Source organism: Saccostrea echinata, unplaced genomic scaffold (assembly GCF_033153115.1).
Source record: "Saccostrea echinata isolate AGI-Se365-2 ecotype Australia unplaced genomic scaffold, CSIRO_AGI_Sech_v1 ptg000029l, whole genome shotgun sequence".
Classification (NCBI taxonomy): domain Eukaryota; kingdom Metazoa; phylum Mollusca; class Bivalvia; order Ostreida; family Ostreidae; genus Saccostrea; species Saccostrea echinata.
In genome coordinates, this window is record NW_026889778.1 from 12,447,249 (window position 1) to 12,508,196 (window position 60,948).

A 60,948-nucleotide genomic window follows, 5' to 3' on the forward strand; every position below is an offset into this window, starting at 1 on the left:
CCAGAACAAACATCATTTCAAATCATCTCCCTTTCTACGTTACAACAATCCAACCAGACTTACATAAAGCTTTACAGCTGTTCCTTGCAAAGCTCGATTGAGTTAACCTTTTTTGTCACATTCATCTACATTTTTAATCACTCCTCGTATATACTCATTTGTAAACGTCTTGAATGAATTACTCATTTATCGACGTCTAAAAGAAACCGACGGATGGATAGGTCATAAAACGACCAACATTGCAAGGAGACAATTGAGAATGAAAAGTACTCTGTTTTGGATGCCAGAATGACGTTGGGAAGTTGAATTCTGGTTATTACAAATCCTTCACTTACCAGAGTGTAATATTGCTTATAAATTACATCTTGGGAAGCATAGTAATGATAGTAAGGATGATTCATGTGATCTATGTTTTCAAGTTAAGTGATTACGTTTAAATTTCTGAAAGTGGTTCATTTTCACTAAATTTAAAGCCCAAAAATGACCGAACTTGATAACATATTGTATAGGGAGAAAATAAGACCAGCCATACTCAACATCTGAGACACATTATACAGCTTACACCTAGACTATCTTAAGTTAAGCATTTCGGGCGCTTTTTTCCTCAAGTTTTTAGAATTACAGCGATGGCAATACTTTCTGTTGAATTGAAATAAAAACATATAGTTTCATCTCAGGATTTGTACTGACTTTTATTAAAATTAATTTCCAGGGGTCCGTTTTACAAAAAAACTTACGACTAAGACCAAAAACTTTTGTTGAATGTAAAATTTTGCAGAATAAATGATTCTGTATGAAATTTCTATTGTAAAAATATCTTTCTACATTCCTTTTAAAAAGAATAAAACCATCTGCCATCTAATGTAAATTAGAAAGTTATAAGCGCAAATAAATTTGGTCTTATTCGTATATTCTTTTGTGAAACGGGCCCCAGTTCTATAAAATACATTATACAAATTAGATAATCTAATACGGGTGTGGTATCTAAATTCAGTCATTACGTCAAATTTTTCATGCATTCGGTGACAGGTGACATAGTCATTGTGATCTAATGTCCTCTCAGAATAAATCGTTAGATCAGTTTTAATTGCCTGTCTATTTCAGACAAATCAATACTATTGTAGTTTTTTTCAAAAAAAGAAAAGAATAATAAAAAAAGAAATATTTATTCATCAACTTGCTTCTCAGTACTACGGTACTTTTTTGCATACTATATGCATTTATTCAGTATACCTGCATTATTCTGTAACATGATGGGCGCTAAAGACCTGAAAGATATTTAGCTTAAAGCAGGGTGTATATGCCTAACTATTTCCAAATAAACTGCTATACGTAGGAGGTGACTCATCTGGCCAATCTTCACAATCACCAGTTTCAGTTAAAACGGATGGCACCACATGGTGTCCTTTCTCTTCTGTATTACGATGAGATGGAGAGAATATGGGTGCATTACTAGATTCTTCTCTGTAGCTGTTCAGTTCGAACTGTTCTGTAGATGGTGAGCTACTTATAGGAGGATCTGAGGATGTTGGTTGTGTGAAGTGGACACTTGATTGCCTAGACGCTTGATTTACTGTAAAAAAAAAAATACATACGAAAAAGAATTTTCCGGTTAAATTCTTTGATATTGCTGATTTCTTAAGGAGGTTGGATCCTGCCATCAAAAGTAATGAGAATTTTTTGTTAAGTATATTTTTAGAATTTACACACATAGCTTAATTAAAAATCAGAACAAAAAATGGGGGTCAATGCGCTTCTTTTGGCGCTAAAGAGCATTTAGTTTGACCTTTTTGCACTGTAAAAATGTCCTACACATAAATCAAAGTTTTCCTCCAATATTTTTTATTCAAATAAATTATGGGATCAGATACAGTCTTATTTCATCTTGAATAGACACATTAAAATTTGTGACAACGAAACAATTTTTTGAAATTTCTCCGCATGTTCAATTATTTGACCTTTTTGCACTCAAAAAATTAATTTTTCTGGCATTAAAAATTTAACAAGCAAAAAAAAAAAAAAAAAAAAAAAAAAAAAAAAAAAAATCATTTGAAAGTAATGACATTTTACTGAATTTAAGAAGAATGGTTAAAAGTATCTTATAAATTCAGAAAAGAAAATTAAAAGTGGGGATCTGTGATGTTAATTGTTAGATATTACTGAAATAGTGCCAATTTTAAGCTTAAATTAGGGCTATTTTTTCTTGATTTTCACAATATATTTGCTATATTTGTCCAATATGATGATAGAATTCATGACAGTTTCTTAAATATATAATTTAGGACCAGTATAAAACAGTTCACTGCGCAAAATAACGCTGTGTGCAGACTGCATGTAAAAATAGGAATCCAAACTTAATATACTTTAAATACTTATAAAGAGAAAAAAATGATCATTTTATTCTTAAAAAAACCTTCCACCACAAAATATAGTTCCTCACTTAATGCTTTTGGTATGGAGTTGAACTGGCATTGTAGAATCCAAATTTAATGTAAGAATTAAATCATTATGCAGAATTTTTGGAATAAAGGTTAAGATAAAAATCTGCTCAAAAGCTCAGGAGCGAACCAGAAACATACATCTCTTAAATTTTGATTGCTATGTCTCTTGGTTGCCATGGTTATAGACAGGAAAATTTCAAATTTTGAGTTTTTCACATACTTCGGATCTTTACTAAGCTTTAACAAAGACTTTGACAGAACCTAATGATTCAATTCCTAAAAAGCAGTGTACCTTGTTGCCACTTATTATGTAAAGGAACTCTTAAGAATGTATCTGTATCTCTAAATGGGTTGTTACCATGGCTTCATTTCGCGTTTATTTCCTATGCTGAAATCCGTCAATTTTAATTTCTCATATGATTAACATAACCAAAACTCAATTTATTCCAACGAGAGAGAACAATTGAAATAGTTGACTTTATGTAGATATGCTTTAGCAATAGTAATCCTAAGATACTATCATGTTTGCAATGGTTACACACCATAGCTACTGATTAATTGTAGCTTGGTTTTGATTAATGCTGCCATTTCAGGGAAAGACCTTGAGAATTAAAACTGTCAAATAAACATCTTGGAGATCTTTGTTCACAGATAGCATAAAGAAAACACAGCAGTTATGGCAACATTATGGGGCAACACTTGAGGAAACGTAGTAAAGGTTCAAGTAATTATTTATTGCAAAAATTTTGCATTAAATTAACTGCACAGAAAAAAAATACCATCTTGTAATTATAGACCTGTTTTGATAGACATTGTTTTTATCTAATAGAGTTAAAGCTTAATGATATATATTGAGTTTGATAATAAAAAAAATATTGTTGCTATATTTACATGTACACATGTACCTAGAAGAAAATATGTTGAATTTTCCCAATTTGGTAGTAATATCAAACCTAAGGTGATTTGATTCCTGCACCCAGTTGGGAACTGTATCGTGATTATAACTGAAATTCTTGGTAGTTAGTTGTATATATGAATTTAAAAAGTTTCGGGATTTACAAAGAAGAATAGGTATCTAAGGAAACTGAAAACTTTTCATATTCTAATAGATGTTTTTCTTATAATTTAAATAGCAACTTTTAATTTTAGAGAAAGTTTTGAACTTTTTGAAATATGGAAATTAAGACTACACCATTGCCCTTCAAAATTGCTTTCCAGTTAAATAGAAACTTGCTCTGGTAAAAAACTGAAACAGATAAAATCATACAGGGTAAACTAGGAATCACTTTTCTGTTTTTACTGCCATTGCAATCATTGTCAACCAATGAAAAATATGACATTTCATCCTTAAAATACATGTATGTTACAAGGATCTTTTTCTATTATTTGGGTGCATTACAACTTATAATTGCTTTTACTTAATGAATTTTTGACTGATAAAACTGAATTCAGATATTTTTATCATGCATATAAGACATCAAGCCTTTCATTTTTGGCAATTTTCACTTTTCTTTTCTGCATTGCTGCAACCGTTTATGCTTGGAGTCCGAACATAACATATTCAAAAATGCTATTTTTCAAATTTAAAGGCATGTTTCCTTGGTAATCATGACACATAGTAACCCAGTTTAGCCTGATATGAGTATAGGGTATTTAATACTTATATGAATTAATCATAACAAGTTAAGAGACATCCTGTGATTATTTGTGCCAAGGTTCCTTTATAAAAGTTGAATTGCTCTTATTTTTTTAACTATTAGAAATATACGCCAATTCAGAATATAACTGATCAGAAATTGATTTGAATTTTCAGGTGATAAATATCATTCCTGAAAGTTTTAAAAAGAACATACAATCTTTGTTTAAAAAGAATAAAACACAACTGTAAGATTCGTGTATTAGGAATTGTCATTTTTCACTTTTAAAATTACCAAGATACAAAAAGGATTTACGATGGAAAAGAATTTTAAAAAAATGCAATGCCTTGGAGGAATAAAGAAAAATATGATTGCACTGTTTTATTATACCTCTGTGATTTTTCTTCATTAAATATGACGAATAAACCGGTTATTTTTCCTAGACAGCCCCTGCCGTGGAATAGTTTTGTGCTTTTTTCATATGGTGATAAAGTTATCGAACTATTAACCGACAGCATACAATTTCCCTCGCGTTTCATCTCGGAACTCTACTAGTTTTATCCAGATCGTGACGTAACACAAGTAACGTCTACTCCGATATAATAAAACACCTAGTGCATGTATTTGCTGACTATTCAGACAATAGCAAGTTCATCGTCTCCCTCGAAAGAGACTATTTCCCTCGGCTGCGCCTCGGGAAATAGTTGCTGTCTTGGGGACAGTAAACTTGTTATTGTCCTCATAACCAGTAAATAAGTGTATATTTTTATATTTTCAATAGAGAAACTGTGTTTCATCCGTTGAATAAAAATGATATTTTAGCAAGTGAAATTTCGCATTTAAAAATTCAAAAGTGATATTTTCAGTATGAAAATAAAAATCGCAGGAAAACGAAGAGTGTTATAAAGAAAATAGTAGATAGCCATCTGTGTTAATAAATCATCACGGTACGGATACGGACTAAGACTGTCCAAGTCTTTCTAAATTGTTTATAATTTTCAATCTCACAATTGCTTAGCTATAACGTGTCAAATCCGCCCAGGTATGATGTCACAGCCTTCGACACTGCGTTACGCAAAGTTAGGCACAAAAATGCAATAAACATAACATAAGCACTCGTGAGACTTTTTTTTTTTAACAGTTTTCCTCGTTCATCCCACTTATGAAAATAAAGAAATCTTTTCCCACTTGTGAAATAAATTCCATCTCCAACAAAAAACATTGAATATTCTCTATATGATCATTCATGTTGTACTTGTTGTCTTGAATAAAATTATTAAAAAGCTGAAAACATAGAATTACTTGGGTAGGATGTTGTCGCCGTCGGAGAGGTAATACAAATTGTAGCCAACCGACTTCTCCTGGCTAATTCCTTTTCCTTGGAATGACATTTGATAATACATGCTATGATGATGATGCATGTGAGCATTAATAAAATCACAAATAGAATGACGAACAACGCCGTCGTATTTGAGCCCCTAAAAAGAAAACACACCCCATTATATCAAATTCCCTAGAAAATAGCATTACATGTACAAATGATATAATAATAGTCTAAACTATAAAATTAACATTATATTTTTTCTTGGTTTCAATTCTTTAAGAAATATTTATAGCTATACCTTTAAAACTTGGTACCTTTATAAATCTATTTTTTAAAAAGTCTAACATGTCCATTATTTTACTGAGCGGACATTAAAAAAATCGATGTTTGACCTCAGAGTGAGATATTGGACCTGTCGATGAGATATTTGACCACTTACATCACACTGTGGGTGGGATCAGCTAAATCTTATTTGCATTCGTTGGTGCTTGGCAGTGGCAGTAATGACAGAGTTTTTTCCGAAGTGCTGCTAAAGGAAATTTACATCATGGAAGCCAGCATATATATATATATATATATATATATATATATATATATATATATATATATATATATATATATATATATATATATATATATATAACATTTTTGAAGAAGTTTTCCTATTATATCACAAATGTAATAAGTTTCACTATAAACCCTGAAGAATGCTGAATAATACCGGAAACAGTTATGTCACACACCGGAAACAGTTATATCACCCGACGGAAACTGTTATAACACCCTCCCGATCACTTTCACGTGTCTTTATGTTACGCATTTGTAGCTCGGGTTCGAGATTTCATGACGTCGGTTGCTGAGCAAACGTAAACAACGGAACGCAATTCTTAACGTCATGAAAGCATTTTTGGATTATTTGCCTAAACTTAAACAATTCTATACGATTTTTTAATTGTTATATAACATATACCACATGACTTCTCGGGTGACTATACCAGAATGTTTGCCCCTCGGTGACAGGAAAGTCCTGGAGTGTTATGTCTTCGGCATCGGGTGACATAACACTCCAGGACTTTCCTGTCACCTTGGGGCAAACATTCTGGTATGTCACCCTCGAAACCATGTGATATATGTATAATATATATATATCACGGATGGAAATTTATATAAAGCACTAAAAATGACTAACGACACGAACAATAAAAATTGTCAAATTTTCGGTACGACCTGTCCCTTCCTCAGGACAAAGAAAAAAGTTAAGAAGTCATAAAAACAAAGGAAACAGAGAAACAAAAACAACCAGCACTACTACTAAAAAACTACCAAACACTAAATATTTCAAGTTTTACATGTTTTATTTGAAGTTTCTACACAGTTGTGAAGAAAGAAATCCGGAGCGCTATGCATTGTGTCCGGTCTATCGGGTGTACTCTGGTGAAGTGCGATTTACATAATTGAACGAATTAATTATCGCTGATTGAATACGACCATGTAGTAAATCATACACTGCCTTATTTTCTCAAAATAAGATAACTATACATGATAAAAAGAAACTAAGGAAAGATTATATGGAAGGTTATATTTGGATATATTATAAATTTGGAAATCGGATAATAGAAATAAACAAAAATGTTAGCTATAAATATTTGCGTAGGTTGTTCCGGAATTGCTAATTAACGGTAAAGTTACACCATATAGAGAGAATGAAATTGATTGTTACAATCCGGGATTGGGTCTAGTACACGTTCATCCTGGTGAAGTCATTTAGTTTGTTAATACCATTAGGGCGGAATGACTTCAGCCTGTGCATCCAGAACTTTTCCTTGCCTTTTCTTTGAGCGTCTGTCCATCTTGGATTATGGTCAATAACCACTACTGTCATGTCCTCCGATTTGTGACCTTCAAGGTTGAAATGTTCCCCAAGGGGTTCATTGAGTTTTTTGGTCCTAATGGTAGAACGGTGATTATTGATTCTCCTGTGGAGATCTCCTGTTTTACCAACATACTGTTTGGAGCAACTTTGCAACTGATGAGATAAATGCAGTTGTCTGTTTGACAGGACAAATTCCCTAGTATTTTGTAGCTGCGGCCTGTAACGGGGCTGTTAAAGCTGTCTGTGTCAGAGCTGTGCTTACAGAGAAGACATCTTCTGTCAGAGCAAGTTTTAAATCCCCCGTTAGGTAATGGATTGTCCAATCTGGTTCTTACTACCATGTCCTTTAGGTTCCTCGGGCGTCTGTATGCAGCCAATGGGGGCTCCTTAAAGAGCTCTGCCATTCGTTTATTTGAGTGGAGAATTGGCAGGTTCTTTTGAAGGATACCGCGGAGGTTCTTAAGGACGGGATGGTATGTGGTTACCAGAGGGACCCTGCCGCTATTGTCTTTCTCCTTGTAGCGTAATAGGTTTTGCCTGTCATGTCCCGCTATCTCATCAATAGCAGTTTGTACGGTGCGGGCATTTTAGCCCTTCTTGCATAAGTGAGACTTGAGGAGACCGCTTTATTCCTGATATAAGGCAGGGGATGAACAGATGCGCCGAATTCTGGTGGCTAGACCCTTAAATGTGTGTGGGGGATGACAGTTAGTTGGCATAAGATACAGATGGGAATCTGTGGGTTTTGTGTGGAGACTGAACTCGATTTCACCATCAGTCAGGGTAGTTGTAGTATCTAGGAATATGTTTTTCGAATTAGATAGGTCTACTGTAAATTTGATAGACTAATGAAAGGTGTTGGCAAAGGAAATGAATGTTTCGAGGCTCTCGCGACATTCCATCCACTTCATCTCTATATCGTCAATGAAACTCAGCCAGCTTAGTGGCCTAAATGGTGCTTGAAGTAACAAGTTGCGTTCAAGTCTGCCCATGAAAATATTGGCATAAGATGGTGCCATTCTCGGACCCATAGCAGTGCCATTAACCTGCAGGTAATGTTCTCCATTAAACATGAAGTTGTTATACTTGAGAACATGTTCAAGGAGCTTGGCAAGGGACTCGGTAGAAGGAATTTGTATGAATCTACTATCCCAGACTTCTCTACAGGCTTCGATACCCTCATCGTGTGGAATATTGGTGTTCAAATATGTGACGTCCATAGTCACGAGAAGGCTACGATCTGGAAGGCCAGTAGAGGGCGTCTTGTTAATATAGTCCGTGGTGTCCTTGAGATAGGATGGCAAATTCTCTACGTGTGGACGGAGATGTAAATCAATGTATTCAGAAATTTTCTCCGTGGGGTGTCCAATTGCGCTAACTATAGGGTGACCTGGCATGCCTTCTTTGTGTATCTTAGGAAGCAGATAAAATTGTCCTGGTTTACAGTCAATAGAATTCAGTGCTTCATAGACATTGATACCAATCTCGTTTTTCTCAAACATTTCGTCAAGAGTTTTGGTGATGGCGGTGGAGAATTCTTTAGTAAGGTCAGAGTCCAGTTTCTTATAGAAACGTTCGTCTGAGAGTTGTCTATGGGTCTCCGCCATGTACGTCTCTTTATCAAGTACTACTACTGTAGAGCCTTTGTCTGCTTTCTTGATTACAATGTCATCCCGATTCTTTAATGATTATAAGGAGGGTCTCTCTTCCTTACTCAAATTGTCGGGAGCCTTGTCTGGCATTGAAAGAAGTTTCTCTATGTCTGACTCAAGGGCTCCTCATTTGCCCGATGCAGGTTCCCAGTCACTTTTGGTCCGATAGGGTTTGTGTTTCTCTAGGTCGTGCAATTGTGGCTGAGAAGAGTCATATGAATCAACTTCGGAGTCTTTTCTAGAGAAGTGCTCCTTCAACCGAAGTCTCCGAAAGAATGCTCGGGTGTCCTCTCTGACTTGTTTTTCGTCGACCTCATGTGCCGTGGGGCAGAAATTCAGCCCCTTGGAAAGAAGTGAGGTCTCCGATTCGGAGAGTGGAACATTAGATTTATTGAGCACTGGGCAGAGGTCAGGAGTTTGTAAGGGTCCGTCCCTTGCGATTTTCTTTATGCGCTTGAAGCGTCTCGAGCGGGTTTACGTGTTTTGTTAACTCGGACCTCTGGCCGGTTGTTCCTGGTCTGTGGAACACTGTCTCGGAGAAATTTTTTCTTTGAGTATTGTTGAGTTCATTTGTTAGGGCCATATTATAGTTGTCAATAATATTATGGGCTTCATCAAGATCAGCTTGGGACATGCTATCAGTGAGGAATAATTCTAAGGACGTGATATCACTCTCAAATTGTCCTAACTTGTGGATATCCCAAGAAAGACAGAGTGACATCAATTGTTTAGAACACCTCTTTGTAATATCTTCCCAGCGTTCTTGAAAGCGTTTGGAGATTGGCCCTATGTTAGGCGTGACATTAATCTGGAAACCTTTAGGTATAATGTCACACTCTAAGTAGGTCTGTAAATTCGAGACCCGGTATTCAGTTTTGATTGATTTTTGGTGTTGTTTCTTCAAGAGTTTGAATGTTGGATTACTTTTCAATTTTATAGACATGTTTAAAAGGAAATAAACAGCTAATTGCCTAAAAAATATGACTAATTTTCAAACTATAGCCGTGTGAAGTCGAAAGATTCAACGAACGATTGCACTATTTTCTTACGTAGGAGGTAAATCGTACAAGGATTTAAAAATTTAAAAACAACTGCTACATTAATAAAATTCTGAAGAGAAGAGTGGAAAGAACTAATTTACAAGAGTGGGATACAAAGAAAATCAAACAATGATAGAAATAAGCAAAAGCTGTTTGGTTCTAGGGTCCGACAAAACGCATGTTGCCTTCGAACCCAGTCAACAAATGTATAATGCTACATTGTTTTTACCTGGTGAGAGAGAGAGAGAGAGAGAGAGAGAGAGAGAGAGAGAGAGAGAGATTTAAGTGGCAGTTTTCACAGTCATGCACTGTATCTATTGTTGTCAATTACTGTGTAGAATGCCATCTGCAGGAGAAGGGTAAAACTTTCACTCATGCAAAACAAATATGCAATATAAGGCTGATGCTTAACTTAGAAACATTGGGGATATTTTTTTTCCATGAATATTTTACAAAAAGATATTAATATAAATGAAAAGAGAATAAATAGATATTCATAAATATATAAATAAATAATATGCATAAATATGGGTAAATGTAGATATACAAACTTAAGGTAAGGTACAAAAAAAGCTTCACTGTATAAATAATTATGTAAATAATTTAAGGTATCATTACAAAATGGTAAACCATGGTGCGAGTGTGTAGAAATATAAATAAACACAAATACGAAAGTAAGATAATAAAAAAACTCAACAAGTATGTACATGTATGTAAAGTATTAAAAGAAGAGTATTTGTAAAAGGCACAGGCATTAACCAGAGTGTAGGAACTTACATAAACCAGGGATGGATGTATAGGTAATATAGGTAAATTGGTATACCAATCTGCGTATAAACTTGAAGGTAGGCAAATAAACTACAGAACACGGTTAAATCTTGCTCTTCCCAGCTGTCATTAGCACCAAGTCCCCTTTAAATAGCAATCACTGTTCACTAACATACAGGTTGCACTACAATATTAGATTTTGCTATACATGCTATATATTCTTACCAAAAATGAACAACTTTAAGTGAGCTATCTTAATTTAAAACAAACTTTTGAGAGGTTTACTTTTCAGCTCTTGTGAAACAATTCTTTATAAACATTTGACACGAAAAACACATACCCATCCAGCAATTGCAAGGCACACACGTTTGTTTCGTTCGAAGTCGAGCAGGTGCTTGGAAATCAAGTGCAAAACCTAATCACTACCGCTCCCCCCTCCCCCCCCCCCCCACGCCCTTTCTCTTTCTCAAATACTGTATATAGAAAAGATATGCAAGCCCTAAACCTTAATGAATCTGAAAAATACAGAAAGTTTACATTAAAAAAAACCCATCTCCAGTCTCTTGCAGAAATGCCCGAATCTGGAGGCCGGGAAGATTCAGGAATTATTTTGCGTCAGTCATGTTTTGATTTGAACCTCAACCGAAATACTGTTATGAGACCTGCATAAAGATTGTACTTGAAGAATAATAAACTGACCAAGATATCGTCAATAAATGTATCGCTTTTTTTCATCTCCCTCGGGAGATGACATATTAAGTTTGAAAGCTAGAAGCGAAGTTTTTATGTAAGATGCCATTGATTAGTCGGCGGTCTGACAAAAAAAGACGGATAATTGTGAAGTTCTATTTATTAGCTGGTGTTCTGGCAAAACTGGCGATTGTGATCTAATGATGACGCATTTCTAAATATAGAGAAGTAAACAGAACTTCTTCTGAGAGATCTAATTTATTAAAAACAAAATGGACCACCTTAAAAAAAATTTAAAAAAAAAAAAAAAAAAAAAAAAAAAAAAAAAAAAAAAAAAACCTTCACAGGATTCATAAAGAATAAGAGTGGTAGGATCGCTTGGGTTACAGTGGGTCTTTAAAATATAGTAATGCTCTGTGTAAAGCGTGGTCATGCAGAGTGCGTGTATCAAAATACACTATGCTGGCAGATATCGAATACATCAGCCAAGGCATTGGTCCAAGAATATGCAAAATAAAGAAGCAATAATGATTACATTTAAATAAAAAGCCTTTAAACGCATAAACATTATTAATTTGAATTGAACGTACTTTTTTTTTTACTTTATATGCACTCTAGTCATTCACTTAATCGATAATTCCATGACTGCCTCGTGTAAAATTAAACAGTATTTATGCAGCAAGAGTATATTTTGGTGAAAAGAGAATTTAGAATTTAAAAGCACTATTCATATAATTGCAGGTATTGGAATAAAGACAACCAAGATTCATTGCGGATATATTTTTTTGGGATATCTACACAATTCATTTATTTTTTATAGTAACAAGATTGTTACTCCTGAAAGCCTTAGTGAAAAGACATTATTGACTTCATTTGTATTTCCCCCTGTCTCAGATTTTAAAGATTCATAATTAAAACACCTGCTACCAATTTTCTCTACGAAATTTAAAAATTCATTGTTGGTTAATGGAAGAAAGGTCTTGAAATCATTCCTCCTATTCTTATTATTATAAATGCTTGTTTCCTGAAACAGAATAAAAATTCAGGTAGGGTTGATTCAGGGTCGATAATTTGTAAATACTTTATTTAATTTAATAACGTTCAAATTTTATTATTTATCTCTTTATTAAACTACATGTGAACATCATTTCACTTTACCCACTGTTTTTAACTCTTTTAAATTAAAGATTGGTTAAGTGTTTGGATATGAAGCTAAATGTTTAAAAGTAGGCTATGTATATTGCAAGAAATGTTTAGGACTTTCTACGATACGAGTGCCTTAAGAAAATATCCCACTTTTGCTATCTAGCAGCAGAAAACGTAAATTTCACAGTTTTGAAGGTTTCTTTTCAATTGATGTTATTTATTACTTTTTTGCTGTTGTTTTAATTTTAGTTATTTATCCATTTTTTTATTGTTAGAAACTCATAATATGGAATTCCCACCTCAACCAACCATAGCAAAGATGAAAGGTGTTTAATTGTTTTATAAACTCTTAATTTCCTAGATATAATTTAAAACTGTAAATGAGGATTCGGACCTCAAAGCTACTGATATTGCTACATCTCGCCACTCTTAGCGAAATATCAGTAATTAAGCTTTAATTACGCTTTTATTGAATTCACCATAACTCTAGATTGGAAGTCAATGCGTTACATTTCTTGGCAAAAATTTCTTAGTGGTTACAGATTTTTTTTTATGTTTCTATACACACTTTTTTTTTTCTACATTCACCCTTATTTTAAATACATAAAGTAAAATTTTCTTACGGCTGAAATGAAACCTGAGGAAAAAAAATGTTACATCCACTTTTTTTCTGTGACTTTAATGAAACCAGAGATGATGATTCGGGCTTCCTGGAAAGTCATATTTGTTTAACAATGTGTTTCCATTACAACAGTGCACAGGCAGATAGCATTGTCCTCGGTGAGTCCTGCAGGAAATTTTTCCGATTTCCAGTTAGTTTATAGTGTAAGAAAAAATGCTCAAAAACGTTTTCTGGTGCCTTATGAAAGGCACACCACACTGTTCTAACATATATAATGTACGTTTATAAGATTGAGTATAGATGGAAATAATATTTCATTTGAATTTATAATTTGCAATATATTTTAAATGTAAAAAGTCATCTTACCTGTAAAAATATAATCTGGCAAAAAATGTCGTAAACAAATACGTTGTTTACAATACATCAAACAACAGTATGCAGGCATGGAGTGGAAATTTTTCCCGCTTCCCAGTAAATAAAATATTTAAGAAAACATTTTAATACTCTGGCGCGCATGGGCCCTACAGAGATTCAGCACTTAAATTGTACTGATGTCTAAAAAACCCACTCTGCTCAGATATACTGCGAAGTATTATAAGAAGGAGTAGTTGGAAATACCACATATTAGATTAAGAGTTCATTATCTGCTTTCAAGACGTAAATACAAAGGACTCTGGGAAGAATGAGGTAATTCTCAATCAAGTTCTCAAAAGTGAAAAATTAATCAAAGATATGAAAGTTCGAGCAAACCATGATCTTGCAAAATTCTGTTACACGTTGAAGGAACTATAGACGCTTTACTCCAGTGTTATTCATAAAGTCGGAAACAGGGAATAATGACACCCATATGTTTTTATGTAATATAAATATATGCTATATATGCCATGAACATAAGCTTCCAAAGCAGAGGAAGGTCCAAAAACCTACATTACGCAGGTATGTTGAGGCAATACCCAGATCATTTTTCGACGAATTTAAACGTTTTTCGTAAAAATGTAACATTGATAAATAGGAAAAGCCATAGATAAAACATTAACTACTATTATCCATAGACATCATTGAGTCTTAGGCTAAAAGAAGCACTCCACTACGACGTCATCACGTGACGTCTATCAATAGAAAAATTTCCTTAATGAAAATGTGAAAAGTTCAACACTACCCCGGGGATAATTCATTTCTTTTTGTGAAAATAATTATGTAAAAACACCATGAACATAAGCTTCCAAAGCAGAGGAAGGTCCAAAAACCTACATTACGCAGGTATGTTGAGGCAATACCCAGATCATTTTTCGACGAATTTAAACGTTTTTCGTAAAAATGTAACATTGATAAATAGGAAAAGCCATAGATAAAACATTAACTACTATTATCCATAGACATCATTGAGTCTTAGGCTAAAAGAAGCACTCCACTACGACGTCATCACGTGACGTCTATCAATAGAAAAATTTCCTTAATGAAAATGTGAAAAGTTCAACACTACCCCGGGGATAATTCATTTCTTTTTGTGAAAATAATTATGTAAAAACATCACTGGGTCATGAAAAGTTTTGCTAGAGTCCTACTTTCCCGACACAGTTAAAAATATTCCAAAGTTTCACAATAAACCTTACCAAAATTTTTACATTTTGTACATACGATCAAAGAATTCTCACCAATTGTCACCAATTCATGTTAACAACACGATTCTAGCAGCACTGTCCAAAGTACTATAGAATACAAGCTTTTGATAGAAACAAAAATTATGTTTCAAAGTATGCAGCATAGTGTTGAACTTTTGCATTAAATTTTTTTAATGTTAAAGAATGGCAGAGGAAAGGCTGATCGGGATTTCAAAATACTGCCTGTGTTCATCATAAGAAAACATGATAAGAATTAATTAGCGTACCTGATTCTAAATCTTTAATTCCTTATGAATCACACATGACATTCACGGTATACGAGGGGTGATCAAAAAGTTCGCGAACTAAGTGATTTACTTCCTTAAAATAAATAAAATGAGGTTTCAGTGCTTATTATTTTTTAAAGTAGTCCTCTCCGATTTTAATGCACATCTGCCATTCATGCGCGAATCACGTGATCCAGGTAGTCACGTGACATGCTCCATAGCAGTCTGTTCACAGAAGCTAAAATATTTTTTCCGAGTCTTATATTTCTTACCATGCAAGTTATTTTTTAAAACAAGAACAGTCCATCTGTCAGAAATGGTCAAATCTCGGGAATAGGGGGGTGGATAAGGATGTCTCTTTCTACACTTAGTATGGTGACCCGTCATAACCCGAGTCCTCTGTCTTTGGAGCGTCGTTTATCCAATGTGGATAAAGTATGGGCGCCTTCTTTTTATCATATCTCATATGTTTAAAGTCTAAAGTAAACGACATTTTAGGGATTTAATGATTATATTATTGTTAAGATATTCAATCATTTTTCTAATTATAACTTGACGATGTTTCATAACAGATTGCTCGACTAAGGACACATCTTTTCCCCGGCTTGCTTTCGCTGGACAACAGAACAAACATCATTTTTAACTAACTCCCTGTCTTCACTTAAATAAACAATCCAATTAATGATTGAACTTCTGGTAAGTGTTTTGTCTTCATAAACCTTATACAAATCATCATATTCTACTGCAAAGGAATTTCCAAGACATACGTTAGACTTTACAGCCGTTGGTTGCTCGAGTTCGACTGAGTCAACCATTTTTTGTTACCAAATTTCATTCTGATCTGAATTGTGGTTTTGTAAATATAGAGATAGTTCGCAAACATTTTGATCATCACTCGTATGCTTTAAAACTCCCATTTTATATATTTGTTTACATGAATTCTCGTCACGTTTAATTTCACTCAGCAAATATTTGATCAAAAGATATGACGTCATGGGTTTGGTATTTAACCCCTGCGATAAATAGTTATAGCTATTTATACCACCCAAAAACGACAAGATTTAGTCTATATTATGTTTCTCAATGATTTCATTTAATTCTTGGACCTGAAACTAAACTTAAAATACAGATATGAAGAAATCATTATCTCTAAAGTTCATGTTATACAGCTTACTATGACGTCAAATTGTATAGGCAAGTAGGATATCTGGGTGTAGCCTTAACATACCCGCATATCGCATAGTTGTAAATGGCAAGGTTTTTTCGAGTTACATATTTGTTGTACGAGCACTGTGGGAAATCTATTCTTTTATACAGCTGGTCATCGTTTTCACTTAGTTATTATTAGAGGGACCTGAAGTCTAATAATATGTTAATTATTCCTTTACTTATAATATTTCAGGCTTCATCAAGAACAAAGCTGAAAATGCATCCAGGTGTTTTGTGAGTAGTTTTTACGATTATTTATCTATTTATTGGTTTTAATTGAACAATCAACTGTGAAGATAATCATCTTTTTTTGACTACAGAAATAAATAAAACTAGAAAATTAAATATTAGTGTGCACTTACCAAAGCTTTCGCTAACAAGATAAGACCTTGCGTATGCCTTGCGAGCATGTACTGAATGAAGTACATTGTGTTTATCGCAAATGCCTATACCCTCATACATACCTGTTCCTTTGCCAAGCGCTTGAAGTGAAAGTTGCGGGTCTTTCGGATGAGACCTTAAAAACCGAGACCCCATGTCACGGCAGGTGTTGGCACGATAAAGATCCCTCACTTCTCAATAGACCGTGGGTGCCGAGTAAAGGTCTAAATTTGAAGCCCTTCATCGGTATATGGTGACGTCTCTACATGAGTGATAAATTCTCGAATGGGACGTAAAACAAAATACAATCAAGCTATCAATCGAACATACCTATGCCTATTTGACCTGGAGTAAAAAAAACGATTTTTCTAGATATTCCAGTTCAAGGAGTCGAAATCACCGGTAGTTGAGAAAAGGCAGTCAATGAATTGAAATTCATTTGTTTACAATTCGAAAGGGAAAAAGTTCTCAACAAAATACTTACATGTACCTTTCTGCAATCAGTTCAATTTGCAACGCAATACATAAAATGTATTCATATCATGTATTTTTATTAAAATATTTTTAGGGAAATAAAACTTACGTCAGTTATTACCTAAGATTTCATTATCCATTTTGAAAGTTATGATACATCATTCACTTTTATAAAAATAAAAAGCTTCCTCATATCAGTTATCAAAGTTTGAAAACAAAGACTTTAGAAAATAGGGACATTTTAGCATGGTCAATTCTATGCCAAATCATCCTACGCATACGCTATTTCTCCTCTCCATTTTACCCCCAATCATTACGAGGGGTGATCAGAAAATTTGCGAACTAATTGAATAACTTTCACCGCGAAGCGGTTTATAATAAAGCGTAAACTGTTCAAACCCACTTTATACCATATAAATTGGATAGCTATTAATTTCATTCCTTATGATTCAATTCTCATTCATTTAGTGTAAGAAAAAAGATGATTACCCTAAAAAATGACTTCAGATTGTACAAAATTCAAATGTAACGTCAGGTGGATCGATATGTTTTTGACGCAAGTCATTGTGACGTAGGCAACCCGATTTAAACGATATAAAGATTTTTTTTCTCCAATCAAATACTGCGTTATAACCAGAATTAAATTACTCCTTATTAAAGAAGACCCCTCCGATTTTATAACACATATACCACCGTTCTGACAACACACGAAACACGTGGTCCAGGCGGTCATGTGACATGCTACGTAGCGTACTGTTCACAACAGCCCAAAGATTTCCCGGTCTTATTTTTCATACCACACAGATTTTTCTACTATTAAGAATAGACCATGTGCAACAAATTGCCAAATCTCGGTCATAGTATGGGTGTATTAATTTTTCTTTTTCAAGTGTGAGCAAGGTGTCCATCACAACCCGACTCATCTGTCTTAGATGGGTCGTGTATCCACTGTGGATTAAGTGTGGGCTCTTTTTCTTTATCATATCTGACCTGCTAAGAGCCTTAAGTCACTGAAATTCTACGAGATTAGGAATTATTTTATTGATAATATATTCAACTATGTTTTTAACATTGACTCGGCCATCTTTTATTACAAATCAAAGCTCAACGAAAGACACATCTCTTTCCCAACTCACTTTCACTGAGCACCGAGAACAAACATCATTTTAAATCAACTCCCTTTCTACGTTACAACAATCCAACCAGTTACTAATTGCTAGACTTACGTAAAGCTTTACAGCTGTTCCTTGCTAAGTTCGATTGAGTCAACCTTTTTTGTCACATTCATCTACATATTTAATCACTCCTCGTATATACTCAATTGTAAACGTCTTTAATGAAATGCTCATTTATCGAAGTGAAAAAGAAAACGACATGTGGATAGATCATTTAACGACCAACATTGTAAGGAGACAATAGAGAATGAAAAGTACTCTGTTTTGGATGCTAGAATAACCTTGGAAAGTTGAATTCTGGTTAGTATAAATCCTTCACTTACCAGAGTTTAATATTGCATATAAATTACATCTTGGGAAGCATAGTAATGATAGTAAGGATGATTCATGTGATTCATGTGCTCTATGTTTTCAAGTTAAGTGATTACGTTTAAATTTCTGAAAGTTGTTCATTTCCACAAAATTTAAAGCCCAAAAATGACCGAACTTGATAACATATTGTATAGGGAGAAAATAAAACCAGTCATACTCAACATCTGAGATACAGTGTACAGCTTACACCTGGACTATCTAAGTAAAGCATTTGGGGCGCTTTTTTCCTCAAGTTTGTAGTATTAAAGCGATGGCAATACTTTGAATTGAAATAAAAACATATAGATTCATCTCAGGATTTGTACTGACTTTTATTAAAATTCATTTGCAGGTCTGATAAATGCATTATATAAATTAGATAATCTTATACGTGTGTGGTATCCTAATTCAGTCATTGGGTCACATTTTTCATGCATTCGGTGACAGGTGACATAGTCATTGTGATCTAATGTCCTCTCAGAATAAATCGTTAAATCAGTTTTTAATTGCCTGCCTAATTCAGACAAATCAATACAATTGCATTTTTTAATTTTCTTAGCATCAATATCTTTAACAATATTAAATGTTACGCCTGCTAGAGAGAGAGAGAGAGAGAGAGAGAGAGAGAGAGAGAGAGTTAAGTCACCTCCACATTGTCACTGGAGTTCTCCTTAAGACATTCACTGTTTTATTGTAAGGATTTGTGTAGTATGCCATCTGCAGGGGAAGGGTTATTCTTTCATTCATACTATATATATATTTTTCCATTTTATAAACTAAGGAGGGATTCAGCCGTAATGAGAATATTAAAAGAAAAATATTTTATAAATCTATTTTCACCAAAACTGAACAAACATTCATATATTGTAATATATTGATATGTTTATGTCTTTTTTGTAAAATTAATTTGTTTATAGTTTGATTACTGAGACTGTGAATATCATAATTCATTGAATAATTCAATTTTCCCGACCTTTTACGCTATACTATGACGTCGCGGATTTATTCCTTCCCTGCAAAGACACTCATGACGTCAAGACGTCATAGTTAACGTTACCAAGCGAAATAATACAGTTCAAATGTTATGTACACCTGAAGACGGATTATGAAATCCAGAAAGCGCTTGTGTTGAATGAAATTTGGAAACTTTTGAAAATTTGAAATTTGAAAAATTTGAAAATTTTCTTTTTCTTTTATGTTTATATATATATATATATATATATATATATATATATATATATATATATATATATATATATATATATATATATATATATATATATATATATATATATATATATATATATATATAGTGAATAAACAAAATAATAAAAGGTATTCTTTAACACATGGTAAATTATGCTACATGTATATAGATATATAAATAAATCAAGCTACAAAAACAAAAGTAAGCACAGAAAAAAGAGCTACAAGTATATACGTATAATAATAAAAGAAGAGTATCTGTAAAAGTATTAGTAAAATCAGGGATTGATGTAAATGGCAATATATGTGAATTGATTCACCACTCTGTGTATCAACATGAAGTTAAGGAATAAACCGCAGCACATAGATAAACTTTGGTCTTCCCAACTGCTTTTAACTACAAGCCCCCTTTTAATGGCAATCATTGTTCACTAACATACAGGTCGCACTATAGTATCAAAATTGTTTTTATATATAAAATGCACAACCTTGAATGGGTGGTCAGAATTTAAAAACAATTTTAAAACTTTTGAGAAGTTTCCTTTTAAGATCTTGTAAAACAATTCTAATCCCACCTCAAATACAGTATATAAAAACAGCACGCCTTTAAGTTTAATAAATCTGGTATATATAGGAAGTTTACATATATATATTTCATCTAAAAATTGGCTCTAGTCTCGTGCAAAAAATGCCCGAATTGGGAGGGGAGATTCAGGAATTAATTTGCGTCAGCCTAGTTTTGATTTGAACCTCAACCAATATACTGTTATGACACCTGCAAAAAGAAAGTACTATCGTCAATAGATAGATTGTTTTTGTAGCAATGTGTTATACTGTAGCAATGCACAGGCAGATAGCAGGGTCCTTTTAATGTCACGTAGGGAATTTTTTCTGCTCTGCAGTTAGTTTAAAGTGTAAGAAATTTCAGCAACAAGCATTTTCTGGTTGCTTACGAAGGCCAAAACACACTGTTCCTATATATAACGTAGGTTTTTAAGAATAAGTAGAGATGGAAATACCCCATTTTAATTTAGAGTTTATAAATTTGCAATATATTTTGGATGTCAACATGTCATCTTAAATGAAAAAATATTATCTGGCAAAAATGTCGTCGAGAAATATGTCGGTTTGTGTGTTTACAATACAATAGTACAAAGGCATGGAGTAGAAAATTTCCCCGCTTCCCAGTTAGTTTAATGTTTAAGAAAAGTTGTGTAAAAATGAAAACATTTTAACATTATCTTGTGCGCATGATCCCTACCTATTCAGCACTTACATTGTACTGAAGTCTTATGAGAGGCACCTTTTTATATACTACGGAGGATTATAAGAATAAATGGTTGGAAATTTGATTAAGAGTTAATAATTTGCATTCAAGACGTAAATAACAAAGATTCTTGGAGATAGGCGATGTTTTTCTTTAAATTTTCAACAGTTAAAAATTGATCAAAGATACAAAAATACGAGAAAAATATGATCTTGGAGAATTAAGTTACACGTTGTAATAAACACACTAGATACACTATAGATGCTTTATTCCAGTTTTATTAAATAAGCCGGAGACAGGTAAGCCTTGCGAACATGAACTGAATTAAGTACATAGTGTAAATCGCACATAACTTCACCTATTTTATCTGGAATTTAAAAAAAAGAAGATCTTTCTAGACAATGCAGATAAAGAACTCCAAATTACTGGGAGTTAAGAAAAGGCAGTCAATATTTGAAATTCATTTGTATACAATTTGAAAGGAAAAAGTTTCCGACAAAATACTTACATGTACCTTTCTGCCCAGTCATACATAAATATATATAAAGATCATATTAAATATTTTTATTAATATATTTTTTACTGGAAAATTAGGGGAAAAACATACGTCAGTTGTTAAGCTTCCATTAGCCACTTTGTACGGTATGATGATGCATCATTTGCGCAATTTTGTAAAAATATATAAAAAATTATAATAATTAAATAAATAATAACTTCCTCATATCAGATATCAAAATTGAAGAAAAAAGTGCTTTAGAAAATAGGGACATTTTTCAACACAGTCAATTCTATCCCAAATTAAATACGCACACGCCCTCTTCTTTCTTTTCCATTTTAGCTTTAAACACTAGATACTCATTTGTAAACGTCTAAAACGAAAACGATACTTATTTATCGAAGAGTTAAAGAAACTGACAATACATGCAACGAAGACTTATCGAAATAATATAATGCAGTATAAAATGTAGCATAAATCATCCTCTACTCTTTTTAACTGTTTTTCTTACATGTAACATAGTACATGATTTTTTTCCTTTCTTCTGTTCCAAACAATTAAGGATATCCGCTACTCAGCTAAGAACAATAACTCTTGAATTTATTATTCAATTAAATGTCACAGAATGAAGCTTGAAATTGAAATTTTTATACAACAATTTCTATTTTATGCCTTTCTAAGTGATTCATGGTTCGTTGAAATCTAAGAAAGGTCTTAAAGAAGTTGACATTTGCACTCCATAAAAGTATAAAAACACTATATTTTAAGAGATATATTTCCTTTCAGCTTGCCTTAGATACAAATATTTATAAGCATGAAATAAATCTGAAAGTTATCTGTGATATCTTGCAATGATGAAATACGTTGAGATAACGAACATCACTTTTTTTTTACACTAACTATTATACCACAATTGAAGTTAATAAAAGAATTAAATTACAAATTAAGTTTAAAAACGACGTTTTTCTTCCGGTTTATACAGGTTTTCATCCCACAATATACTTGTTAAACAGTTTTTATTTAAAAAATAAAAGAAATAAATCAGAATGTTTTTATTCACGTTTCCTAAAAATATATAGTTGAGATTTTATATTTTTCCTTACATAAGATATGCAACTAAATAATGATGAATTCTGAATATATACACTTGTACCATGGGTAAATTCACTTTGTGATTTAGTGACATTTTTGCGAGAATTTTCAATTACTTAATGGCTAATTTTCAGAACCCGAGGGACGGTCTATCATAAATGGTCCAGCAAACATCTCACTGAAATCTATCTGAGACTTTCCATCGAATGGAGAGAAAATTATAATTGTGTAACAGAGGTCTAATGGATATCACAATTTTTCTAATGTAATTTGTAAATATTGAAAGAATGATTAATTTAAAAAAAAAGAAATCTCTTAATGATTCACAATTTGGGAATTAAAAAAAGCAATCCGAAATGGTTCAAACATGTATGGGATATTTTAAAATTTCAGAATTTGTTTCGGATTGTTTATCCTCTCTCAATGGAATTAAACTATTATAGGAGCTATTACGGGGAGCTATCAAACAAATACTGACAACAATATCCGGGAATATAACTGAGAGGACAAGGAGCTATTGATAGTACCTGTATATGATATTTCTGGGCTCTTTTCTCCCGGAAGTTAGAGGCGTATCAACTTACTTTTAGAATCTTCTTTTCATCTTTTTAGGTCTCCTATATGTCCAGTGGACGACATACCATATAAGTATGTTTACGGTATGCTTTAAAAAATCGGTTTGTCCACAACCTTGATTGAATGAGAAATCATAAGTGAAATGGACTGTATCCTTAAAATCAGTCACTATTGCTGATTACATAAAAGGTCTTCTGTAGGATTTTAATAGCAATACCCTACATTTGTTTGTGTAAATACTGTTCAGCAGTCCCGAATTAATGCTGTTTTCCAGAAATAAACATTTTCCTCCCAAGCAAGATAAATATAAAACCCTATTAGGAATCTGGATTACTTGGAGCATAAAGCTTCCTTAGTTTATTTAAAGCAAATAAAGTTTTTTCACCATGAAAATATCAAGAAAAACAGCTATAAATTATTTTGTAATTAAAAAAAAACATATTTGTAAAAAGATATTCATATAAATATTTGATAAAATTTCGATATATCGACGACGTATTATCAATTAACAATAGTTACTTTCATTCACATGTCGACTTGATATATCCCGGTGAGCTTGAAATAAAAGATACCACAGATTCTGACACATCTGTTTCATATTTAGATATTTTACTGGAAAAGGACGTTAATGGTAACATTACAACCAAGCTTTATGATAAACGTGATGACTTCAACTTTTCAATCGTCAATTTCCCTTACTTATGTAGCAATATACCCTTATCACCTGCATATGGGAATTATATCTCTCAGTTGATTCGATGCGCAACAGCATGCTCTACGTATGAACAATTTTTAACACGAGGCAAGCTACTAACAAACATGTTGACGAAACAACGATATCAACAGTCTCGTTTGAAGTCATCTTTTCTCAAGTTTTTCGGTCGATACAATGACCTTGTCAGCACATACAACCTGTCATTGAGTCAAATGCTGACTGACGTTTTTCATATTGATTGTTAGGCATTATTTATACACTGAACTGTCTACGGATATTTCCAGTTTTTGTTTCCCGATCAGGACAAGGAGCACACGGCGGGTGTGACCTGTCGGCAGGGGATTCTCACTCCTTCATGGTACCTGATCCCATCTCTAAATTTTGAGGGCCCTGTTTGTTCTGCTCCAAATTTGTATCGTTTCATTGGACTTTCGAGATTAAATACTGTTCGTTATCTCCATTTTTAGTGCTTTATATATGTTGTAGAGTAGGATTTTCCCCATAGCCAGCCCCCTCCCATGGGATCTGTACTCTGGAGTAGGAGTTCCCCCGAGGGGAAATCTCAAACTTAAGCCGAATTTTCCCCTCTTTCATTCTTTCTCAGTGTAGGATTTCCCTTACTTATTTTATGCTAGAATCATATCAAAATATTTTGGTTAAATGATTATATGAGTCAACAGATTTTGTCACGAAATTATGAGTGCTTTCGACTCAAGAACTGTTCAAATTTAGAATATAATCTTAATGTACGATATAATTCAATTCATGGAGTCTCAACCCCATATTCTAACTCATAGGAAATTGTACAAAAAGTCACTCAAAATATCGTAAGACTTGATGTCTCAACACCTCTCTTGGCGCAGTGGTGTCTGTTTATTCTTGAATTTTAAAATGTATGCAAGACCATCTCTAGAGATTTTATTTGTTTGACATCAATCAGCCAAGTATTTTCTCTATCGATCGGTGCTTTCTTTTTTTTTACAAAGAATGTGTGAGAAAATTCTAAAACATATATTATGGATAGATTCCTCATTTTGGGAGTATTTACCAAAACCAGAAACAAGAAACACAGCTCATAAAAGCCTTAGCATACATTTATGTACATGGCCTCTCAACACGAGCGGTGTAATATTGGATTTGAAAGCAGGGAGCAAATACCGCATTTCCAGTTAATTTAAAGCCAAACAATGACGAACTTGCAAAGATGTTATATAGGGAAAACATTTCACATGCTGCATGACTACATTTTACACCTAGACTATCTATGTCAAGCCTTTGGAGCAATTCATTCTAAAGTTTTTTTTTTATTATCAAAGCAATGGCAATAATATCGAATTGAAATATGAACATAAGAATTCAATTTAAGTATTGTAATTACTTTTATTAAAATTCATTTGTCAGGTCGATGAAAATATATTGTACAAATTAGAAAATGTAATAGTATATAGGTAGCAGATGTTCCTTCGCCATGCCTTTGGCACTTTGAAGTGAAAGTTGCGGGTCTTTCGGGTGAGACCTTAAAAACTGATGCCCCGTATCACGGTAGCCTTTGGCACGATAAAGATCCTTCACTGCTCAATGGCCCTGAGTGTCGAGTAAAGGTCTAAATTTGAAGCCATTCACAGGTATGTGCTGACCTCTCTACATGAGATACATGTAATATAAACATATGATATGATGGGCGCTAGAATCTGGAACAATATCTAATTAAAAGAAAGATGTACAAACTTATTTTAAAAACAAATCATCGGCAGGTCTAACTATTTCAAATAAACTGTTATACGAAGGAGGGGGCTCATCTGGCCAATCTTCAAAACCATCGTCTGGAAATTCTGTTAAAACGAATGGCATCATATGGTGTCCTTCCTCCTCTGTATTACGAGGAGATGGAGGGGATATTGGTGTATAACTAGATTCTTCTCTATCACTATATTGGTCAAAAGATTCTGTAGATGACAACCTATGTAAAACCCGATCTGAGGATGGCGGTGTCGCAAAGTGGGCCCTTGATTGGCTAGATGCATGATATCCTTAAAAAGTAAATGTGAAAAAAGTATTTTATTCATGATTTTGATATTGATGTTTTCTTAAAAATAAATTCAAAAATCAAATTCAAAAATTCTGTAAAAGGCATACCATGTACAAGGGCATCTAACAATGTCGGTGACATATGGACATTTGATTGCCTTGTAGATGCTTGGTTATCTGAAAATAAAAGTGGAAAAAGTGTATCTTCTAAAATTATTTGATATTGCAGATTGTATGAAAATTTCAATTTAGGTTAAAAATATTCTGTAAATGACAGACCATGTAAAACGCCATCTGATATTGTTGAGATTAATCTGTTAGAGTCGCATGACATAGCTCTTTGAACATCTGAAAACATATAAGCTAAAAATGAACATTATCCTCTGTAACTTTTTAATAACAGTGATAATTTCAAAACATTTTTCAGGAATTTAACAGTCTGAAGAGCCACATTTTTCAAGCAAATTATGTTCAGAAAAGTAAAACAAAACTTTCAGAAGAATGAAATGTGATGAGAATAAACAGTAATCATGCTCAAATTAATGTAAATTGGGTCAAGACAGACGAGATTCTAGATATTATTGTATCATCAACTTCTTTGCCAATAGCCTTACTTTATTTTAAAATTAATTGTACGTAGAACCTGCACTTGCGTATCGAATCAACTAGGAGATATAAACCCTATATGCTGGTGATAATGTTATATTTCTGTACAAAAAAGGAAAATGAAAAGTTGAAGTAAGATGTTAGTTTGCCATTGAAGTCTTTTTTCTTGTGAAACATCGAAATATGAAATAGTTGTGTCAGACTCGGTGGTGTCCTCAATTTTGATTTCGTTGGGATATATCGAATTAACATAGTTGATAAAATTTGATAACACGTTGCCGATATATCAAAATTTCGAATTGAAGTCCACTTCTTTTCATGTAAAAGTTTTTGAATAAATTGTGATTCGTAAAAATACAAGAACAGTTCTTCTTATAACAGGGTAAATAAGAACCCTCGGGATTCCAAAAGACAATGATAAACTCAATCATTTTTAAAATATCAACTTTGTTGTACTTCTATGTAGAACAAGAATGTTTTAAACAAAATAAGTTTGCAGATGACAAATAACGAAGTACGTTTATTATTTGTTCCATTTTTATTGAAGAAACAGTTGTTTATGACAACAAAAAATCTATTTTTCTCTTATAAATTTATGGTGAAAAATGTTTGTATGACAAAGTACATCTTGAATAATTTGTTTATATAATAGAAATACTTTACATGCTTCTTCAGAACCAACTTAATCATTAAATGATTTGCCTTCTTTTAAATAATAGAATATGATTTTTAAAAGTATGAAATGAACGAAACGTGTATGTTCTAGAAATTAACAAAAAGCATTCAGTTTTATGTACATGCATGAAAAAATTGTCAAAGGTATTTTAAATACCTAAATATAAATAGAAAATAAAAAAAAAGGATGGAAAAGAATGATAACAAAGTAAAATGTAACATAAAATAATGGGAAAAAATAAGGAATAAGTAATGCTTTAAAATTTCTTTCTTCATTTAACTGTAAGCTATTAAATTAAAATACCTGAAAATGTATTGTTATTTGGGAAGGATCTTGTCTTTGTTCTTCTCTCGCAACAATACTTTTTAAAACAAGCTATGACGATGCATAAAAACAGTAAAACATGTGCACCTATGGCGAAAACACCAATAAATTCTATCGGAATCCTAGAAAATAAATACTTGGCAGAATGTTAAATGATACACAAAAAATTACTTAAGGTAAATAACTTCTCCCTTAAATTTCTTGTGGTTTCAGTTTTCTGAATAACATTAAATGCAGAGCTATTTTTTCTTGTAAGAGAGAGAGAGAGAGAGAGAGAGAGAGAGAGAGAGAGAGAGAGAGAGTTACCTTTCTGCCATCAATGAAGATTTCTTCGGCAGTTTTCACAAAACCATACGAAGCATTTATTGACGCCTGTTACATGTATATGTTTCATAGAATGTAATCTACAATAAAAGGGTAACAGTTGATATGTAAGTATATAGGGCAAGTATTTAATATGAGGTTAATGTTTAACTTAAAGACACTAATAATTTCAATTAGGAATTCCTCTGCTGGTGGACTGTTAGTCCCCGAGGGTCTCTACAGCCCAATAGCTGAGAACTTCGGTACTAGCTTAAAAATACAGATAAATATACTGAAACGCAAAAGAAACGCAACAAGCAGTAATATACAAATATTTGAATTTTTTATCTAATGATTTTCAAAATTGAATACAGTAAGGTAAAATTCGATTTAAAAACATCAGAGATTTGATAAAAATGTTAAATGATTATCTTTTAACTTTAGAGAGTAACACGTACGTGACTGTTAAAACACCCCCACCCGGCCATTCAATTACAGCGTGCAAGACTGCCATGCACAACAATTGCAGCTTGATTTCTACGATACAGTAGGTTCATCAATCTCGAGATCTGAGCGAAAGAAATATTCTTTGCCATTTTTAAATGCCCGTTTTTCAGATGATGAGGTCAAAATTTCTCTAGCCTAGCGCAGTGTAGTAACACTTGGACTTCCGATCCGAGGATTGTCATTCATGTTAATGATACGTAAGAGCCTCTTGAGGCGTACTTGAATCTGCAACTCTCCATCACCTTTATTTTGAGATTTTCCAGCTAGAGCAATGGAAATGCATACTTAAGTCATATTCAGGAAGCCTTGGCATCGCTTACGGAAAAGAAAGGAGAATTTATTTTTTCGGAATATTGCTGCATTAGTTATGATGAACAGATACAAACCCTTAAAACTCCATATATTGCCAAATGTTTCGTTAAACATGCAATTTTTTATTTCTTTGAAGCGGACTCAAACTTAACTTCCGGTAAATGCTATGAAAATCATTCAACCGTTAAATTACCGATATTTACAAGGTTGAAGATGTCCTTACTTTTTAGATACAAAATTATATCCTATATATAACATTTCCCCCTAAAATAGGATGTTGCGTTTCTTTTGCGTTTCAGTATATTTAATTGTTGTGGGATAACTTAGAGATTTATTTCAAAATTAAGGATTATCTACCCTTGTGCATAGCTTTGATCCTTCGACGTTTTTGGCTCCAGTCTTTGGCACCCCCTCTTTTTAGCTCCTCAAAGTTTTTTTTTTTATTAGTTTAAATATTCCGGATTTCCAATGTTTCGGCATGAACATCAGTCAAGAAAAATAAATTGTCGAAATGCGCATCTGATGCATCAAAACTGGTACCATATATGATTTACATTATCTATAAACTGAATGAAAAAAAAAAATAATACTCTAATTCAGGGAATTTATGTCTCCCGTCTAAGGACAAAGGAAGAGTCTGGAAGACCTAATTTGTGATAAAGAAAAGGCCTAGGGTTGATTTCGCTCTTTTTTGGTCTTAAAATCTTATGGGAATTGTCTTCAGTTAAAGAGATTCATTATGACAAGTTTCACTGCATAAGATTAAAAAGAACTCAGGTTATAATCTGAAAAGTACTTTATGCAATATGTTATTTTTTTAACTTGACCTTGAGCCTTTTGACTGCAAAATACAAGAGCTGAAAAAGAGCTATCATCTGAGAACCATTTTTTGTAATATAGGATCATATGACAGTGAGATTGACCTTTGACATTCTAAGCTTAAATTCAATATGGATCTCTCCTATGTCATAAGGATTTATGGTACATATTTTAATTGCAAATACTCAAAGGAATTTAAAGTTATCATCTGGAAACCATGTTATGCAATATATTAATTTCTGATCTTAATCCAATAGCTCTAACCGTTCACGGTAGCTCAGTCGGTAGAGCGCTCACTCCGTGATCGGAAGGTCGTAAGTTCGAATCTCGGCAGCGACTGACAGAGTCGATAAAAAATAGGTAGCAACTGCTCCTTCTTAAAAAGCGAGGCCCCGTGTCACGGCAGGCGCTGGCACGATAAAGATCCCTCACTGGTCAATGGCCCTGAGTGCCGAGTTAAGGTCAAAATTTGAAGCCCTTCACCGGTATATGGTGACGTCTCTATATGAGTGAAAAATTCTCGAATGGGACGTAAAACAACATACAATCAATCAATAGCTCGAGTCATAGGAAGTTATGATAAAATTTTCATTGCAAAACCTCAAGGACTTTTTAAAATATCCACTGGAAACGTGTTACATACAAACAGAATAACAGACAGACGGCTGGACGGACAGAGAGATAAACTGACCCAAATAGATATCCTCAACTTTCAATGAAAGCGGGGGATGAGTAGAAATTTGTCCATATGAATAAACAATGATACATGTGAAAGGATTCAAAAAAGCTAGGCTCTATATATAATTATGACAAAAAGTATAATTTAAAATGCTAGATCATGGCATAAGTGACAAAATACATCCGGCTACATAAACAAAAGCTATAACAAGGTTTAATAAGGTTAAATCTATCTGCATACATAAATAACCTAGAATATTCCGAGGAACGCGGGCATCGCCTGCTCTATAGCATCATTAGATATGTAACGCAATCTAAGAATGGTCAGCTAATGAACTACTCCTAGAATTATCTTCGATAGAATGGCAATTATCATATAAAACTTATGTGAATTACGACAATTCATAGAAATCTAATTCCTCGACCCTCATCGCTTGAATGAATAATGAAATTGAACTATTTAGAATAATTATCATTTTATTTATATGTTTTCAATCCAAGAGAGCTATTTCAGTCTGTATTCACCAGGCCCGTAGGAAGCAATTTCAATTTGGGTTGTTGGCACTCCAACCCAAGCCCCAACCCTCTGTTTCTAAGGCCATATATTCTGCAATTGTCAATCAACATCTGTATAGGAAGTACAATCCATTTTGGTATACAAATCCCAATGTATTTTCATATTATCTAAATTTCAGTTTGTGTGGTAAATTTATATTGTACTATTTCAAAGTACAGTGCCAAGAGCTCATAAAAATGTGATATATTTGATATTTATCAAAATTCAAAGGACAAATTTAATAAAACACTTTCAAAGTAATTTTGCAAAGGGGGGCAAACGTCAAGTTCAAATGGACTGTCAAGCTGGATTTTTTTTTAATATGACGAACAGTGCAAATGCTAAATATAATATGACAAACAGTGTACATGCTAATTAACTCATACATACCTTCTACATGTCAAAAATAAGCTGTATATCGGCTCTATGAACTATTTTCAAAGTTGGTTAAAGGTCAAGATCAAAAGTCATGAGGTTGGTAACCCTGGTATTGTTCAAAAACAGTTGTACCAAGCTAAATATGTGCAAAATATTAAAATTCATACCTCCTACAGTTCTCAAGATATAAGATGTGATAGACGGAAAGATGGAGGGACGGACAGAGATCTAGACAGACAAACACCGGGTAAAGTGATCCCTAAGGGTCACTCTGCTTTGCAAGCGACACGGAAAAGAGTACATGTAAAAAGGTCAGGAATAAACCAGATTCTACATATTCAGACGTGTGCTATAATTTAACGGCAAAAACAAAAAGAACAAAATGGCGTCCCTCACTCGTGAAGCGTAATGTAAACAAAGTCAGCATACCTTGTTGGTTCTTGGGAAAACAAATATCTATTTTTATCTCCTGGTTATTTGTACTTCCATTGATGTTTTATTGTCGTCTGCCTCTGAATGATTTCATTAAGTTTTTAAAACTTAATGAAATCATCCAGTTAAAAATGAAATTGAAATTGAAATCAAATAGTTAATCATGGATGAAGACCATAAACATTTGTCAAATTACATTAAAAATGTATATGTGAGAAAAGGGATATAAGTTACGACAGATTGCTGATGAATTGAGCCTTCCCAGAAGAAATTGTTACAGGAGTTATCTCTCCTTTAAAAGAAGAGGTTTAGTTTGCCTTGAACTGGATGTTAGTGAGGGATAGTCGCTCGTTTGTTTGGATTGCTCGGAAAGAAATTACCACCCAGTTTAATACTTATAGACCTCGGGAATTCTCTAAAAGAACTGTCCAAAGATGTGTTTACCGAGAAGGTTACCAGAGACGCATCGTGAAGAAGAAAGTCCTTGTAAAGGTGTGAATAGTAAAATGCGGTCAGCATGGTACCAAGGAAAGATTCATTGGCGTGCGAATAATCCGTTGGATAGTTTTTTTCTCTGATGAAATCAAGTTGTTTTTGGTCAAAATAATAGGTGCTATAAATGGAGCTGGAAGGATAAGGCGGAGTGTCCCAATTGTGTCTGCTCCCCGTAACAACGACGAATCTCTGTTATAATTTGGGAATGAATAAAATATCTCGGTGTGGGCACAATCACTACGAAAAATGTCACTGTGAAAAAAACACAAGTATATAGATATCCGTTTGGACAATTTGTGGCCCATTACAGATATCCATTTTTCCAAATCAAAACTTTCTATTTCAAGACGACAACGCTTCTATCCGCCGAGCCCAGAACGTCTAAAACATCTAAGCCAGAAATCATATTAATTGTATCCGCTGGGCTGCACAATCACCTGATTTACATATTGACAATGAATGGCTAAAACGTAAACAGAGATTGGAACATCACTTCGCCGTTGAACTATACAGGGCTAAGGTAGACGTATGACAGAAACTCCGCGTGAAATATATAGAGGAACTATGTTTTTCTCTGGCAAGACGTATGAGGAAAGTGTTGAGGGTAAAAGGTGAAATAACGAAATATTAAACACAGGTAGGTTATTTCTCTTACTTGTTTTGATGTTTATTGTTAACATTACGCTTTACGCTCGAGCGATACCATTTTGTTTTTCTGTTAGATTCTGTATCCATAGGTACATACAAAAACCAGGGATGCATATAAATATGTACATCAATAAATCACTTTGATACAATGTAATAAATATTAATGTTAATAGTTAATCTAGAGTACATATAAAGAAGTAAATGGATAAACGTTAATCTTCCCAAATGTTACTACAAATCCTCATTCTAATGACATACCTTATTACATAATCATTGTTCCCTTACATACAAAAAAATAAACTAACCTGTAGGAAATCTGCCTAAAATATCGTCAATAAATGTGTTGTTTTTGTAACAATGTTTTAGATTTCCATAGTATAGAATTGATCCGTGAAGTAAGTCACAAAGGAAATCCTTCTGCTCTCCAGTTAGTTTAAAGTATAAAATGGGCAAAAACGAAAACGCTTCAATGATGGCGGATGTGCATTACCTTCTCAGCACTTTTAAATGCCTTTTGCATTTAATGTTTACTACGTAGGTTTAAATGAATAAATTTATATGGAAATACTGCATATTTGAGTAAGGTTTTATGAAAATACATCATATAATATATGTCAATATGTCATCTTACCTGTAGAAATATAATATAGCCAAAAATATTGTCAAAATATTTGTCGGTTTGTTTGCTTACATTACAATAGTAAACAGGCAGAGAGTGAGAATTACTTCCGCTTCCCTGTTAAATTAAGGTATAAGAAAAATTGTGTAAAAATGAAAACATCTTACTTTTTTTTCTGGAGCACATGGGCATTAAGTATGATGGCTTATGGGGCCATGTTTCTCTAATCATATATGCTTCGAAGCATTATAAGAATAGGTACCTGGAAATACAACACATTTGATGTAGAGTTCATAATTTGCAGATGTAGAAATTAATACAAGGCCTAAGAGAAAAAGAGATGTTTCTTATCAAGTTCCCAGAAAAGAATTTGATCAATATATGCCATGAACATACGCTTCAAAAACAAAGGCTATTCAGTGTTTATATGCACAGAACAAATAGTATTTTTCATGTATTATAATTCAGGTTTTTTTTTCAATTTAAAAGAAATAAAATGTTCCAACAAAATATATCTCAGCTTCATTAACAAGGGCCAAAGTTCACATTTGTGATGCGAAGTACAGCAAGTAATTGTGATGACAATGAAAATTTATTAAGTAACAGAAACAAAATACAGCGCATAGTGATGCGTAAATAAAAGGTAGCATGCATTTATTTTATCCATTATTAATTTAAGAATGCAGTATCTCATTATTTCTAACAATTCTTCCATGTATATAGAAGCGAATCTTGTGTCACATATGACGTCACTCGCCTTGACTTGTACAAGTGATCCACAGGATTATTGCAATAAAACTTAATGGAGTACAAAACCACCGTCAATCCTTAACTCATTTCTTTTAAACATTGGTGTACATAATTAATTCATCAGGACCTTATAATGCTTCACAGCGACAGCGAATGTAAATAAAATCGCGAATTCCATAAGTATATTCCCGATAAACCTCAAAGTCCAAGGACATCAATAAGTCTTTTCTAGCTGAAAAAAAAACCGGTATATCAATTGTTTATATCTTGTATAATTTAAAACGAACTGGGATTTTATTCTGGTCTGAAGATTTTTTTTAATTGGTTACGATGGACAAACGGTGGAATGCTTTTGCTGCATTTTAGGCGAAAGTACGAGACAGTACTTCCCAAAAAGCTCTAACTAGATACCAGCACTTTTCAGGTAGAGGATGTAAATCTTCTTAATGTGTTTCATTTATTTATTTATTTATTTTTTATTTTTTTTTTTTGCCAAAAAACAATAGGATACCTTTGAGTCATTTTCTACATTCAGCCCTTAATTTTTTTTTTGATCACCAGTCACGTGGCACACAGGTTATACAGGCAATGTTACCGGTATATAAATGTATTTTTATACATATAAATAAATAATATTTACATTACAGAAATGAAAGATTTGAAAAGCGTATTTTGAAAATGTCTATAAAAACATTCTTTCACAACTGACTCTAATTAAAAAAAAATGATAGAATACCGACTTAAGAACAACACGATTAGGATAGGCTTGTCCCTAAAATATCACTAGGCACTAGCAAGAATATCTAGATATACATGTATCGTCATAATAGCAAAAGAACAGAGTCTGACACATCTGTTTCATATTTAGATATTTTACTAGAAAAGGAACTTAATGGTAACCCATATAGCCAATTTTCAACAACATTGAACAACCAAACTTTACGACTTCAACTTTTCAATCGTCAACCACCCTTACTTATGTAGCAATATAACCTTAGTATATGGGGTTTATCTCTCTCAGTTGACTTCGATGTACAAGAGCGTGTTCTACGTACAAACAAGTCTAAAACTTGGTAAACTATTGGCTAACAAGCCGATGAAACAAGAATATCAACAGTCTCGTAAAAAGTTATCATTTCTCGAGTTCTTCGGTCGATACAATGACCTTTTCAGCAATTACAATCTATCATTAAGTCAAATGTTGACTAACGGTTTTCATACTAATTTTTAGGCCATTATTTACACACTGAATTGTCTACGGATTTTTCCGTTTTCCGATCATGACAAGGAGAGCACTGTGGGTAGGTGTGTCCGGTCGGCAGGGGATGCTCACTCTTCCATGACACCTGATCTCACCTCTGATTTTAAGAAGTATGTGTTTGCTATGCTCCTGATTTTGTTTTGTATGAATGGACTTCTGAGCATGAATATTGTTCGTTATCTCCATATTTCATTGAAAGGATTTTTTATGAAATTAAGGAATTCAGTGTAGGTATAGTAATTCAAATTTATTTTGATAATTGGGATTAAATAATAACTAAAAATAATAAAACCTGACATATGAATTTTAAAGCTGACATGAACTCTTAAATATGCGATATGTTCATCCTTGTACGACTTATTTCATTCCCGTACTCCCTTTTCCGCCATATTTCTTTCAGATTCGCTCACTTATTTTACCGGCTATATAAACCCTGATGCCTTTTTTACACTTGAGTGATTTTCTAGCTTGGCTGTTGACATGTACACATCTCCGATAGCAAAGTTTCGGAAAACGCCATGAACTGACCGAAAACATGTAGGCCTATACACATCTTGATAAAGCAGTTTTGGAACATGCAATAAATCTAACAATCCTACCAAATCTAGGATTTCTTTTTTATGAAAACTGGACAGGAGTATATAAAATTTGAATAATTTAGATGCAATGCATAAAAATCAAAACGGCAAATGCAAGTTTGGTGTACATATATGTTTGAACAATAAAGAAGAAAGGGCTACCACATGCAATTTTTTCCAAATAACACTGTACTGTTGAGCTTTATGCATGCTACACAGTATAAGCACATACTATGCAACTTACGCATTCAAGTTGTACATGCTTGCATGCCGAGAAAACGGGTCGAACGCTCTAAACTCATCTGCCTGAAATACTGCTATCGCTACAGGGATGTGCACATGTTGAAAGAATTACTTCCTATTTTCCTTTTATTGAAATATGCATCACAGAAGAAATAACTCCATTTGTAACTCAACGGCAAACACATTGTCACTAGCACTTGACCATACGTGGTCCCTGCCGATCAGCATTTTTGGTCAGGGAAAATATCGAAGGTGGAAATGACACTTGTGGTATTTGCCTGATTAGACAATATAAATAAATTGTTTCAGAAATCGAACTAACTGTTGTCGGTACATGTAGTAAATATGTTCATGAATGTGGCTTCACTACTTCCAATTTATTACATAAACATAACATACATTCTTGTTACGGATCTTACATCTTTTAAAGGGGTGGGGGGTGGGGGGGTGGGGGTGAATATGTAGAATACATTTTTTCAATATGTCGGGAAAAGGTCGGATTTTCCTTGATCGACTATATTTAAATACGTGCAATGAACTGGCCTCAACTATTTTAGATATAAAACTAATATATCTTAAATTTACACACACTGAACAATTTGTTTCTGTAGACAGATTATTTTCAAATCAGAGCCCTTTTAGGCGTTACAAATTACAAGCACGATTGACACAATTACCAACAAGCACACACAGACTTACTCAACTTCATATATACAAAAACATGTAATGTAGATTATTTTAAATACACATAAGCACAGACATAATTATGTGTATATAAAATAATCTGCATTACATGTTTGAAGTTGAGTAAGTATTACACTATTAGTATATATGAAAGTAATATTGATAATTGAAATAGTTCTACTGTGTACCCAAATGTAAAGTGGGGTGATTCAACAATCCTCGCATTGCCAAAGATATCACGAGGCGATGCAAAAGTACTAATCATTACATTACATAAGTGTTTTTTAACAATTACACATATTTACAAGTTCTAGATATTTAAAAAAAAATTCGTAATATGACTGAATGATTAAAATATAGTTGCGTGCATGTGTATTATTTCCTTAAATATTATATAATTAATAGTCAAAGTTTATAGGAAAGGAAAACGTGCCCCTGAGAGTGCCCCCCCCCCAAGTTTTTTTTTTAATTTTGATATTGGTTTTTTTTTCTTGTCTAAAAATTTCTGGTAGGAACCCTCTGTGCTCTTCAGAGCTTCTAATAATTATAAAGAAACAAAAAACTGACTTCGTTTCCACTGGAAAGTACGTGAGAAGGGTCCACATGTTTCCATTCCCGTGAAATATAGTTTTCACAATTGTTTAGTTCCCCTTTCGTTTGGGTGTGTAGGTTTTTTCTTCTTTTCTTTCTTTCTTTTTCTTTTTTTTTTTTTTTTGCCTTGTCAAAAAAGGAGACATTTTTTTCAGCAGGTTTGATCCACTCTGCCCCAGAAAAATTCCTTGATCTACCCTTATAAAGACTATAGCATTTCCCAAGATTTTTACTACATCGGATTTTTTTTATGCATTATTGCTCTTACATGTAGGCTATAGATGCTTACACGTGAGAGAGAGAGAGAGAGAGAGAGAGAGAGAGAGAGAGAGAGAGAGAGAGAGAATACTTGTATTGAAAATGCAAAAAACATTTATCCATAATCTTGCGGTTAAGGTTTCAAGTAATCCTTAAACTATCTTTTAAGATTTTCTCAAAATACAAGAAATCAATTAGGTACCAAATTTTAGACTGCCTGCGGAAACTCTCCAATCTGGAAAGGCTTCCTATACATCCATATAAAACAGGCACGTAGCACCGTTTCTCAAAATGTGTGAAAGCGAGGGAGAATGGGGGAGGGGGGAGTAAAATGATTGACAGCAAAAGAAAAACTTAAAACTTGGGCACTTAAAGATTGGGGTAAGTGAAGAAGAAAACAGGCACTTAAAAAAATCCGTAGTCAGGGGAGGGACAGATTCCATTCATACTATCATTTTCGGCAGAAAAATATTTGAATACAATGTACACTAATGTTGGATAAGAGGAGGGGGGGGGGCAGTCAGTCTTGAAATAAAAAAAATCCTTACAAAATCAACCGTAAAAGACAGGCCTGTAGAACGCGTGGGTGGGGGATGCCCCCTTCCATTTTTTTTTTCCAAGCATAATGTTTTACTGTTTAGTATGAAATACACACTCAAAGGCTGACCCCTCCACTTTTTGTTGCACTATAGTAAAATCGTCGAAAAAGTTGCCCCCCCCCCCCATCATCTCCACAAAATAGGATTTTGGAGATTTTTTATATTGATTTTTGTTAATTTTTTTTTTTATTATTATTGTTCTCATAATTTTATTATATATAAATTTTTTTCCTTGTCAAAGATTTTTCAGGTAAAGTTTCAATTATTTCTTAGATGCTAAAAGACACACATGCCTGAAAGACACTCTGAGAAAAGGGATCCCCCCCCCCCCCGCTCCACGTGTGTGTGTATATTTGTTTATTTGTGTTCTGGTTAAATGCTTTTTGTGTCGTGTTCTAAATCATTTTCTTACACCAAATTACTCAGTTTATTTTTTAGATAATCAGCAATCAGACTTTTTTAGTGATTTCTTATTTTTTACCCAGTCGCGCAAATACTAATTCCCTTTTTCACTTTTGATATTTTCCCTGACCAAAATCTGATCAGCACGGACTAAGTGTATTTGAGTGCTAGGCTATATGATGAAGTGACAACGTGTTTACTGTTGAGTATTTACGGACTTATTACTTTTTTGTGATGCATATTTCAATAAATGGAATACAGGGTGTAATTCACTCGGCATGTGCACATCTTCGAACGGGTATCCCAGATAGCAAGCTTACGTTGGGCCAACGCAAGCCCAACGGTGAAAATTGCGTTGGCCCTCTGTCAGTTGTATGCGTTGGACCAACATCATCTTGCTCATCGGCCCTACGTTCAACCAACATGTTGGCTCGACGTTGGGCCAACATTCAATGGTTGGTTATCTGGCATTGGTCCAACAATGGCCCAACGTTTAACTTCCTGTTGGCCCAATGTTGGTTCAATGTTTTTTTAAAGCTAAGAATGAGTGTTGGACCAACGTTGGCCCTACGTTCTATAAACATGTTGGCAAACGATCGGCGATTGAATTATTCTAGTTCAACAATATGAATTCCTGTAACCTTTTTATTTCCATAATTACGAGTAAAATACAATTGACTGAATAAATCCTGCATGGTAAATTATCTTGTTCCTCAAACAAATGTTTTATTTTTTTTGTCACTCCTATGGAATGAAATCAACAGAGGGAAATAAAGGTAGTTCAATGTATTCTTAAGTCTATCCCATATCACTTCAGTCACTATATAATAATCCTCTAGAATAAGAGTCCCAGTGTTCAAATTTGTGAAACTTTGGAATGTTCTCCTGCCCATATTACTTCTGAACCATTCACTCCTTTTTTCCAGTTCATGTTATTGTTTCTTTGTCTGTAAAATCCATGTCTCTCACACTGATAATTGAGATAAATCACTCACTGTCCATTACATTCCAAACATCAATGGTCTTGTAACCCAAAAGGTTTTCTCCCCACCAGATGCTATAAATGATATAAAAAATATATCAGTTTAATCCGTTCAAAACTGATGTCACTTACTACTTATAAGTCGTAACTGAACCAGATTACTAGTAAATATACATGCATATTTTTGAAAATTGCAATTCTTGAATAACTTGTTCAATTTTACAAACTATGCTCAAGTTAAAACTTTCACAGAGATAAAATTCTATCAATCACACCTAAAACGACTATACTTACATTTCAATTAAGGGCTAAAACAATCCATTTTCTCTGTCTTGCGATTCAAAACGGACACGCACACGTATATGCTTTGTTCAAGTGTTGCAAGTGATAAGATGTGACCACTCCGAGTTTACGAAACAGAGCTGATTAGGATGCCTGTTTCCTAGGAAACCGGCCAGTCACCTGCTGAGCCAGTGGATTTCACCACTGACCTAATTATTTGGAGCTCTAAAATTCAGCACTTTAAGTTCCATGATGCTAAATATAGAATCTACAAAATTTATACTGTGCAGAATAATTAAAACTTCTACATGTATTTGCAATTGTCTCGGACACAAATTGCAAACATAAATCAGTATTATAAATCTTATTTTCATAAATTAGGTTCTGGAATATTTTTTTCGTTTTTATTAACACATACACTGTAAATTATTAATAAATAGGTTATTAAGATAATCCCTTGTTCATAATATTTTAACGAAAGATAAGATGTCTCTATTGAAAGAAGCTTAATTGGTTCTAAAAGATACAAATTTAATATGTGTAATTAACAGATCACCAACATGTATGTTAATGAAAGTTGATTTTATCCCAGTATTCACTACGTTGAACTAACGCTGGGCCAACGTTGAAAGCCATATCAATACCTCATTATAATCAAAATTTACTACGTTGGGCCAACATTGGACCAATTTAACATTACATGCCAACACACATTTCATGTGTTTTATGTCAACATTACTTGGTTGGCTCTATGTTAGGCCAACAGCACATCCCAACACACCGTGGCTTTGTTTTAAGCCAACATCTACTTGGTTGGACCTTCGTTGGGTCAACATCAAATGCCCAACATATAATGGTCATGTTTCATGCCAACATTTACTGCAATGGACCAACATTGGCCCAACATCGCATACCCAACACCGATGGACCAGCTTTCATGCCAACATATCATCCGTTGGGCCAATGTTGGGCCAACATTTACCGCCCAACGCCAACACTATACCAACCTACCAACCACCAACCAACGTTGGCCCGATGTAGTCTTGCTATCTGGGATAGTGGTCTATTTCCAGGTATGAATAAGTTTACTGCGTTCGACGTGTTCTCTCGATATGCTTCAATTGTATTTGAATGCATATGGATATGCACAGCAAATACGCTGGTTGTTTGTTCCATTCTTACGATAAATTATTGCAATTTTTTTGTACGAGTTTTACTGTGTATAATTTCAAGTTTATTATGCATATATTGGTATGCTTTTAAAAAAACACGCGCAACTATGTTTTTTCTTCCAAACTTGCATTTATATTATTTAAAACGATAATTATTCATAATTATCGTTATGACTGTTTTTATCTGTTCTGGTTTTTAAATGTTTTCATCAATTCATGTGTTCCCAAATACTTTACTATCGGAGATGTGCACGCGTCGATAGCCAAACCAAAAATTCACTCAAGTGTAACGAGGGTACTGGGGTATATATCGTTACAATAAGACAAGGTATCTGGAAGAAATATGGCGGAATAGTTGGTATGAAACAAGTCGTACATTGATGCAAATGTTGCGTTTTTAAGAATTCATGTCAGCTTTAAGAATTTACTTCTTAGAAAGGTAGGTATGGGTGTAAGATAGCTTATCACTTGCAGAATTTCTCTAAAATATACAATTAAAAAATGAGCCTTATAAACAAAGACAATGTTATTACCTGCTTTGTCAGCTGGAACAAGTATAAATTGTATTTTTTGTAATTCTTTTTTCACTTCTGTGTTAATTAACACAGAAGAATACGTGGTTTTCGTATTGCCCCTCCGTTACTATCTCGCATTCCATCTGATACGTTTAATCCATTCTGACAAAGTATGTCAAAGAAAATAATCCCTAAATACACAAATCATATAATTCTGAAGAACCTACAAGACCTTCCAGCACAATCTGCTACAGATTTTGAGTATTATTTGTATTGAACGGATTATGACAAAATTTATTATGCATATGATAACACAATGGATATAACTACAAAACCATCCTCCTAAATCATTTCTTAAATTACACCATAAGAATTAGAGTTTACATAAATTTGTTACTATCATTTAAGATCAATCCAGACCAAATAGACAACATATTGGATGAATTTTGAATACCCCCCCCCCCCCAAAAAAAAGAATTACTTATGAAAAAAGGGTGCGGGATTAAAGTCATCAAGATGTACTCCTAGAGGTAAAACCTCTGTAAAATACAATCAAGAATTCCTGATGAAATGGATCGTGGACCAACTCTCAATGATCCTATGAGATCTGTATCTAAATTATGCACTCAGAGACTTTTGGCTACTTCAAAGACCTTTAAAAAATAAGTCTCATTAACAGTTTATGCACGTCACATTACTCTAATCAAAGCTAGAAAAAAGTACACAACAAATACGAAAGTTAAGATGGTTATTTCATTTGATTATTCATAATTTTGCCATTTTTGATTAAGTAAAGTATCAGATTACGATTTCATCATTGAATTTTTATTATTATTACAGTCTTCGGTCTCCAGCTTGTGGACTTGATGGCTTGATAGATTAGTTGCTGATTTTCAGGACTGATTTATGATTTTCTGAAGTTAATTCAGTTTTTGGAAATTTACTTTTGGTCAGAAGTTATCGCCCTTTTATCAATTTTCAGATGGCCATTCTGTTTGTTACAGATCTCAATAACAACTAAAGTTAGAGCGCTGATATTTTCAGAGACGATAGACGACAGGATATTCACCTATGTTTTCAAATCTTCCGGAAGTGTCTAGTATGGAAGCTCGGTAGGGGGTCGAAATTGAATATGAATAAAAAGCGAATTTTCGAGACATTTTTTTATGATATATTCAAAATTACGATTATTTCCTTCAAACGTATTGAAAAAAATTGTTAAGAAATACACGATCATTTATATGATATCAAGAAAAACGGGCTGACTCATCACATTAGGGACGGACAAAGAGGGCCAGAAGTCCTTAATCCTTTACTCTTTATTGATCAATATGTTGTTATACATTACTGAAGCAAACATGTTGATTTTAACTTCTACAACAATATATGACATTTAGGTCATAAGTAACATAAATAAGAGCCATAAGGGGCCAGAATGCTACATCTTTGATGCTTTATATTTTAAAAGTGGGACGTATTCTTATAAGAAATATTGAATAAAAGATGTTCAAAATAATGTTCTGAGTAATTCTTTATATATAACCTTCAATTTTTGCTGAACGTCCCCATTACGGAGTTGAAGGACCAGTGCCGGTCGAGAAAAAGATTACTACTTACTTAAATTTACACATAATGTAAAATTACAAAACAAAATAAGAATTATGTATAATTGTATTTGCATTAGAAATAAATGTTAACTTCCACATATAGATTAAATTCACACATACAAGTATTATATAGAGAGTTTTTCTGTATGATTCACACAATGATTTTGTAACGTCCACCTTCTGACTAATATACAGAGTTTTCTTTCAGTAGGTTTTCGTTTGAACACACAAGCAACAGACAATACAGTATCATTAACATGTATAAAATGAGGTAAGGTCTTGTTTGCATATTTTAAAGACGATAAGTCTTTTTATTCGATTTAATCCTTGTATGATGTTTTGATCATTTTTCAGCCACTCTCTACTACTGGGGTTTGATGTTTTCATTCATTGTAGAAACTGTATAAACAGGCTGTTGTACTCCAGCTGGATATTGCATTGTGGCTAAAAAAAAAGATTTAAAAAAAAAAAGAAATAATCATTTTTTTAAACTTAGAGAATGAATCGTTTTCTTTGTTCAAAATGTTTTATTTTCACTCTGACTAATAAGATGTATCCTTATATTTAGACGTCTTCATTTATTTTGCACAATGAGTATTGAAAATAAAAAGAACATAAAAAGCCCCAAAGTACTGCTTTCATATTTTAAAAATTTCTTAATATATCACTAAACCTCTTTTCATGTAGCATAAAAACTTTTCCTATAAAAAACATTCAGGAACGTACTATTGCTGTATGCGACAGCTGTGTTTCCAGGACGACTGGTATAAATAACTTGACCTGGACTTCTACGTTGCCGAGCACAAACGCAAGCCACTACTATACAAATAGTGACCAATACTGCCAGGCCAGCTAAACTGCCAATGACTATGCCTATAATTGCCCCAGTACTCCTGAAAAAATAATATTGTTATCTGTTATCAGAGTATCCAAAAACGTAATACGTTGATGAAAAATGACAAAAGAAAAACCAGAGATGTAACAAATAAACGTACAGACTATTTGCAATGTGGTACACATAGTCACAAGTCTTGAGTTCATAGTCACAGCGACCACTGCAGTAAACGTAGACATAGTATTTACCAGTCTTGAAATCTCCATCGTCATCAACATACCATCCGTATTTTGAAAATCTACATCTTCCTGAAGCGCCTAAAATTATAGCTGAAATAAGGAAATAAATTAATGTTGAATGTTAAAAGGAATTTAAGACTCTTTTTACATGTGCTCATTTACTTTACAGGTGTAAATGTTACATATATTTAGATGTGGTGTGAAAATTAATGTAATTCATGCAATTAATTCACACGTAGCAAAGCAAATGTAAATCAGTATTGCCGATTTAAAAGCATTATTGTGTGTATGCTGACGTCGCACTGATATGATGTTTTTTTGTTCGTTCGTTCGTTTGTTTGTTTGGTTTTTGTTTGTTTGTTTGTTTGTTTTTTGTATCTGTTCTCCCCGTGTTTGACCAAAATGAACTTCTGATTCTTCATACATTAATGCATTTCCCCTTCTTGTTAAAAAGGTTTAATTCTTTCACACAACAAAAGGCAACTGATGCATTAGTGAATAAATTATAAAACAGGATGCACTTGTCTAGGTAATGATGCAGTGTAAAGACATTTTTGATTCTTGTGTAAATTTACATTGCATTCCAATTGATGAAAGTACACCAAAATTTAATTCTTCATGTGTAAAAATCAATTTTTGCCGCAATTCTGCTTAGGTAAAAATTTAAAGCATTAGGTAAGATATCGTAAAGTGCAAATCCTGCTAAATTTCCGTTTATATGGGCTCAAGTACACGTTAGTGCAAATTTTGCGTATACCAGGGATGTCCAAATAGTTCGTTGATTCCCCCCCCCCCCTTTTTTTTTTGCTAACATGAATGACACTGCCATGTGCATGAATATTCAATAGCCATTCTCTTTAACCACTTAAACTTTTGTGGCAGGCTTAGTCACAGATTCTTTTTCAAATTTGGCTGGAATTTACGACCTACTACTCCAAAAAATATTGTTAAATGATATGAATGTTGAGTGATTACCATGGAAACGGTGTCTAAAGTTAATTTTTTCTGAAAAAATGCAACTTTTTGGGATGTTATTTAATGAAATGCGGCTACTTCAATTCATGTTACTCACAGAAATAAGAAATATGACATCTAATTTTAAAAGTCATTTAAAAACATTGTTGGTATTCAGTCTATAAATATGAGAAATCTATGATCAAAATAGCAGATATTCATTTAAAAATTGAATTATCTCCCTTTGATAATTATGAGCTCTTTAGTGTGAGAGATAAAAAAAATCATTGAACAAAACTGACTGGAAATTGTTTACATTGTCAACATATATCCTGGATTTCAAGTAAAATCAAGCTTTAAAATTTTTCTGTTTATTTAAAGTGCATACAAATTTTAACCTCTTTTTATGTTTCCTGCATGCAAAAGAGTAATTTTGATGTGTGAATAATGGCGAAATGTACAAGACCACATGGTACAGGAAATCAGCTCTGTACACATTCATGATATTCAAGCCTATAAGCCTCAAGGTCTTAGGAGTTTCAAAATGGGGGTGAAAGATAAACTTGAGATATAAGAATTATATTGAATTGGTTGTAAGAAGAGGTACAGTGTACGTCTCAGTCAGAGTTATATGTAATAATGAATACAGTGAGCTTTGGAAAGCCAGTGTTTTTAAATAAACGAATTTGAAACAAAAAAAAAAACAAAACTAACTGAATTATAATGTGAGAGAACTAGGCTATTGATTTTACCTAGGTAATTAAAGTCAAGCCACATTTACATGATCGTACAAAACTTGAATTTGAAAGTTGGATAAAAATAGGCTTGGCAACAACAAAGCACAGGTGTATCAAGTTTATATTGAATGATGTGATGTTAGTTGATGCCTGTCATTAAAGGGACGACCATTTGATACGGGTGGGGACGTGACATATTTTAGAAACTTAATGTTGAAAATAAATAATCTGACCTCGGCTGACAGGAAAATAAATAATCTAGCCTGAATAAGTGCTACAACCCCCACCCCCATCCACAGACACTTGTTTCGGTAATAATTTTTTAAACTCATAGTATAATATGTATTTATTATTATACTTTACTGGGTTAAAAAATCATTACTGAACCCCCCCCCCCCAGGAATAGAGGTTTGAAGTTTTCCTTTTGGGGGGGGGGGGGCTCTTAAGATTTCTTTTTTTTTTTTTTTCAGTGAAGCAGAAAATAAATAACCTGTCCTGGATCATCTTGGAAATAAAAAATCTGTCCTTCACAACCATGAAAATAGATTGTCAAATTTGTATGCACTAATGGTTCAAAAAAGTTCATAACTGGATATTTAATTTCAGACCAACTACATTATTGTAGAAAAAAATCCACACCTAAAAACCCTGTTTTTAGCGAGGGTTGTAACAGAAAACTCAATCTGTTTTATTCCTCCTACTGTTTGCCTTGATTTGTATCACAAAAAAGAGGGAAAAGTTATGTGTGTATATTTCAGATTTGGACTTTTTATTTAATGATTTAGAAAACATATAGTAGACAAAGAAATTGATTATGTTGCTGATCCTGGAATTTTCTTTAAGGTAAAAGTCCTTATCCAATTAAAAAAAAAATTAAAAAAAAATTGCTTAGACCAATAATAAAAATGTTTTGTTTGATTTCTGTCAACCAGTCAAAATTATACTTTCATTTTTTTATTTATTTATTTATTTTTTTTTTTTGGGGGGTGGGGGGGGGGATTGTTTGCATAGAAATACAAGTTGTCTGAACCATATTTAAAGTTAACGGCTTATCATTTCTCTAGACTAAGATACATTTAGATTGAACCTTATAGCAGTAAAATTAATATTAAATCTGTCTAGCTGTATTTTATTAATTATGAAAATATAAATTATAAATTTCTGACAAGCACCACCCCCCCTTTCTACCAAAAGAAAAAAAATCATAAAATTAAACTCAAAAATTCTATACCTCGGGAATGGGGGCGAGGTGGGGTTAATCACTTATGAATGAACCGCTTTCTTTCATATTTATAAATAACGCTTCTTAACGTTTTACAAGGGATCCGTGTTTCTCTCACAAATGACTCTTCCCAATTTATGTGGGGTAAGTGCTTTTACATGGTTTCTGGAAGGGGTGGAGTAAGTCCTGGTCAAAAAATGTCAGAACAAGGACTTAGTCTACAAAAACAACACATGCATGTAGCCCAAGTCACTCAATATGGTAAGTGTATAGTCTTTCAATATTTTGACTTGGCAACCTTTTTATCAATAAATGACCTTAAAAACATTCTCATAGCATTTTCACATTATGCATCAAGCTAAAGGTGAGAATGTTATACCAGTTTCAGTAAAATACATTGTATATAAAGCAGGATACGACGTTCACAATATCCGAGTATAAATGCTATACTAACAAGCTAATTCAAACAATCTTTGTCCCCTGCTTAAAAAAAAAAAGAAGAGCATGTATGGATCTAGAATGGTGGGGGACAGAGGGTGGTGAAAGTGGGTGGACAGGGCACTTACATGTAAGAGGGACGGGCGGGTCCACGGAGAGTATTGATATAAATTTTCAATGTAAAAGCTTAAAAACTTCTTGAGATGTCGCTCGGAAATGAAAGTCTTACACACAAACTAAATTTCTGACCTTGACCTTTGACCCTTTGTCCTTGAAATCAATAGGGGTCTGTTTTAGGCCATAGGGAGTTGTGGTATAAGATTTTATTAAAAAAGCTTGAAGGCTTCTTGAGAAATCGCACGGAAATGAAGTGTTGAAACAGACAGAATTTATGAATTCATGACCTTGACCTTTGACCTTAAAATCAATGGAAATCTTTCTTAAGCCACAAGGAATTTTTATGTAATATTTCATCACAAAGGTTTAAAGGCTTCTCGAGACATTGGGCCGAAACGAAAGTGTTATAGAAAGACAGACTGAAGGAAGGATGGATGGATGGACAGACAGACCCAAATTAATATCCCCACTTTCAGTGAAAGTTGGGGACAAAAAGGCAAATTTTATATACCATTGTGACCTTGAACTTTGTCCTTCTATCTGTATTTGCCAATTCATGTGATGCTAATTATTGTCCACTAGAATTGTAATTTGTTTCTTTATAATTATGTTGTTAAAACACAAGTATTAGTTATGACGCAGAAAAAAAATAAGCTTAGTTTCCTTAAATTTCCATCTAAATCGAGTCATTCTGACCTTGAACTTTGATCTTTTGTCATGAAAATTGATTTTTCTCTTTGTTTTTGCTATTGTGTACCACATATCTAAATTTGGTTTTAATCCATTATAAAATACTCAGATATTTATATGGAAACTGATTATAGATACCTATTGCCCTTGTCTGAAATTCTCAATAAAAGCATAAGTTTGTAACCATGGTAACATGAAAAAAAAAATATGAATACCAAGTGTGTCTTTGTAGTTTCTATTAGAACTATATATGGACTTTCAAACTAATATATTTATTTTTTCACAAATGTCCGCAAAATTTTATACCAAGCTTTTCAAAAGATCCTAAAATCTACAATTTTACCCCCAAAAATCTTACTTAAAAAAGGGACACATTTTTTCTATGAGATTAAGTTACTCAAATACTAGAAACAATCTAAAGAACTATAAAAATGATGTATTTTGGCAAAAAGATAAAGACATGTAAATATCTTGTTCTATGAAAGACTTTTAATTAGTCAAAAAGGATCATTTTTCATCAAAATTTAGCATTTTTTACGCCATGAAAAATGTATGTTGGTTGCCATGGTAACCATTGACCATAGCAACCATTTTATTTTTAATTTTAATTTCATACATCAATATAGCAATGTGTGCCAAGTTTCATAAAAATCCAAGACCTAGCGTGCCACACTCCCTATATAAGAGTTTAAATGCTTACAGAGAATGGCTTTGAAATATAGACCACGATTGAATAAATATACAAATATCAGTGCAATGTACACCTAGTAACAAAATATTGTAATCAGCATAGATATTTTCTATATACGAGACGCAAGGCCCAGTCCGACGTTATGCAAATACATTTAGTCACGTTATGATTTCCGTAACAAATCTGTGGTCATCCACTTCTTACAACATGTACATTGACCGCACTGCCTAATGAGTGCAAAAATACTATTCTTTTATTAATTTTAAGATAGAAAACTATGAGTAGATATAAATGTATAAGAAATCATAGCAATACACAATATTTTACCAATAATATTAACATGTATGCTATATACAGGACGCAAGGCCAGATTCATAATAAAGTCGTGAATACGCAATTTCATATTTTCATCACATTACATGTTCAGTACTATTTCATTTCTGGCAAAGTCTTCAAAATAGTACATACCGCCTGAAACGCAATTGTGCCACTTGTAAATCAATGGACTAGAAGAATTACCTGCAGATTCAATTATGTTCGTATTTCTACTGGCATTTCCACAAGATAAACACATAATTTTATAATGCACGCTGGGCCGTTCGGACGCACAAAGTCGTTTTTTTCGGGCGTTTTCAGAGACACATTTCTCTTTTTTAATATTATATATATCACTTATCCATCTAATAACCGATAGTAACGACATCGGAAAATAACGTCATCTGCTTAAGGTAATTCCTATTTAAATTTTACTTAGATTTGAATTATATTCGGAAAAAAACATAATACTTTAAATTCACAAACTTATTTACAAAGTTTACAACATTTTAAGCTCACTTTCTGCGATGGAAAAAGAGAGCGATTTTTACATAAAATTTAAGCTCAAACAATCAAAACCTAGCTAGTTTCACTTAGATTTTTACAACAAAAGTTTTTGTTTACAATATCATTTTTAAACATCTATCGAGATATAAAATCAGGTTGGTCGAGTGACCAAATTCCAAAGAGGCCGAAGAGCTTTATGGTAATTTTGATCACGTACCAACCCGTATTTATATTCCGATAGATGTTTTAAAACGATACCCTTTTTATTATGTTTACATTTATGACTTCTTTATAATATTTGCCTGAGGAGAATGGAAAATGGAATGCTTTATTTTTCAAAACTCAGTTGCACAAGTTCGATCCATTGAATGCACGTCAACCCTTTATGACGTCGCTGAGAAATTATGTGGAACATTTATGACGTGAGAAAAGAGTGTTTATACAGATATAGATACGCGTTGCTTAAATAGTGTTATATAAAAGAAAAAATTTGCAAATGTAAGTATTAGACCATTACAAATGAAAACGCCATTGTCCTCGAACTTTTTGGACAGCCCTCGTATGTTAACACGGACATCGTTTATGAATTACATGTGGACTGGGCTTCAATTTTTGCTGTACAGTACTATTCTGAATGGAGTTTAAATTACATGTACTGACACCATGTACAATACTATTATCATAGCCAGTTACAAATATAAAGAATTTTCTTACAGTGGAAGGATTATCAACACGAACGTTGATTTCTACAGGTCATTTACTTAAGAAACGAGTAGATTGACCTGATTTTAAAATGTCGACAACAAGCCCTGAGACTTTATCAATTATATACCTGCTGACGGACTATGATATAGGATTTGCCTTTACCAGGTATCAACTAGTCTAAGTTTATTGGATATTGGTAACAAAATTGACATAGCAATATAAATATTAAAAAAAAAAATATTGAGCTGGAAGATACAAGTAGATTATGATTCATATACAAGGTAGATTAAGATGGTTATTTTCCTCTTTTTTCACCTTTTTTTAATCTTAAAAATAAAAATCTTACACATTTATCTGTGATTAATTCAAGTTGCTAAATGAAAAAAGAACTTCTTTGAATTTCCTTTCTATCAAAACAAATAAAGCCTTTCATTTCGTAAACACAACATCTATCTAAATACGCCCTAGCTTCTGTTTCTTTTCCTAACAACAAGGGCATGTGGTCATACGTTAAGCGTCTCATTAAGATGCACATTAACCTCTTTCACTTAAATACATGTAGCAAAAACTGCAACTTTGAAAAGGGATGTGAAATTCTTTACCATAGAGAGAGATATACAAGTTTATTTTCAATTGATATTATAAATTCAATATATTTTCCTGTTTTAAAGGGATGAGTGAATGGAAAAAGGAATTTGTTTTATCTAGGTCAAAACACTATATAACAAGGATAGTAATTTCCACTAGATTCTATGAATTTTTCCTCAGTATATTAGATATTAGATATAAAGTACCTTACCTGCAAATACAAAGACAAAAACAGCTCTCATAGTGTAGTGCAAAACATGTGTAAATGTTCGTGTTATCGTTTTTGATTCACCTGTGCATTATAAAAAAAAATATTAATTTATGACGTAGTAAACTTATCTGTAAGGGTGTGCTTTTAATTTTTAAATATCCGAGATACATATTTAAAAGTGGAGTTTAAACTTTGATTTTATATTTTAAATTATTATTATTTTCCTTGTATATTGCGAAATGCACATTTCACAAGTTAACCTTAATACGATTATCGATTTTTTACCTGTTTAAATGATACATGACGTGGACAGTGTATCACTATAACATTGATAATCCACCATTAATTCGTTGGAATTAGTCATTTTTATGACCATCCTCATAAATTCTGTCTTATTATTCCATACATTTCTATATAAAACACAGCAACTCTGCAACATTCCAAATTCGTTGAAGACATAAAACCCTGGAGAAATGTATATATGTGGGTAATTTTTCGCATTTTGCATTGCTTGAACCCTATCAAATGTCCGTTTCCTAATCAAACATTCAAAAAAGGGATATCATATCTTACAATTCAAGAAGTTCCATGCTTTGTTTCATATAACTTTCTTTTGTCTCTGATGGTGTGTCCCAATATCTTTTTACTTAAAATTGTTTCGCCAAAAAGTAATTATTTGTCCTTAAACTAAAGATATTTAATCACAAAGTAATAAAAGTATATATTGAAGATAATCCTGGGAAATTTGGTTAAATACGTATGTATAAAATATGTATAATATTATTTCCTTTTTTCTATTTAAGTGGCTCTTTTCCCGCATTAATTTATCATATTCTTACATTAATTTTCACATTATGAGAAAATTTACATTTTTGTTCCTTTACACAAATTTATTATTAGGGGTTTCTTAAGCGTAAAATTTAAAATAAATTTACAACAGCTCTAAACCTATCGTAACTTTTTTTTAAAGCTGATTTCAATGTAAAATTAAAAAAAAAAACAAAAACTACAGTACATGTTGATTAATTGAACTTTGCTATGCACCTTACAATAGTATTGTATATTACTTCTAATTTCTATTGAAAACCAATAAAAAAAAAAAAAAAAAAAATAAAAAAAATTAAATTAAATTAAAAAAAAATAATAATAAAATAAAACAAAACAAAACAAAAAAAAAAAAAAAAACAAAAAAAAAAAAAAAAAACAGAAAACAAAAAAATTTAATGAAATAGTCTGCAAAATATTTACGATGAGGGTTTCCTTTAAGAGTATTCGATAACCTTGTTCTACATTAGAGTTGCGATTGTGACTCAGATTTCACTCGATGTTTGTTGTCAATAAATGTTTGTTTTACCTACAAGAGTTGAAACCTCGGTATATTTTTTTATCCACTTTTAAGGATGATAAAGTGTATTGATATCGTTGTTAAGGACGTTTGTCATAAATAAACCCTTAGGTTCAATCTGCTTCGAATGCATTTGTGAAAAGCAATTAAGTTTTGTCCTAAGAGAATGTAGAGTTAAAACTACACAAAAACGTCTTTTAAGGGCCATAGACTTTAGTGACTGTCTTTTTTCTTTTTTACCTCGATACACGTATGGGCATTTATCGTGTAATAAACGAGAGTATTTCAGTTTATGACATATTTTTCTAGAAAAATAAGGCATCTTTGATATGATCTTCACAAAAACTAAACGATGCTTATTTTTTCCCTGTTTAAAAAAAATATTTGAAATTCTCATGTTATAAGAATTTAAAACTTTGGAAGACAGACAATATGACATAATCGTACCTGTAAAGAAAGTCCCTACGTATATAATTTCTGAAAAGTATTCTAATTAATTTGGATTAGTTTTAATCGAGAACGGCAATTTGTCAACGTGTCCAAAAAAGAAATAGATACACAAATATTTTGTTCCCGAGTTCTTTAGCTTTAACAAATTCAGTTATAGTGAGGAAATTTTTTGAACTTATTTTATCTTTAATTTCCTTAAATATATTTCACGTAGTAGACGTTTGAAAACTAGACTGTTGTCAGAGAGATGGCTTGATGAACATCTATAAATTCTCTTAAATTAAAAATTACAATAGCAATGGTTTTCTTCATGATGCATTATTTTTTTTTCATAAAGAGTGGATTCCAAAGAAAAAATAGTTTAGATAAAAGAGGAAAAGTTATACACGATATACAGTTAAAATTCAAATTACACAATTATATGGCAAGATGTAGACTATTACTTCAAAAGGATAGAAAATTAGAGTTCTCGAATAAAACAGGCTGACGAATTGCAATCCAGGAGAATTGTTTTAAATAAAAGTTGGTAAAATCATCTATTTTTTAACTCAACTGAGCCGAAGGTTCAAGTTAGCTTTTCTGATCAAAATTTGTCCGTTTTCTGTCGTCGTTGTTGTCGTCGTGGTCGTTATTTTTATTTTTTTTTTTTTTACAATTTCATCTTCTTTTCCAGAACCACTGGTCCAATTTCAACCAACCTGCCACAAAGTAATCTTGGCTAAAGAGGATTACAGTTTGTTCAAATGAAGGGCCACGTCATCTTCCAAGGCTTCCAAGTCATCTTCCATAGTCCATTCAATATTTTTCCATAATCCAACGATGTGTTTGTTACCTCTTTTCCTCGATTTTCTGAGTTTAAATGTTCAGATAAGGGAAGGACGTGTTCTTTTTTCACAAATTTGTGAAGTACATTCCAAAGCCAAATTATTTCTCTTTGGGTTTGTGATCAAATGTTGAAGAAATTAGCTGAATCAAATGTATTTAAATAAACTATTTTAACATTATATTAACAGAAACTTTTAAAGTAATGAAATCTATAAGATAAGAGGAAAGCCCCTTTTCTAACCATCAGAGTAGTCTTTACAATGAAACATTGAAATAATTAACAGTATTCAAGCTCAAAGTCCATTAAATAATGCAAACGGGACAGAGCAAACACAGACCTCCAAAAACATAAAGTGGGATCAGCCACTGAGGATTGAGCATCCCCTGCCGACCGGTCACATCCGCTGTGTACTCCTTGTCATAACCAGGAAAAAACGGAAAAATCTGTAGACAATTCAGCGTGTAAATAATTGCCTTACAATTAATATGAAATATGTCAGACAATATTTGACTTAAAGATTTGTTTTATTTGCTGATGAGAACATTGTATCGACAATAAACTTGCAAAATGATGACTTCAAATGAGAAGTTTATATTGTTGTTTCATCAACTTGTTTGGCACAGATTGCCTAGTTTTAGAAATTGTTCATACGTAGACCATGTTCTTGCGTATCGAATCAACTGGGAGACAAAAACCCCACATGCAGTTGATAAGGGTATATTAGTACATCAGTAAGGGAAGTTGATGATTGAAAAATTAAAGTTATGATCACCTTTTTCATAAAGCTTTGTTGTTAGATTACCATTAATGTCTTTTTCTATCAAAATATCCAAAATTGCAACAGATATGTCAGACTCTGGTATCTTTTATTTCAAGCTCACTAGGGTATATCTAACCGACATTAAATGGAAGTAACTATTGTTAATTGATAATGCATTGTCGATATATCTAAACGTCGAGTTGATAAAGGCCACAGCAAGTGTTTTCTTCTTATGTAGAATTTTTTTAAAGTAAATTCTGCTTCATATGAATACAAAAATAGCTCTGCTAATAAAGAGGCCAATTTGGTACCCATGGGAATTCCAACAGATTGTTGGAAGATCCAATCTCCAAAAACTGCATAGATATTGTCAATCAGAAACTCAAGCTTCATTTTAATATCAACTTCAGAGTAGTTGTCTGTACACTCAGAATGTTTATAACAAAATAATTTTGCAATTGCAAATGACCAATGACAAGATACGTATATTTACGAGTTCCATTTTTATTGAAAAAGTAGCTGTCATTGATGTTATAAATCATTTACTTTCAAATCATTGAGATAAGATTCCATGGTCATTTTCAGTTAAGTTACTATTCTTTTTATAATCTGGATATTGTGCGTGCAATTTAAAACAAATCGTTACAGAAGGTAATTGATTTTCAGCGACATGCTATGATTTCGTATAAATGAAGATACATGAAGAATTTTTGTTTTCTTTTAATATAGGGAATTTTTTTTTTTTAACATTCCGTGCAATCTATTTTAAACGCTTATGCTGCTGAAAATTTTATCTTGAAATTTATAAATAAATGAAGCGACATTAAGATTTAGGAATACGCAATATTCTGTTCAGATCAAAATTTGAACGGCATATATATATCGCCAAATATTTACAAAACCACGAGTGTATGTTTAGTCCTAGAGTTGTAAACGATCTTTAAAATTATAGTTATGATATAAGAACGATAAATTTGTGAGAAAAAAAGGGGCATGTTTGTGTAGAAAAGCAATTCTATAAAGCAATAAAAGAATATAAATATACATTTTAACTTCAAATGTCATTTGATTATTGTTAACGAATTATTTTCATTCCATACTCAAGAGCATGCCCTGAGTACGATCTTTTTTTTTTTTTTTTTTACACCAAGGCAGGCTACCGACACATAAATTTGTGTGACGGGGATTTCAGCAACCTCGTTTCAACATTTCGTAGATTCTATGATCTTAAAAATCACATTGTTAGCAAATATAACTTAACATTATGTAGAATTTTCATTGACTCTTTTTATGCCGATTTTTAGGCCTTTGTTTTACACTATATATTTGACTGCTGACTGTTCCGTCTACTTGATCAATACATAGAGCTCACGGCGGATATGACCGTTTTACAGAGGATGCTTACTTCTCGTAGGCACTTAATCCCCACATCTAGAATTTTCGGAGGTCCATGCCTTATGCCCTGTTACATGTAACAGATTGTTTGATTTTTAGACCAATCACTGTTATTTTACCTTTTTTTCATTTTGTATGAAAAAAAAACTATCACAACATCTCAAAGTCTGTTTTCTATGTGGACGTCATAAAAAAAATAAAAATAATGAAAGTAAAGATTTCTTCTTTCAGTCAATATTTGGATTTGAACAATAAATTGAAAATAATTACTATATCTACAGACAGAACCATATTCATGCAAGTAGAGAACAACAGTGAACATCATTTTCTTTCTTTTAGATATACTTTAAGGTATTGGAATATTTTAAACAATAATAAAAGGAAAAACAATATATTTTTCGTCGCCTTCATTTTAGAATTAATTTACTCATTGCATTTTCATTTTTATTCTGACAAAAGCCAATGTAGTTCTATTAGAATTTAATGAAAAATGATGAGGCACTAATAATTAATAAAGTTCATGACTTTTGTTGAAAGAAAAAAAAGAAAGGAAGAAAAGTTAAGGTTGCGTTATGATTTAATTAGATTCCCTTTGATATTTCTAGCTTCTAAAAGTGCGGGGTTGTTTTTGTCTTTTCTTTTGAAAACGTAACGCAAAAATGCTTGGGGCAAATTCTAATTAACTACAATGTACGTCGTAGAATTTTCAGGTAAACTCATTACTAGGCAAAAGCGCTATCAAAAAGAAATAAGGGGTTTTCATAGTGTTGTTCCCAAAATTTATAAAGTGGACACTTTCATTTAGTATATATTTTTATCAGATGCTTGATCATTTATTACATTTTCTACTATGAAATTTTTGTAATTCATTTATTGAATAAAAAGAATTTTGTCACAGTTTTAAAGAATATTAGAAGTGCATCAAAACTCCACATTTCCCTCCCCCTACAAAGATTGTTGTATGTACAATTTCTCAAACGAGGTAAATTATTGACAAACAAGTTGATGAAACAAGAATATCAGCAGTCTCGTTTAAAGTCATCATTTCGTAAGTTATATGGTCGATACAAAGACCTTGTCAGCAAATACAATTTATCATTGAGTCAAATGCTGACTGACGTTTTTCATACTAATTGTTATGCCATTATTTACACACTGAATTGTCGACGGATTTTTTCGTTTTTTCCCGATCATGACAAGGAGCACACAGCGGCTGTGACCGGTCGGCAGGGGATGCTCACTCCTCCATGGCACCTGATCCCACCTCTGATGTTTGGAGGTCCGTGTTTGCTCTGCTTCTATTTTGCATTGTTTAATGGACTTATGAGCTTGAATACTGTTGGTTATCTCCATATATTTCATTGTAAAATACAGCCTGTTATAAGATAGAATTATCAAATTGTCCCAACAGATACATGTACTACAACTGCGAAAGTTTCTCCAAATATGTTGTCTAAATCTCTGATTACAATGCTTTTAATCACACAATATCTGCGTTATGACATCTCAACCGCTAAATTGATGTCACAGTCTATGACACTGTGTTCTGTATATGAATTACATATTGACCCCAGGTCTCTGCTTGTGAACTGTTAGTCCCCAAGGGTCTCTACAGCCTAGTACATGTACCTAAGTACTTCGGTACTAGCTTGTAAATTTAGATATATATTTAATTGTTGTGGTAAAATTTAGAAATTTATTTCAAAATTAAGGATTACCTCTCTCCTGCATAACTCTGATCGTTCGACGTGACGTTTGGTTCCAGTCTTTGGCACCCTTTTCAGCTTCTCAAAGTCTTTTAAAATTTTATTTAAATATTATTGATTTCCAACGTTTCGACAAGAGCATCACTGAAGAGACATAATTTGTCGATGAGCGCATATGGTGCATCAAAACTGGTACCGTATATGATTTACATCCTAAATGACAGAGGCAAACGGAATAACAAAGAAAATGTAACAAACAGAAAATTCAATATTTTGTAGTTGAACATTGAATTTTGTAATTGTACATGGATATATCATATAAATAAACCTCTTTTTTTCAAAAAGTATGAAAATATCCACTCCAGTCATGTTTTTATAAGTAAAATGAGTAACCTTAGCCGTATGGATTTTAATTATCTTTAACAATTTCACAAAAATGTCCTACAAAGTGATTCAAAGGAAGTAATGCATCAATAAATCTTATTAAAGGATTGTGATGTATTATTTCTTAATGTTTATGGGTAAAAGACATCGTTGACCTACTTTAATTAGCCTTTCTGTCGGCTCCGTTTTTCTCATTTATTTTTTATATTATGAACTGCTTTTAGTTACGCTCTAAGGATAAAGATAAAAACATAAGTATTAATTAGTTAAGCTCTTTATAATACTACCCATTGGTTAATTACAACACTTTTAGTTTAATTCCTTTTTCACTTATGAGTAATAAACTTTTTAAGTGCAAAAAAAGCAGAGAAAAAATATCATGATGTGTCAATACTTCTTTTGTATCGATATTCATGCACGTTTGAGATAATATCATGGCATAAAACATTTTTATTTTAAAGAAAATTAATCAAATACATCCTTTCAAAAGTGCTCTATTCATGATTCGCTATGTGATTAATATTTTTCTGTACTTTACTTGAAATCGGTGTTTCATCATACATCATATTTAAATGTTGTTCACGGATTTTAAAACTGACGAATTAAATATAAAATACAAAATAAAAATTGCTTCATACGTAGTATGTCAAGGGATCGACAAAAAGTGTTTCAGTTAAAACCATACATCTGTTCTGAAATTTATCTCTTTGCTCAGAAGCTGAGTTAACTTCTGTGTTTGTAATGACTTCAGCAGACCTATTCCTTGTGTCTGTTATTGTGCTGGCTGCAAGCAGGATTTGTCCAAATATCATTTAGAGGTCCAGTGGTACATTGCATGTCATTTGTAACAACATGTAATTAATGCAAATTTGTAGCGTGTTTTCTATGTTATCAGAATTTATGATACAAATTCAAATTCTTTCAAATTGAAAATGTAACAAATTTTTGTGGTCCATTTCTCTTGAAGACGCAATTACACATACATTTTTGTATATAAAGTTTGTAATTTCGTAGAGATGACTTGATGATACATTTGTACATTCCTTTTTATAAAAAAAATGCAATAGCATTATCAAAAAATGCAATAGCATTTTTTTCTTTAATATGCATCATTTTTGACATAAATATTGAATGTAAAAAAAAATACTGATACAGGATAACAGAAAATGGTAACTTGGTATATACGAGGGTTGTCCGTAAAGTTCGTGGACAAGCTAAAATTTAAATAAAAGTTGTGTCGTAGATATCTATTATTAGCATATTTATAATCCTTTATTATATGTGAATTACAAAATGAAAAAAAAATTATTCAATTTTAAGTGTATAATTACAATTATGACTTCATTATTAGACTTGGGATGGTGACCCGGAGCACAACAGAGTTTTAATTAAAAACGTTATTTTTCATTTTATACATTTCATTTGTATTTTGTAAAATTCCGCAAAAATTTGGATGGCTTTTACATTATAAGGTTAGCAAAAGTTATAACGTCAAACCTGCAAAATTTGAAAGTTCAAAGTTTCGAAATGGCAGAGAAATCGAGGTCAGAGTTTATTAAGACAAGATCGTCATTGTTCGAAAAAGGGACATTTTCGGAAAAGGTGGAGCAGGGAGTATTGATATAATTTTGTGTAGACATCGGAAAAACACCAACAGAGACCCATAAATTCCTTAAACAGTCGGGAAATCATGGCAAAGTAATTTATTCTTTAGTGTTTAAGTGGCACAGAAGATTTTCGGACGGAAGAGGCAGTTTACTGGAGGACATGCGTGAAGGAAGACCATCTTTCCGAGATTGTAGTGCTGTAAAAAAAAAATGAAGTTCGTAACGTGACTTTGCCGTATTTCCGTACATACAGTCGTTTTACGCGGACAGAGATTTGATGATTTGCAGGATCTGAGACAGGAACTGTTAAATATTATTTCACGTATGAAATTAAACCAGAACAGTTTGTGCACAGTTTTGATGAATGGTTGAAACGACATAAGAAATGTGTTGAGTTTAACGGTGACTATGTTGAGAAAACTTAAATGTATTTAGCTTTTGACGTCGAGGAACGTCAAGGATTTCCGTTTAATGCTCCAGGTATGATTGTGTATCTTTTTCTGTATCTGATAAAATATAACTATTTGTGCTTTGTGATGAAAACTTGCATATTAATTAACTGAAACATGAATTTGATGAAAATAATAGTGTCATATAGTTTATCAATGTTTGTCAGTAATTATCAATGTTGTACACGAACTTTACGGACAACCCTCGTACATGTAATTTATAAATAATGAGAATAAATGCTTTTAACATACAAGATTTTGGATTTTCAAATCAACTCTTAATCAATAAAAAAATATATTCTTGTTTCTAATAAACACCAATCTATCCCGCGTTCTTATTTCAATTTAAAGTATTAAATTGAATGAGATGTGTATGTTTTTAGCGAACCATTTAACCATAATTATCTTAGGTACATCATTATCTCTTTCAGCCTCAAAACCAAAATCAT

The 60,948-nt window shown here is 32.7% G+C and overlaps 2 protein-coding genes and 1 long non-coding RNA gene across 3 annotated transcripts; 1 reads left to right on the forward strand and 2 right to left on the reverse strand.

Annotated features, from left to right (window-relative positions):
* Positions 1-25,383: 25,383 nt before the first annotated feature.
* On the reverse strand, positions 25,384-33,230 carry LOC133194509 (uncharacterized). The gene is made up of 6 exons (XM_061330451.1): positions 33,091-33,230; positions 27,964-28,061; positions 27,637-27,779; positions 26,331-26,399; positions 26,160-26,228; positions 25,384-26,053 (listed from the first exon to the last, which is right to left on the reverse strand). The coding sequence occupies exons 2-6, from the start codon at positions 27,972-27,974 to the stop codon at positions 25,752-25,754; spliced, it is 594 nt and encodes a 197-aa protein (XP_061186435.1). The 5' UTR covers positions 27,975-28,061; positions 33,091-33,230; the 3' UTR covers positions 25,384-25,751.
* A 2,171-nt stretch (positions 33,231-35,401) lies between these two features.
* LOC133194511 (uncharacterized) lies at positions 35,402-54,745 on the forward strand. Its single transcript, XR_009722108.1, has 3 exons — positions 35,402-35,525; positions 43,537-43,599; positions 54,046-54,745. It is a non-coding gene; the product is annotated as an uncharacterized LOC133194511 (long non-coding RNA).
* Positions 43,377-51,647, reverse strand: LOC133194510 (uncharacterized). Its single transcript, XM_061330452.1, has 4 exons — positions 51,578-51,647; positions 44,324-44,492; positions 44,055-44,221; positions 43,377-43,772 (listed from the first exon to the last, which is right to left on the reverse strand). The coding sequence occupies exons 1-4, from the start codon at positions 51,606-51,608 to the stop codon at positions 43,693-43,695; spliced, it is 447 nt and encodes a 148-aa protein (XP_061186436.1). The 5' UTR covers positions 51,609-51,647; the 3' UTR covers positions 43,377-43,692.
* Positions 54,746-60,948: the final 6,203 nt, after the last annotated feature.

What these genes read in the sequence shown, in the direction of transcription:
- LOC133194509 (XM_061330451.1), bottom strand. An exon ending in AAATAACAATACATTTTCAG is followed by an intron (nt 26,400 to 27,636) that starts GTATTTTAATTT and finishes ATATGTTTTCAG; the next exon opens with ATGTTCAAAGAGCTATGTCA. An exon ending in ATCAGATGGCGTTTTACATG is followed by an intron (nt 26,229 to 26,330) that starts GTCTGTCATTTA and finishes TTTTATTTTCAG; the next exon opens with ATAACCAAGCATCTACAAGG.
- LOC133194510 (XM_061330452.1), bottom strand. Translation starts at nt 51,608, where the DNA reads ATGAGAGCTGTTTTTGTCTTTGTATTTGCAG. An exon ending in TTTTGTCTTTGTATTTGCAG is followed by an intron (nt 44,493 to 51,577) that starts GTAAGGTACTTT and finishes TCCTTATTTCAG; the next exon opens with CTATAATTTTAGGCGCTTCA. An exon ending in AGCTGTCGCATACAGCAATA is followed by an intron (nt 43,773 to 44,054) that starts GTACGTTCCTGA and finishes CTTTTTTTTTAG; the next exon opens with CCACAATGCAATATCCAGCT.